At 44.4% G+C, this 72089-nt stretch overlaps 1 protein-coding gene and 1 long non-coding RNA gene across 4 annotated transcripts; both read left to right on the top strand.

Annotated features, from left to right (window-relative positions):
• Window positions 1-31935: 31935 nt before the first annotated feature.
• LOC147602851 (uncharacterized) lies at window positions 31936-35692 on the top strand. The gene is made up of 3 exons (XM_086797379.1): window positions 31936-32033; window positions 32761-33268; window positions 33363-35692. Exons 2-3 carry the CDS (start codon window positions 32934-32936, stop codon window positions 35374-35376), a joined length of 2349 nt encoding a protein of 782 aa, XP_086653505.1. The 5' UTR covers window positions 31936-32033; window positions 32761-32933; the 3' UTR covers window positions 35377-35692.
• LOC147602850 (uncharacterized) lies at window positions 35516-71754 on the top strand. 3 transcript variants are annotated; one of them, XR_015265719.1, is made up of 6 exons: window positions 35516-35655; window positions 35796-35883; window positions 35995-36061; window positions 70212-70272; window positions 70476-70554; window positions 70650-71754. It is a non-coding gene; the product is annotated as an uncharacterized LOC147602850 (long non-coding RNA). The 3 variants fall into 3 exon arrangements; XR_015265720.1 differs by lacking the exon at window positions 70212-70272; XR_015265718.1 differs by lacking the exons at window positions 70212-70272; window positions 70476-70554 and having other exon boundaries at window positions 70555-71754.
• The last annotated feature ends 335 nt before the right edge of the window (window positions 71755-72089 follow it).

Raw genomic sequence — 72089 nt, 5'->3', positions numbered from 1 at the left:
TGGCCTCACATGCATGGTTTCACACCATAGACGCGCCATAGCACGACATCCACCCCCTCTAAACCTGCACATCCTCTTGTATGTGCCACACAGGTCCTGGAATTCAGTGTCCATTCATTATTTGCACACCAACATTGGTATATGTACAAGCATCCAACTAGACGTCTTAAACCCTGTTAAACCTGACCCAGTTGGTATCACCCTAGTAAACATGAAACAGTAGAAGAATATACATAGTGCCACTCACAAGGGGTTATCCTTTGTTGAAACATAGCATGACATCATAGCCTACCCCCTAGCCTGCAAGATATTTATATCTTAGCAATCACATCTGAATGGTTCTGCTTTCCCACCTGGATCAAATACCAATCGCTTTTGGCATATGTGCCATATCCTTTGCTCATATGAAGCCCTATCCTCACTTAGATTCCCTGCATATGCATAATTACCCTCATCATTCAAAGTGGGATGCTCTTCAAAATAATTTCCTTCAAAATTTTCCTCAGGCCATGTTTGAAGCCTTTGCACCACATATTGTATGGCCACACCAAGTAACAACTGCATTAACAGCATGGATCACACACTTGGTAGCATCCCATCCAAATCTACCTTGCCCGGATCCAGCTCACCCACTGACAAACATTCATTCTTCTCATCCAAAGACGGAAAAGCATGGTCTTCATTGGCTTCCTCTATGCTATTATATACCTCTTCTTTAGGCCGTTGCAAAGTATGCAAAACATCCACGCCATCAACACATACAAAGTCCAACAAGGCATCATCGAGAATAGCCTTCAGATCTGAATCAATCTCATCACAATCATTTGGCTTACATATCACCTGCACATCCTCACTTGCAACCGACAGTTGACTAGCATCAAGCATAGAAGAGCCCAAAGCTGATGGGGATCTATTATATACCATGAAATCATCCAATGCATCATCTAAGATAGCATCCAATCCACAGGATCAATCGCATTGAAGCCATTATCATCTTGCAATCCCACATGTTGATTATCATGAACATTCATACCCCCATAGCTATATCCATTTGGTTGCTCATATGCAGCCTCTTGAGGCTCTGTGACCACACTTTGCATATCCTGCATGTTATCTCCCAGTATTTCTTGATACCTGTCTGCAGATGGGCTTAGAATTATGGGTCCCTCACCCGAGTACCCTTGAATCTGTATGTCATTGAACCCTGTATGATCCAAAAAGACAGATTCAATTTCCCTCTCCAAATCATCATCATAAACAGGCTTCCAAGCTCGAGATTGTTGCTCACAAATGTGGTTGCAAGGTAACCCTGACACTGATGACATAGCATCACCCTGTTTATTGTTGGAACACCCAGTTAGCATTCCAGGATAACCCAAATCCAAAGAACCTTGGAAACCAGCCTCAGAAGCAACATCACTGTTGGAATCACCCATATCACTCACCCCCTCTAAATCAATCACACATACTTGTGGCCCATCTTGTAATATTTTATTTTCCTCGCATGCATATTCATGTACATCATCCTGCTTATAAGCATCATAACCAGATAAGAATGCAGTAATGATAGCATCTTCTTCTTGTCTTAGATCTTCAAACTCTGCAATCATGCTTTCAACAAGAAGCATTGGTTCCTGCTGTTCTTCACACATATGATACGACACCTGAGGAATACCCTTCAAAGGAGCACTTTCGTCATGAGAGTCCTCAAGTTTACACAGCTTACATGCTTCACAGCCCAAGAGGAAACTATTAGCGATGTCCTCTTCCTCGTGTATTGGGTCTTGAGCACCTGTCCTGAAGCTCTCTGAATCAAGTGTCTCCTCAAGCATAGGCATACACACATCATGTGGTAAGATTATAGGACCCTGTATGTCTGCACCCTCAAACAAGGAAGACAGATTATACTTGCACAGTTCACCCATTGCATCTTTATGAGGCTGTAGCAAAGCATCGCTTTTGGCACTGTGAAGGCCTTGATGCTCACTAATGGCTTTTTGTAGTCCCAATTTAGCATAAACAGCCTCCACAATCTCTGTATCAGCCTTGAATAGCAATTGATTATCCTCCATAAGACATGCATCGACAATCGCTTCTAAATTGGCTCGGATCGTTGCTGGAACACTATCACAGCTCACATTATACCTCATTTCATCACCCTTTTGCTTTTTCTTTTCCCGAGTAAGTTGCTCCTGCTTTAGGTTCATGGAACTCGCATAAATAAATGCATCTGCAAAATCACTCCATCGTTTGGAGTGATACTCTGCTAGTTCCAGCACTTCATCTTTTAAATCAGGACTTATAAGGTATGCAAAAGATGCAATCATCATGTTTTCTGGAACCCCTTGATTCTTCATCTCTGTCTCGTAACACCTTAGATAGCTTTCTGGATCGAAACCATCAAATATATTGACCCTGTTATATACCAATTGCACCGCAATTTCCACCGCTTCCTGAATTCGCTTTTCTTCTTCAATCTTCCTGAACCGCTCTTCAAGCTCTTTCATCTCTGCATATAAATGCTCCATTTTACTAGCCATCTCTACATACTCTCACCCCAGCGGTTTCACGTCGGGTTCACCAAAGCTGTCGTGACGTGGGCGGTGTCGCTGGGGAAGTGCGAGACTTCTGGCTGTGAGAGTAGCTTTCAAATCCAGCAAGGAAACCAAACAGATAGCTCTTCAAGGAGCACCACCAACAGAAGCTGGTACCATCAAAGATCGAGTACCCAACTATACATGTGCATCCTCAAAGCCAATATTGGACACATGATACATATAAAAATTGACATTAACATGGCTTGTCTCATCTCATATAGCTTTGCACTCCAGAAAATCACCTCATGGTATTCACATGAAAGATACACATGGCTATCATGGAGCATCAGAGGCTCAACATCCAACAAAACTATAAAATCAAAGCCAACATAGACACCTCATATACATGACCAAATCAACCTTCTTATGGTTCCAAAACCCAAGAAAAACCATAACATTGTGACCTCATGATCAGCAGCAGCTGCATAATCATTCCAGATAGCACACATCTTGAAGACGTGAAAAGCATCCATGAGCAATATTCCAAGATTGGGCTTGAAGAGATTCCAAACCAAGAAATCTCCAATTTGCTTCTGTCACACCGAGACAGGCCACTCTATATGCATTTTCATAGTCTCCATTGTCAACGTAATGCTTCATACTCCAAGAGAGTGGAAGATCTAGTGTCTGCATAGAGTACTCATGGAGGCAAAACAATCTAGACCCTTGGAACCCAACCACATATCCATGAAAGTTTGGCGATGCACGGGAAAACTGGCAATTCTGATATTTAGTGTGCCACTTCCTTCATATCATAAACAATCACATTTCCACCTTCATCCACTGCAGCCAATTGAGACTGTTCTGTTGATAGATCTAGGCACCGTATGGCACTTAACCTGAGAGACATAATCAGAGTATGCTACAAAATGGAATAGTAAGAGCATGATACCACTTTGCTTTCCATGGACAGAAAAACATAGAATAGAATCCGTCTGATGTAACCAGAAGCACCGTAGTCCTGCGAGTGCGCTAGAGAGCCTTCCCTTATGCTGTGCTTCTGTGCGCCTTATGCCCAGCAGCAAAGTGATCTCCTTCTCTCCCCGACTGTCACAAGGTTCCAGCCAGCTCTACACCTCCACCAGTATTACCAGCCCGGCCTTCTTCTTCAGAGCGTCGTCCTTCTTTTTTCGCTCATCCACCCCTTCCAGAAGCTTGTTCATCATTTCCAAGTTCTCTCTTAGCTGCTGTGTAGAAGACTCTGACTGGCGTTTCAGCTCCTCTGAGGCTTTAGAGCGAACTCTTTCTCTTCTCAGCTAGCAGCCAGTGCCACACTCTTCGCTTCCTCTCCAGCCACTGCCAGGCGACTGCGCCAACACCCCTTCTACCCAAAACTCCTTCTGTGTCCAGAGGCGGCTCCCTCCATTTCCAGCTCCTCTCGGTTGCCGTTTCTACCAGCCATCATAGCGTTCCCACATAAACCAACATCACTCTCCCTCTGCAGCTTCAACGGCCATCCCTTTTTCCTACACATACTCCCCGAGAGCACCCCCCCACCCGTCTGCAGAATTCCTCAGCCCTTTAACTCTCTTGTCTTGCCGCTGTGCCTTCCAGCCTTCAGCTGCCCACGCCTGAGGACCCTCTGGTCGACCCCAGCCGGCTCCCTCCTTCACGTATCTTCTCTTCACGTGCTGGCCAGCTACGCTTGCAATAGCTCTAGCTTCCACGTGTCTGCCTTTTGGGCCACGTTATTATCATTTATTTCTTGCATTTGTTTAAAACCTAATGGATGGCCACCATCACTCTTATCCTTTTCACACCAAATGTTCAAAGCAAACTTGGCCCCTCTTTCCTAATTGCCCATGCCTTCATACCTTCAACACAATCTACGAGTGCCCAATTATCTTAGGACCCGCACACATATCAAACGACTGAGCAACTGATATCATCCCAGCCGACCTCCAGTAAACCTCGTTCCAGATGGCCCTGCAACAAGCTCAACACAAACCATTCCACCCTGTACATCTGGCAACACATTCCAAAGCAAAACTCTCCACATGCCATACATCCCATATGTACACAAGCACAGGGACTTCTGCTAGTCCTCGGAATATCATGTACACCGTGGCACTTAATCCCATGCATCTGGATTTGCATTTAATGGCCTCACATGCATGGTTTCACACCATAGACGCGCCATAGCACGACATCCACCCCCTCTAAACCTGCACATCCTCTTGTATGTGCCACACAGGTCCTGGAATTCAGTGTCCATTCATTATTTGCACACCAACATTGGTATATGTACAAGCATCCAACTAGACGTCTTAAACCCTGTTAAACCTGACCCAGTTGGTATCACCCTAGTAAACATGAAACAGTAGAAGAATATACATAGTGCCACTCACAAGGGGTTATCCTTTGTTGAAACATAGCATGACATCATAGCCTACCCCCTAGCCTGCAAGATATTTATATCTTAGCAATCACATCTGAATGGTTCTGCTTTCCCACCTGGATCAAATACCAATCGCTTTTGGCATATGTGCCATATCCTTTGCTCATATGAAGCCCTATCCTCACTTAGATTCCCTGCATATGCATAATTACCCTCATCATTCAAAGTGGGATGCTCTTCAAAATAATTTCCTTCAAAATTTTCCTCAGGCCATGTTTGAAGCCTTTGCACCACATATTGTATGGCCACACCAAGTAACAACTGCATTAACAGCATGGAACACACACTTGGTAGCATCCCATCCAAATCTACCTTGCCCGGATCCAGCTCACCCACTGACAAACATTCATTCTTCTCATCCAAAGACGGAAAAGCATGGTCTTCATTGGCTTCCTCTATGCTATTATATACCTCTTCTTTAGGCCGTTGCAAAGTATGCAAAACATCCACGCCATCAACACATACAAAGTCCAACAAGGCATCATCGAGAATAGCCTTCAGATCTGAATCAATCTCATCACAATCATTTGGCTTACATATCACCTGCACATCCTCACTTGCAACCGACAGTTGACTAGCATCAAGCATAGAAGAGCCCAAAGCTGATGGGGATCTATTATATACCATGAAATCATCCAATGCATCATCTAAGATAGCATCCAATCCACAGGATCAATCGCATTGAAGCCATTATCATCTTGCAATCCCACATGTTGATTATCATGAACATTCATACCCCCATAGCTATATCCATTTGGTTGCTCATATGCAGCCTCTTGAGGCTCTGTGACCACACTTTGCATATCCTGCATGTTATCTCCCAGTATTTCTTGATACCTGTCTGCAGATGGGCTTAGAATTATGGGTCCCTCACCCGAGTACCCTTGAATCTGTATGTCATTGAACCCTGTATGATCCAAAAAGACAGATTCAATTTCCCTCTCCAAATCATCATCATAAACAGGCTTCCAAGCTCGAGATTGTTGCTCACAAATGTGGTTGCAAGGTAACCCTGACACTGATGACATAGCATCACCCTGTTTATTGTTGGAACACCCAGTTAGCATTCCAGGATAACCCAAATCCAAAGAACCTTGGAAACCAGCCTCAGAAGCAACATCACTGTTGGAATCACCCATATCACTCACCCCCTCTAAATCAATCACACATACTTGTGGCCCATCTTGTAATATTTTATTTTCCTCGCATGCATATTCATGTACATCATCCTGCTTATAAGCATCATAACCAGATAAGAATGCAGTAATGATAGCATCTTCTTCTTGTCTTAGATCTTCAAACTCTGCAATCATGCTTTCAACAAGAAGCATTGGTTCCTGCTGTTCTTCACACATATGATACGACACCTGAGGAATACCCTTCAAAGGAGCACTTTCGTCATGAGAGTCCTCAAGTTTACACAGCTTACATGCTTCACAGCCCAAGAGGAAACTATTAGCGATGTCCTCTTCCTCGTGTATTGGGTCTTGAGCACCTGTCCTGAAGCTCTCTGAATCAAGTGTCTCCTCAAGCATAGGCATACACACATCATGTGGTAAGATTATAGGACCCTGTATGTCTGCACCCTCAAACAAGGAAGACAGATTATACTTGCACAGTTCACCCATTGCATCTTTATGAGGCTGTAGCAAAGCATCGCTTTTGGCACTGTGAAGGCCTTGATGCTCACTAATGGCTTTTTGTAGTCCCAATTTAGCATAAACAGCCTCCACAATCTCTGTATCAGCCTTGAATAGCAATTGATTATCCTCCATAAGACATGCATCGACAATCGCTTCTAAATTGGCTCGGATCGTTGCTGGAACACTATCACAGCTCACATTATACCTCATTTCATCACCCTTTTGCTTTTTCTTTTCCCGAGTAAGTTGCTCCTGCTTTAGGTTCATGGAACTCGCATAAATAAATGCATCTGCAAAATCACTCCATCGTTTGGAGTGATACTCTGCTAGTTCCAGCACTTCATCTTTTAAATCAGGACTTATAAGGTATGCAAAAGATGCAATCATCATGTTTTCTGGAACCCCTTGATTCTTCATCTCTGTCTCGTAACACCTTAGATAGCTTTCTGGATCGAAACCATCAAATATATTGACCCTGTTATATACCAATTGCACCGCAATTTCCACCGCTTCCTGAATTCGCTTTTCTTCTTCAATCTTCCTGAACCGCTCTTCAAGCTCTTTCATCTCTGCATATAAATGCTCCATTTTACTAGCCATCTCTACATACTCTCACCCCAGCGGTTTCACGTCGGGTTCACCAAAGCTGTCGTGACGTGGGCGGTGTCGCTGGGGAAGTGCGAGACTTCTGGCTGTGAGAGTAGCTTTCAAATCCAGCAAGGAAACCAAACAGATAGCTCTTCAAGGAGCACCACCAACAGAAGCTGGTACCATCAAAGATCGAGTACCCAACTATACATGTGCATCCTCAAAGCCAATATTGGACACATGATACATATAAAAACTGACATTAACATGGCTTGTCTCATCTCATATGGCTTTGCACTCCAGAAAATCACCTCATGGTATTCACATGAAAGATACACATGGCTATCATGGAGCATCAGAGGCTCAACATCCAACAAAACTATAAAATCAAAGCCAACATAGACACCTCATATACATGACCAAATCAACCTTCTTATGGTTCCAAAACCCAAGAAAAACCATAACATTGTGACCTCATGATCAGCAGCAGCTGCATAATCATTCCAGATAGCACACATCTTGAAGACGTGAAAAGCATCCATGAGCAATATTCCAAGATTGGGCTTGAAGAGATTCCAAACCAAGAAATCTCCAATTTGCTTCTGTCACACCGAGACAGGCCACTCTATATGCATTTTCATAGTCTCCATTGGCAATGTAATGCTTCATACTCCAAGAGAGTGGAAGATCTAGTGTCTGCATAGAGTACTCATGGAGGCAAAACAATCTAGACCCTTGGAACCCAACCACATATCCATGAAAGTTTGGCGATGCACGGGAAAACCGGCAATTCTGATATTTAGTGTGCCACTTCCTTCATATCATAAACAATCACATTTCCACCTTCATCCACTGCAGCCAATTGAGACTGTTCTGTTGATAGATCTAGGCACCGTATGGCACTTAACCTGAGAGACATAATCAGAGTATGCTACAAAATGGAATAGTAAGAGCATGATACCACTTTGTTTTCCATGGACAGAAAAACATAGAATAGAATCCGTCTGATGTAACCAGAAGCACCGTAGTCCTGCGAGTGCGCTAGAGAGCCTTCCCTTATGCTGCGCTTCTGTGCGCCTTATGCCCAGCAGCAAAGTGATCTCCTTCTCTCCCCGACTGTCACAAGGTTCCAGCCAGCTCTACACCTCCACCAGTATTACCAGCCCGGCCTTCTTCTTCAGAGCGCCGTCCTTCTTTTTTCGCTCATCCACCCCTTCCAGAAGCTTGTTCATCATTTCAAGTTCTCTCTTAGCTGCTGTGTAGAAGACTCTGACTGGCGTTTCAGCTCCTCTGAGGCTTTAGAGCGAACTCTTTCTCTTCTCAGCTAGCAGCCAGCGCCACACTCTTCGCTTCCTCTCCAGCCACTACCAAGCGACTGCGCCAACACCCCTTCTACCCAAAACTCCTTCTGTGTCCAGAGGCGGCTCCCTCCATTTCCAGCTCCTCTCGGTTGCCGTTTCTACCAGCCATCATAGCGTTCCCACATAAACCAACATCACTCTCCCTCTGCAGCTTCAACGGCCATCCCTTTTTCCTACACATACTCCCCGAGAGCACCCCCCCACCCGTCTGCAGAATTCCTCAGCCCTTTAACTCTCTTGTCTTGCCGCTGTGCCTTCCAGCCTTCAGCTGCCCACGCCTGAGGACCCTCTGGTCGACCCCAGCCGGCTCCCTCCTTCACGTATCTTCTCTTCACGTGCTGGCCAGCTACGCTTGCAATAGCTCTAGCTTCCACGTGTCTGCCTTTTGGGCCACGTTATTATCATTTATTTCTTGCATTTGTTTAAAACCTAATGGATGGCCACCATCACTCTTATCCTTTTCACACCAAATGTTCAAAGCAAACTTGGCCCCTCTTTCCTAATTGCCCATGCCTTCATACCTTCAACACAATCTACGAGTGCCCAATTATCTTAGGACCCGCACACATATCAAACGACTGAGCAACTGATATCATCCCAGCCGACCTCCAGTAAACCTCGTTCCGGACGGCCCTGCAACAAGCTCAACACAAACCATTCCACCCTGTACATCTGGCAACGCATTCCAAAGCAAAACTCTCCACACGCCATACATCCCATATGTACACAAGCACAGGGACTTCTGCTAGTCCTCGGAATATCATGTACACCGTGGCACTTAATCCCATGCATCTGGATTTGCATTTAATGGCCTCACATGCATGGTTTCACACCATAGACGCGCCATAGCACGACAGCACGGGCTAGGTTGATTTAATTTTTTTATTTTTTTCCCTTTTTAAAAAAAATAAAAATATTTTTATAGAAAAATAGCACTAACTAACTTACTAACTTACTGCTCTAACAGCTAACACACAGAACTGAAATGTGCAAAAAATGAAGAAAACAGAACAAAAAAATGACTGAAGAACAGCAGCAAACACATAAACACGCCTCTCTTTGCCTTTGCTGCTGCAGGCAGGATAAAATAGACTTCAAACAGTAGCCCGTGCTGCATCTGGAGCTTGGTGCAGAAGGGCAATTCCCTGGCAGTGACACCAAAAATGTGCGCTTTTACCGCACATGTCGGAGCTAAGGACTTGCCAAGCACCGTGTGCGAGCCACGAATGGCTGCAAGTACACAACCAAAAAACTAGCAAGCTCAAAACAAGGAGCAATGGTGTGTCACTCACCGCTCAGACCGCCGTCTCGTGAAGGATTCTCGGACCGCGATGAAGAAGGGGCAGTCGCCGTCGCTCTGTCGTCGCCTCGCCCGCAGCTATGCCGCCACGCAATGCTCGATCGCTACACTCTCTCTCTCTCTCTCTCTCTCTCTCTCTCTCTCTCTCTCTCTCTCTCTCTCTCTCTCTCTCTCTCTCTCTCTCTTTTTCACACACACACACACACACGCTGGAGAAGGAGATGGAGAAGATGAAGCAAGAGCACTCCTTGTATTCAACACTTACAGAATGAGAGGTTTTATGTTACATTTGACTTTTATATGTGACCTCACTATTCACACATGGGCACCCACACATGGCCGACCGATCCTAACCCTTATCCTGATGAAATTCGAGGTGTGCCTCTCATCGCGATCACCCAATCCCCTTACCCTTTACATGTGGTGCCGACAAGCCCGGCCCATGACTCAGAATACGTAAAATAATTATATGACGTAAAAAGTAATACGTCTCAATGTCCGCCATAGGTTAACAATGGAATACCTAGTTCCGAGCTTAAGGATTGCAGTGCAAGAACGTCTGACGGAGAATGCATTAGCTGAAAGGCTAATCAATTTAGAGAAGCTTGATGAGACAAGACTAATTGCATCGTATGGACTCATGATCAAAAAACTACGAAGAAAACATTGGTTCAACAAAAACTTAAAACAAAAAGAATTGGAAACAGGGGACCTTGTCCTCATGTATAGTGTAGGGAGCACTAGAAAAAAGAAACTCAAGTGCAGAGGCCTAGGACCCTTCTGAGTGTCTGAGATCACACCTTAGGGGTCGGTTAGAATTGAGACAATTGAGGGCATATAGATGGAGGGTTACATCAATGGGAGCAAACGTAAAAAATATTTTGGACCACTGACCCAAGAGATGTTCATGCAAGAACATCTCTTAAAACAACGGAAGGAGCTTGCAAAAGAAAAAATCCAGCAAGCTCAAGAAGAGGCTAAGGCAAGGGAGGCCAAAGCCAAACAGACACTCCAGAAGAGAATGTTGCATGTGAACATGGCCTCACTAACTCTCCTAGATGAAGAGAAACTAAACATTGAGCCAGCACGACTCAGGGTGGGACTCTCTACGGCTAAATGTCATGCAACGAGCATTGCATTGATAAATACAAGATCGTCATAACCTGATCTCATATGAGATATGGGTAGCCTTAGATAAACCACACCTTGAAAAACCACCAACGCACAAGTACACAGTGTGCACTTGACAACTACAAAAGTTGAGGGATTTTTAAGTGTTAATGTTTCCATTAGAAATAATTCCTTGGTTGGGAAGGTGTTTGTCATGCCTGCAGATTCCATGGAAGAGGAAATGATCCTAGGACGGTCCTGGATTTATGCTAACAACTGTAGTATCCAATGGGAGAAGAGGATAACACTGCTAAACGAGGGCAACAATGTCATATCCGTACTCTTATGGAGCTTAATAAACGCAAGGAAGTAGGCCATGATTGAGGAGATAGAAACACCAAGCATGGTGACATCAACTCATCAAGCAAAAAAGGTAACAATTCTGCAATCCGTATGCAAAAAACATCCCAAGTCACAGAGTACACAGCATTGGGTGCCTAAGGGTCAACTTGGAAACCAGCTCTACAAGGAGGAGAAGGGGGTCAATAAGGAATCAACAAGAAGGATTCAAAAGGGAGACAAAGAACAGAAATGGTCTTCACATGTAAGATGGCGGTACTCCAAACAAAACAACACTCCGCAAAGCATTTGTAATAAGCAATGGGTCCAAAAGGACTTGCTAATGGCACAAGGTTACTACTAAGGCAGTACGATAGTATGGGTGCCCAAACCCCACCCAGTGGCCACCATTATTACAAACACCTCCAAATACAAAGGAAAGGGTAGTAAAAGCATTCAGAACCAACTCCCAACTAAAACCAATGCTAAAAGTGCACAAACACTCGTGTGGAGGAAGAAGCCAACCCAACAAGATGGGTTAAATATAGCCAAACCAATACCTATAACCACCTCGATCAAGGAGCTGGACAAGGACCTTGAAAGGAGAAAAAAGAAGGTTCAACAAATGGACATTGATACAAGCCCCAATCCACAAGACTCAATAGAAAAACTGTTCAATCGGGTGGAGGGAAGAATCAAGCACTCCCACATGGAGTTAAAACGCCTGCAACAACACCTACCCAAAAGTGCCAAAGTACCACCTTGGTTTCCAGGGCAATAAAAAGATGAAGGTATCCATTAGTCACAAAATGGATACAAGGTAAAAGTAGGTATCATTCACTCTTTTAAATGCATGTTTGAATGCCTGAGCATGAAGAGAAATATAGGGTATCAATCTTGCACGCTCAGGATCCAAAAAGATTCACACTGTGAACTGATCCAAAATGCTTCATGCTGTGAACTGGTACAAAAAGGTTCACGACGTGAACTGATCTTAGAAGGTTCACACCGTGAACTGGTACGAAATGGTTCACACCATGAATTGGTCCAAAATGCTTCACGCCATGAAACGGTTTTTTTTTAAGACTAATCATAGGATGACATGTGGAATTCTTCATTAAGGCAACCGCCCAGTCCAACGACTGTGCCATAAATTCAAAATTCTTTCCCTTTTTTTGTCATTTTGCAATCGCCGGTCATCGTGTGCACAACGCAATCGCGCCTTCCTTGCATCACCACTCTCCTCGCTTATTCAAGTTCAATCGATACCTACGTGTTGAGGTGGGAGCTTGGGCCCTTCTTTGTGTTTTCTGTTCTTTCGTATTTTCAAACATTGATCATAATCAATTAAATTCCTCGGACAAACAAAGTCTTTGCATGTCGAACAAAGTTCTTGCATTTGAACAAAGGTCTTTGATTGTCAATCAATGGCATCAACATTGATTTCCTTGTGTGATCATCTTTACACAAAACTCCGCTATGTGGTCTAATCCAATAATGCATTAATTGAATTTACAAAAACCAAAACATAAATACTTCACGGTAAAAACCTACAGTTTCACAGCTATGACCAAAACATGCAATCTCATGGGCTACGGCCAAAACCTGCAGTCTCACGGAAATCCGTCTCATGAAACTAAATCTCATGGAAATCCATCTCACGGATTTCCATCTCACGGAAATCCATCTCATACCGTCTCACAGAACTAACTCTCATGGAAATCTATCTCATGGAAATCCATTTCATGAAACTAACTCTCACGGATTTTCGTCTTACGGATTTCCATCTCACAAAAATCTATCTCACGAAAATCCAACTCACAGGTTTACCCCGATTCACGGGATTACCCCTCACACGACCTACACTTTCACGGCTTTAACACTTGCACTTTCTCGGTATATCACAACTAACATACCTCGTTTATTGCTCACACCACTAACACCCTTCCCATCATAATTAACCTTCTTACACCAAAAAAAAAAGAAAAAAAAAAGAAGACAACAACAAGGAGTGGCACATGCCCCACCAGTCTATAGTAATTTTTTTCCATGTACAGATGTCGACCTCAGACCCAAAAGCCACAAACACCCCCACGGTAACACAGGCCAGTGCTACGGGATCCCAAGTAAGCTAGAAGAAAAGACCAACATGGGGCCCAAAGATGAACTACATGGGTCCATACACCCTGGCTTTCCATGGTGCCATCATCAGCAAAAGAGATCCAAAAACAGCACATGGAAAGGTGGCCTTGCAATATCACAGCCTGAAGTACCTCTAAATTTTGGAAGAGGTAGAAGTTAAAGACAAGCTGGAGAAGGTGGGCCTTGGCAAGATGGCACAAGTTCTCCCCCATAACATCGACACAGAACTTTGTGCATAGTATATAAAGACATATGACAAAGCCACCAAGAGGGGGACAATAACAAAAACAGATGGCACCACAAAGGAAATACTGATTACAAAAGAGTTAATATGTGGGGCCCTATAGCTCCCACCACCAATCAAGATACATACACACGCCTTTAACAAGATGCCCCTAGATGCCATGTTGAAGAAGAGCTCCTACAACTTTAATGGAGCTGAATACAAGAACATCAAGGAGGAAGTCACAAAAAAGGCATGCAGGGTGATGTCATTAATCATGCAGGTGAAGCTAGTGGAAAGGTATAATAGGGTGCATTAAACTGAATCACAAAGGTACATGAAGAAAAGGAGGAGGACTAGGCATATTACATCCAGAGGGAGATGGAAAACTACCTTAAGGCCCATCAATAAAAAATATACAACCCGTACCTGATGACACAAGTACTGAACCATGTGGCTCGGAGTCCTCTTCTAAAAGAACCAGAATGAGAAGAGTGAATGCAATTGGCACTCCTCTCACAGATAAACCAGCCCTGATTGCTGTAGAAATGCAAGAGGGACAAGCTGTCCTCATCATGGAAACTAAGGCAATAATGAAAGAGATCAAGAGAGGAAGAAAAAAGAAGACTGAAAGAAAGATGAGAGGTGTCATACCAGATGTGGCTGAAGAAACACAAAGAATTGAGGCTGAGCTCGCACAAGAAATCAAGTCGTACCAAGAAGTACTAGAGCAGCAAGCAAGAAGCCACTGTCAATGAGGCCACATGAGAAGAAGCACAACAAAGGACTCCTCCTCAAAGCCCAGCTCAGTTAATCTTCAAAAACCTGTCCCCTCTAAAGAATTCTACTATGTCAGACACACCTACGAGGCTGCAACCAGAGGCTAAAGCAGAAGCAGTGCCAGGAGTGGAAGAAACCCAAGAACTTGAAGGAGCAACATCGCTCCCAGTGCAAGTGACAGCAACACCATTGGATACAGGAAAAAGGCCAAGGACTAATGATACACCCAGTCCAAGCAAAAGGAGGCGTTTGGAGAACGGAGAGGTGATACCAGAGACATCATTCCTACATAATCTGGAGTATGAAAATTTCTCTCAGGAAACTATGGAAGGACTGGATGAGCTACTAAATCTGCCGCATCATGCAAGACTGGAAGGGGTAGCGAGACCACAAGTGCATCACTATGGGAGCAGGAGCAACGATTATGGCAGTGCCATCTCCTCACGACACATATGCTTCATGATCGTAATGCCACACTCTGGAAGCAAGTTCAAGAGTCAAACAACCAAGAATAGACCTTGCAAGAACACCTAACAGTGGCAGAGGCCACACATAGGGATGTGATCATGAAGAGTTTAAAGGTAACCGAGGAGCAAGAGGCCACACATAGGGATGTGATCAGAAGAGTTTAAAGGTTACCGAGGAGCAAGAGGCCAGGTACCAAAGCGCTGGAAAATAATAATTTGGTTCTCACCCAAACTATTGTGCAAAGAATTAAAGAGAATACAAATCTAAACACCTAACAACAATGGAGGCCACACATAGGGATGTGATCATAAAGAGTTTAAAGGCAACCGAGGAGCAAGAGGCCAGGTACCAAGCGCTGGAAAATAATAATTTGGTTCTCAGCCAAACTATTGTGCAAAGAATTAAAGAGAATATGGATCTGAAAGCACAACTGGAGCAGGCTAAAGAGAGCAACTTCAGAAGGAAGTCTCCCATAACCAAGAGCTAGCAACTATCTATCCTTAAGTCTAAAGGAAGCAGAAAGCAGAGTGACCCACTTGCAACAAGAAAGAGAACAAAACAACAAGGCAAATGTGGAGAAGGTTAGAGCACTTAATGACATCAAGCTGAGATGCACAGAATGATAATTGCACACCAAAAGGCAATGGCGTCACCCAACAGCTACAAGACAGTTAAAGATTGGCTGCCGCCGCCGTTGAAAGACTTCAAAGAATCACAAAGGCTCGAGGAAGGGAGGCTACCACCAGACGTGCGCAAGAAGAAGCAACAAGGTGCTTTGAGGAGCTGGATGCTATGAGAATGGTCAGAGAAACAGCTATATCAGACCTCCTCAGCACCAAGGACTTCTGAATCCAAGAACTGGAACATTAACTGGCCATACAAGATCGAAGTCAAAGACAAGAGCCTATGGATGAAAATGTGCCAACTCCTTGAGCGAGCCTTGGAGATGGGTCAGTTGGCCAATAACTCCTCGGGCCCCTCCTCAAACTCTTACTCTTTTTTTGTCTACACTAATCCTCTCATTGCTTCAATATGATATAAATATGTCTAAGGAGCTAAGCCTAGGAGAACTAACACTCATAAAGCAAAATACTGAACGTGATGCTAATCCCACTATCATTATGGGAATTTTTTTGGGGGGATGTAGTATTAACTAATTCATAGGATATTTACTTTTTTATTTGGCACCCAATTGTGCTAAACCTTCATAGTTGGTGTCGGGTGCTCCAGAACTTTGAAATCCTAGACAACAACATCGAAAAATTAGACCTGTTTGTTCTAGATGATATTCTCAAAACACCGGCCAATTATGAGGTGGTAGCCCAGAGTTATCATTGGATTATAAGTCATGGGTGGCTAGAAGTATACAATACTCACCAACACTTAAACTTATGTGAATCTTCCTTATATCACCCTTTTGGTATTCTAAAACTATATCATAATATCTATAAACATTTAGAATCCATGTTAACCAACGTCCTCTACACTTTTGATAAAACACATATTGAATATCCTAACATAAGTCCTGAGGATATCACTAAGCTCCAAGATTTTATGAAACTCCACAAACCTAGCCACCCACCCCCAAGCTCAGGCCATGGTCAGGAAGAGACATCTAGTTCATCATCTAACCCTACTTACCCCGTGTATTCTAATGCAACCAGTAAATTAATTAATCCATATCCTAATACTCCACCTATACTGACAAGTCTCAAGCATACTGCATTTTTTCTACTCTCCCTTCTCGACCTTTAGAATTTCCCACTAACACTCTCGCCCCCCGAGGAGGTACACCTAACCCGTCTCCCCCCATGGCAAACTCAGGAGGTACATCATACTCTCCCACAAGACACCATTGAGGCTATTATTGATGATACTATTCTGGAGTCCTTTTCTGGTGCAGAGTATGAAGGATTCATAAGAGATTGCAATCCACTACTAAAGTCAAAACTGATGTTCAAGGTGTTAATGCAAATAACACCATTTGAACCAACTAGGCGGATTCTACAAGAGGCCTACTCAAATGTCACACCAACAAAGCATTATTATGTACTTTCGGGCGAGAACCTTGCCCGAAATTAGAAGAACTGCTACCTTTGGCTAGAGAGGGCACCTTGTGTTCTAACGTGGCATAGCACACCAAGTTAGCCAATCCACAATTGGCTGACCTATTGGAAATCAGAATGGTAACATTTATGATCAGTTATTGCTTCCGCAAGTGGAGGAAGGCTCACCCAGTCCACACAAGAGGGGGATATACAACAATCATCACAGATGATGCACACCCCAAGCTGGAAGATTTCGGCATATAGCCAAACTGGAGAAAGGAGTTCCTCACAATTCCATAATACAGCCATGAATATATGTGTGCCACAAAATCAACAAGTTGATCCCTTATACATGCCACTAAAGAGGAGATGGACACATCTGGAATTTCAAAAGGCCAACCAGTGGAATTCACATGTCTGTTATAACTTCCCAATCTTCATGCCAGCTTCATTTACAGACATAAGGGAACAAAGAAATCAGATGCTGAATGATATAGGCATGGCACCATATCCCAGACCCAGTAATAGTGACCAGTGTTAGATTCTTAAAATTGCTCGTAGTCCTAATCGATCAACCCAAGGAATGATATGATGGGTATGATGCTAAACAACTGCAATTTGACATGAATCAAGGTCCCTCTGGACAGAGGCATGGTGCTCTACTATCATTGCCTAAGGTTCTTGCCTACATGCATGTCACATTCGAGGACATGGTCAACACCAGGTTTTGGAGATCACACAACATTCTGAAGAACCCTAAAAAAAGCTTCATGTCGTAACTTCTACCATCACAAGTTTGGCGACCAGGTCTTTCGACCTCAGTTAACAGGTTTTGAGGACAAAACCTACATCAAGTAGGGGGGATATTAATCCCATTTTGAATTAACAAGTATGCTCCTCCATTTGAGGACGTTGATAAGTGTCATGCAAAGGCACTATAAAAGTTGTACATTATGAGATATTGGCCACTCAAGGCCTTAGTTAAGTAAGTTTTGGACGCCCAAGTGTGAATAAGGGCCAATTGTATATAAGACATTTTCTCATAAAATGAATAGACACAATCCCCCTTTATGTGATTGAGAGCTCTTGATTGTGTCTTGAGAGAGATTGAGAGAGCATTCTGGCACTTGTGCCTCTTCTATGCTTTTATGTTGCATGCTTGTGTTGAAGAGAGAGAGAGAGTGATTGCCTTATGTGATGGTGTGAGTGACTCTACGGTGACAGCGTGGTGTGAGCGACTCTACGGTGATAGCGTGGAGGTGGAGCTCAAAGGATTGGAGTTTCTCAAGTGAGCTTGGAGGCCTCAAGGGACTCAAGTTTCGAAGCATTGGTAAGTGCCCTACGACAATTGTGTTCTATTGCTCTTCCCTTAGGTGAGTTCCCTCTTGGAGGTGTGGTAGCCCATAACACCCACATGGGCAAACCTTCCACCCATTGCTCATACATGTCACCTACGTATTTCATGAGATGGGCATTCACTTCTCGCATCTCATGGCACACACAAACACATGCACCTGTAAACTAACCTTGTCAATGCCAGCCCTCTAGGTACATCTTTGGATGGGGGGACCTTGGTGGGCACAAGCATGGCCCATGGTACTTACAGGTACCTCCCTCAATCTTCCATGCCTATATCCTCTACTTCAACTCCAATTCACCACTAAAAAAACCTTGCCTTGGTCAACATATTTGTCCAGCAAAAGCCTAATCTTTAGGCATCTTGTTATGAGATCCAGACATCATACCTTGTTTCACACCAAGTTGTTCCGGACCTCCATCTACCCATGCTAATTATTCCATGGAGTCCTAGCACTCATTCCACCACTCATAGGGTACACACCACTTCTACACGCTACCTCATGTGGAAGGGTCCACACCACTTCCACAACCAATGGAGGCATGGCATGAAGAAGCTCAATATCACCTATCACTTTCCATGCCACTTCAACAAGCTATGTGCCATCAGGGCTGCCCCAAAGCTTCCCATCACCTTACCCTCCATATGGTTGCACATCGGTTCCAAAATATTGGCCGCCAACCTCCATGGCATGTGTGGGATCATCCACTTCTCGATTGCAGAGCGAGCAACTTCACCATTGGCTTACGTGTGATAGACGTGGTCACCATCAGGAAGGGGGTATGTTATAACCACTTAGTTTTTCCCACCCAACCTACCATAAGGTGCTTTGCCATCTTACCCACATGAACAGGCACTTTTGTAAGATATTGCTGGAATATATAAAGTGGCCTTACCATGTGCTTAATGTCAAATAAGAAAAGTCCACGAACTTAGTGTACACAGTTTCTTAAGACTAGTAATAGAGACTATAACATTTTTAAGTTTGGTTGACCTAGTGTGAAAACTAGTCACTTGTATTATGTAAGTTATTTTTTATAATAAGTAATACACAATCCTCCCTTGTAATAGTTTACTTGTGAGATCTCCTTCTTCCCTCTTCTTGCTTGCTTGTCTGCTTTTGAATTGATGGATATCTGCTAGATAGGTTTGATTGTAGGTTTTCTTCTTTCCCCACATTTTGTAAGAGAGAACCATCACAAGATGGATCTCTTTTTGCCTCCATCTAGGCAAAAAAGAGCCCTCCCTTCACCCCTTTAGGCAAAGAGCATTCTGGTGGAGTGAGGAGGTGAATGGACGAGCTAGCGAGAAGTTGCAAATTGTGTCTCTAAGGGAAGACCCAACGACACATTGTTTCAACAAGGCTAAGGTAAGCTCTTGATTTGAGCATGTCCTTTCATGGCATGTTTAACACCAAGAGATAGTGGCCCAAGCTAATCTTCTCATACCATCGGTGCCACGTCTTTGGAGGATTCCGTTGTAGCTAATTTGGTTTCTTTATGGATGGCCCTATCCACCATTGACACATTATTGTTTTCTAGAGGTGAACAAGATTCAGCACTACCTCATACTAAACTGGATGTACCATCACCCATGTTAAACGAGTGTACTTCTATTTACTGGATCTAGCAAGACAAATCTATCTCCAGCTCAATAGTCATTCAAGGTCAATTTCTCTAAATTTAAGGGAAAGCAAAATGAGGATCTAGATGCACATATTGCATGCCAGTCAAATGATAACGGATAGGGTGAAGTTGAAATAGTTCTTATCCACACTTAAAATGTTGTAATGGAGTGGTATACTCAATATAGACCTGCTAATTTGACCACTTTTGATACTCTCAAGGCATCATTTTTGGAAAGGCTTTAGATAGATAAAAACCCTCCACAAATGACTACTCCAAAAATTATATTATAGTCTATAGAAGTAGTTTGAGATAATTGAGGGATATGTAGCAAAGCTTTGGATGATTAACAATGGCCTAGATAACAATTTCCAACCCGGTTTTAACGAAATGGTTTGTTTAGATTTAAATATTTTAAATTGAATTTAGTACTTGAGTTTGGTACAAACGTTAGATTTTAATTATAAATATAAAGACCTAGGTTACTGGAATGGCTCAGATAACTGGACCCATGGACTAGCATGACCCAGGCTATTGGGATCGCCTAAATAATTAATTGCAAATATAAAGACCTATGCTACTAGGATCGCCTAGATAATTAAACCTTGCATGGACTAGCATGACGAACAATTAATGAATTAGGAGTAAATAATTTGGAATGGATTGATTTTGGTTTTGATTAAAAAAAGCCTTGCACCCTTGATGTGACCCATTGGTATTGATCAATTTTCACATGAGATAATGAACACAATTCTGGTTGACCATTCATATTGGGTATAAGGTTTAAAGGGTTGATAAAATTATGGGAAAACTCTATATTTTAATTGATTTAATCATCAAATGGGGCAACATAGGTAGGGTCTTACAAGTGACCAACATGCCCGTCCTTACTCCTCCATGTGGTAACTCTCTCCCTTTCTTGCTATTTCAAACCAACCCCCCCATGATTAGATAAAATTTTGATGCCTCATGGAATTTAGACATCAGTCACATGTATGAATAAACATATAACGAAGCTTTACAGCTGCTTCCAAGCTTTTAAACCAAAAAAAAAAGTTGATTAATCCAAGTTCAAAGGTAATAGTTATTGTTGTTGTTTTGGACATTACATCAATTTCTTCAACAAATTATTGCTTGAAGGCTTTATTGTTTGCATCCTTTTGGTGCATAGTTTGCTTAGTGGTGATCTTCTTTTCTCTTTTGGCTGCAAAATTCAAGGGATCATCAAGCTTCTCATTGGTACAAATTCTTTTAGCCTTATCTTATGCATTGTCTATTAGGTGATGTGGTGGTGATTGTTGTCATGCAATTTTGTGTATTTATCTATAGGGTGATGTTGATAAATTCTTATTAATTGGAAAAGGCTTGTACAAAGGGCAATGTGATTAGGGTGATTAGTGGGTGTGATTATGTGTTAAGTATGCCTAAATTTTGATTAAGTAATTTGCTAGATTAAGTAAATTAATTAGGACTAAATTTAAGATAATTTTCATTGATGATTATGAATGCTTTAGAGTCAAGTTTAAGTTCTATAAATTAGGATTAATGATGGTTGATTGGTTGGACCCTAATTAAATTAAACATTAATCCATAGTTGTGTATTCTATGGCTATGTCTAGTTTACAATCTATGTTTCATAAATATAAAGTGATTTAGTATGTAACCATGGCCACAGGGCTAATTGTTTAGCTCATGAGAAATGTGGTTGCATATCAATTAAATTTTACTTCTATGGGTTCAATCATAGAAGTATGGAATCATGTATAAGATATAGAGTTACATAAGCATACATTTATACTTGGGAAAGTATGCATGGTTTATTCCATGATAGATATGTATAAGAAATAAATTATTTTATACATGTAGACGAATAAGGTTTTTTAATGATATAAATACATCTCTAGGGTTGTGAATAGCCTTGTTTTTACTCTTGTAGAAATAGAAGTATTGGATGGATTCATGTAAGTGTAGAGATTGGTTAAAAGGTTTACTTAAGGTTAAGCATAAAGATTACTTAAACTTTGTCATGTCTAAGCATTTATGAATAGGGTAGGCTAACCACATACACATAAGATAAGGAATGTAATTCAAGTTATGGATGATGTATTCTATAGAATTTAATGAATCTTATTTGAAGACAAGGAATGTAATTCAAGTTATGGAATGATGTATTCTATATAATTGCATGAATCTTGCTTAACTTGAATGATGGGGATGGCCTCGCATTGTATTGATCACTCACCCCACGATGGGGTAGTGATCATAAGAGATCCATTGGCCTCTTTGTGGGGTGGAGGTTTTCGAACCTCTCACTTAGTGGGGAAGTGGTCCAATAAAGGAATTGATGAGGAGTTATGGGGCTATGACCTCACCGCCTCCTTGAGTCCCACTGATCACTAGGACGAGGTCTTAGAGATGTGGACCTAATTTCGGGTTCATGACACTATGACTCCTAGAAGAGTCCAAAAAAGTGGTTTATCAGAAATCTTGAGGTCAAGTCGAGTATTAGTCCCATGGATGCACCTAGTGGTTGTGATCAGCCAAGGTGTTGTTGTGGCATTTACCGCACACCGCAACCGCATTCTTGTAATCGCACCAGATAAATTGTTATGCGCAATAGTCAGTAGTGATTCCAAAGGATGTCATTAGCAGATGTATCTATTCGGATCACAGATACTATTCATATATATGGATGTAACTGTATGTACGAATCAATGGAGTTCTTTAATCGATGAAATCTGTTGCAATGTTCTGTGTAATTTTCCATACTTGTCTTCAATCTGTGATGCTGTAATGTAATCATTTATCTTTCTGTAAGATAAGTATGCTGTGCAAGAAGGTAGCCAGTCCCGTAATCGCTTACTATCTGGCATGAAGTAAATGCAATTACACTTGGTGACCACAATGTTCGCGAATGCGTACGCGTTCTTAGGGGCCTCCTGAGGTGGTGGTCCCAGTAACTGGGCAGAGGAGCCACCGTCTCTTTGATGAAGCTTGTTGGCTCGACAAGTAGCTTGCCTCTTTCCCCAGCAAGGCCGGAGGCTCTAGCTGGCAGCGACGGAGCCGTTCCTGTCCTCCTATCCGCACTCCAAAGGCGGCTGGGCATCCTTTGACACCCCAAACCTCTCCTCGAACGGTGGCGTGATGGCTGTTTCCTACACCACCGCCCGATGGTTACACACCAGCCACCTGTCCGAGTCTACCCTCAGCGGCAAAGCATCCAGATGGCTGGTAGAATATCTCGTCGGACATTTTCAGGATTATGATGCGGTGCATTTGTCGTTCCTGTGCCGGTTCCGTGTGGAGAAGATAGTAGCCCAAACGCTGGAGCGGCTACGGGTCCTCAAGCAAGGCAAGCGCATAGCGGAGGATTATGCTGCAACATTCCGAGTGATGCTGCACAGCGGGTTCGTCAGGCGCAGCGGCCAGCCTAGGAAGTCTTGAATGATTATTTCTTGAAGGGCTTAGCAAAGGACTTACGCACGGCCATGGCCACTGTGGACAAAGTGAATACACCGCTGGCGGAGGTCATTGCTTAGCCTATTCTCGCCGGGGAGTTGTTGGAGGATAACGATTCCACCACCATGAGGTGATCCAAGAAGAAATCTCACAGCAGCACGTCACGGGGACGCCGTCGACACAGCTCAGTGGAGGATTCGGACACACAAAGCTCGAACAGTGAATCGGAGGACAGTACAGTGCAGATTCTGATGAGGCACCAGTGCGGGAGACTAGGAAATCTCACAAAAGTGGAAAGGTCAGCACGGGGCCCGCAGGGGAGTCTTCGGCTACTAAGCCCACGAAGAAAGTCTGGTGTTCTCGTTGCCGTAATCCTGGCCACCCAGCAAACGACAAGTGGTGTGCTATCTGTATCAGCAACTCCCATAACACGTCGGAGTGTTACTATAATGGGAGGGGGCACAAGGCTCGCCCCAGCAGGAACCAGGTCATCATGATTAGTGGGAAAGACACGGAACCGCCAGAACTCTCAGCTGCATGGGTACAAGCAACCCTATCGCACAACAGTGGTGGTAGAGGTGGCGGTCGTGGTCATGGTGGTCACGGAGGCCGGAGTCTAAAAATTTATCTTTTCTGCACAGAGGAAGGACACTGGCACCAGGATTGCCCAGAAGCTCAAGAGTATGATCGGAAGAAAGCTGAGAAACTAGCAAAAGCTGCAGGAAAACAACTAGCGGTGGCCATGGTTCAGATTGAGTCAATGGAGGCGACTTTGGATCCGGAGATGTGTGGTCACATGCTCTAGTCACAAATTGAAGCTCCCCAACCGGCGCACAGCGCAACCACTTCTGGATTGGACCGCACAGGAAGCTGTTCGCTAAGCAAGTTACTTCTTGGGTGGACAAGCAAGCTCCGGAATGTGTTCCACTGTCCGGACCAAGTAAAGTGCAATTTCGGGACGCTATGACTCTCATCGAGACGAAATACCTCAGTCGGGGTAGCCTCTACCATAGGCGCAGCAGGATCTTTCAGAACAACCGTCCCAACAGCCGAGTTTAGCCGAGAGTGAAGGCTGGGATGGATTGCTCGACGCCCCTCTCCAAATCAAATTGGGTCACCTTCTTAAATTGGTGCCGAGCTTTCATAAAGCATTTCTTCCGTCAGAGGAGATGGGCAAGGCGTCCACACCAACTGTGGTGTCATCTGTTACCTGGAGCCTGTGGCAGCAGTTCCCGTTGGCTGATATCAGAATTTCAAAAATTTTTGTAGGCTTCCGAGGCCTCACAATTGATCAAGTGCTGATCGTCGATGGTGGAGCTGGCGTCAATATTGCAACAGAGTCCACCTGTAAGCGCATGGGTTGGCAAGCATGGGATCCTACACCATTTTTGGTACGCATAACACCGCATTTACTTGAAGCCAGATGCGATACTCTCCAGGCAGCAGCGTTATCGCATCAACCCGCATGTAGCCAAGCAGGTCAAGGAAGAGCTCGACCACTTACTGAGAGTGGGATTCATAGCACCTATTGAAAACCCAGACTGGATTTCTCCTATAGCCATTGTCCCGAAGAAGAACAAGAAATTACGCATCTGTGTGGATTACAAAAAGCTTAATGTGGCCACAGTCCCAGACCCTTTTCCCTTGCCCTATATGGATTCCATTCTGGATGATGTAGCAGGGCACGAAATTTCCTTTTTTCTTGATGGATTCAGCGGCGGCTACAATCAAATGGCACTAGAGGATCAAGCCAAAACCGCATTCATCACCGCATGTGGGGGGTGTTTGTGTGCACTGTCATGTGGTTCAGTTTACGCAATGCACGCTCCACCTTCCGGCGCAATGCACCTTCGGTTTACGCAATGCACCTTCCACCTTCCAGTGCATGTATGAAATCTTTGGGCCTTTTCTCACCAATTTTATGCACATTTTTTTGGATGATCTAAGTGTCTTTAGCACTAGTGTGCTGCATTTGGGGCACTTGCAGCTCTATTTTCAGCGCTGCCGGGAGGTGTCCTTCAGTCTTAATCCGCTCAAGTGTGTCTTTGCGGTGCGAAGTGGCAAATTGCTGGGTCACATCATTTTCTAGGATGGCATTGCGGTCGATCCAGACAAAGTGGCGCTATTATGCAAGCACCTACACTTGTGGATCCTAAAGGCTGTATGCGATTTCTGGGCCAAATTCGGTGGCATGGTCGCCATTTGCAATTTTTGGCACATTTGGCAATACCTTTAAATGTAGCCGCTCATTTTGACCGCCAAGGATTTCCAATGGACTGAAGACTGTGATTTGGCTTACCGCCAGAGCTCAAGGTTCAACTTTCTCAAGCACCAGTGATGATTCCTCCTGATTGGGGGGTGGATTTTCATGTTTTTGTGGATGCTTCAGATGTAGCAATCGACAGTGTTTTGATGCAAGAGCAGACTGCGGGATGGTTTCACCCAATTTATTATGCCGGTCGCTTCTGCTGAAAGGAATTATTCCGTTACAGAGCGAGAAGGCCTTGGAATGGTGTACTCTGTGCGAAAGTTCCGGCACTATCTTTTGGGCCGTCGATTTTTCTTCCATGTGGATCATTCTGCTCTTCTTTACTTGGTGCAGCAGCAAAATTTAACAAGTAGAATGGCTCGAAGGGTTCTATTATTACAGGAATTTGATTTTGAAGTCATCGATCGCCCTGGTGCTCAGCATGTGGTGGCAGATTTTTCTCGATTGGATTCGGGGGAGCCAGCAGTCGGCGTGGATGATGAATTTCCAGATGCTTCACTGTTTGTGGTTCAGCCAAATGAGGAGGGGGTACAATCTGAAGAGGAAGGAGCACCTCTTCCGAGCATCCCATAGACCTGGTATGAAGAAATGTTTTCTTTTATCTCTAGTGGTGAGATGCTTGCTCATTTAACCACCCCTTGCTTTGCAGAGCCGCTCATTTGAAGTCTGTGTGGGGAAACTTTATTATTGCAATGTTGCAGATGCACTGTTGCGGTGTATCATGCCCCATGTGAGTAGGAGTCAGTGTTGCGGGAAGCCCATTGCGGAGTCACTGGTGGGCATTTCTCAGGAAAAATCACAGCGAAGAAAGTCTTACAAAGTGGATTATGGTGGTCGTCTATTCATGCAGATGCACAGCAGTTTGTGCGGCAATGCGATGTTTGTCAGCGCATGGGACAACCGTCCCAGAGCAGGATTGAATGCCTCTCCATCAGATTCTTCCTTTGGAACTATTTCAGAAATGGGGTCTGGATTTTATAGGCCCAATCAAACCTGTAGAACGGCTCTAACCAGGAACATGTATATTCTTACTGCCATGGATTATTGTACGAAGTGGGTAGAAGCATGGGCTTTGCGAGATAATACTGCTCTCTCTGTGGCAAAGTGTCTCTTTAAGGATGTTTTTACTAGGTTTGACTGTCCAGTGGAGTTGGTCAGTGATCGGGGCGATCTTTTTATTAATAAAGTCATCAAACGAATGACGGGGTTTTACTTTGTGCTGCATCGCAAATCGTCCCCGTATTACTCTCAGGCCAATGGGCAGGTGGAATCTTCCAATAAGTAGATAATCCGCATTCTGACTAAAGTGGTAAGCCTTCATCGGACAGATTGGGATGTGAAGCTGCCAACGGCACTTTGGGCTTACCCACACAGCGTTTAAAGTGGCAACTGGGTTGACACCATTTAAACTTGCTTTTAGCATGGAGGCCATCACACTGATCGAATTTGTGGTTCCCAGTTTGCGCCTTGCGGTTACGGATAAATTGCTCTGCTGCTAGAGGATTCATTGGCATACAGACTCGAGGTCATCCAGGAATTAGATGAAGAGACTGGAGGATTCATTGGCATATAGACTGGAGGTCATCCAGGAATTAGATGAAGAGAGGATGAAAAGCTTTTATTGGGCGCAGGAAGTTCAAAGTCGTAGAAAGTGGCAACTGGATCGGCATTTGAAGAAGAAATTTTTCCAAAGAGGGCAACTGGTGCTGGTGTTTTCTTTGCGCATGTTCAAGAAACCCACAAAACTGAAGGTGCGGTGGACCGGGCCATTTTGGGTGTATGCTTTTTGCGGTCCCACTTCCTATTTCCTCGCAAATCTTCATGGGGAAGTTCTTTCTTCTCTGGTCAATGGGTTCCAGATGCGTCATTACTTTCCGGCGGTCCCTCTTCAATGCCCTTTTTCGGTTTCTGAGGAGAATACACTTTCTCTTTCATGATGGTTAAAGTCATTTCACATCAAGGGCGGCTTTTGTCAATTTATTTTTCTTGGTTTTTTCCAGGTGTCATACCTTCATGCATTGAAAAGCAGTCATTGTTTTGCATGCACAAACTCCCTCCTTTTTGTGGAAAAGCATTCTATTTTCGTTCTTACTTTTCTGCTTGCCTTCTGCTCTTCTTCCTTGTGCTCTTGTCTTCTGCAGCCATGACTGCTTCTCTTGCGCAGTTTTTGCCGGTCATGCCGATTGTGCATCTCGAGCGACCGGCTATTGATGCATGGCTCACCGACAAGCGCATCCGCGTTTACTCCAACTTCCATTGGGAGCATGTGCAGGTACACCCGCAGTCATTGCCCTTGCTACGGCAATTGGCTGTTGGCGATATGGTGGCTTTCCAGGATGTAGCGGTGGAGCTCACAGTGGATTATATTCAGCAGAAGCTGCACTTGCCTGTCGATGGAGCTATTGCTGCTGCCAGCAAAACGGTGGCAGTCCTCGCAGCCAAGATGGAGGCAAAGTTTGGTCCTAAAATCAGTGGAGAGTATAAACTTTCAGGATGCACTGATTTGGCAGCCAAAGAGTGCTACAGATGGTTTTTAGAAGCCATTTGGTTGCAAGCAAAGACTTATACGATATGTCAGTCAAGGTGAAGCAATTGATCAAGACTTCTGAGTTCGGGCCTATCTCTTGGGCTCGTGTTCTAAAGGATCGAATTCGATTTGAGGCCCAGCGGATCTATTCTCAGGTGCAAAAAGGGCAGGTCGTACATTTAAAGGTGGGTCAAATATTGCAGATCTTGTTCCCTGTACCCGCCAATTTTTTGGTTTCCCTTCGGCCTGCATGTCATTTTTCGGCTCCACTATCTACCAGTGCTTCAGTCACAGTCATTGTTTCCGATGGAGTACCGGTGGTGCTAGTAGCAGTTCTAGAGGCCGAAAGAACAGTTCTAGAGGCCGAAAGCGCTCGCATGTAGAAGTGGCCAGTGATACTCAACGAGGTGAAGTCACTGTTTATGTTACTGCGACTGTGCCGGTGGGTACCCTTGTCGCCCTTCGGTCACAATGTCACCACAGGGGGTTTCCGCTCTACACCGGTGGCGCTAGCAGATTCAGGAGCGGTCACTAGTGGCACAGCATCGGTTGCTGTGCCGGTTATTAACCTTTCAGTACCGACACCTGCAGCAATTGAACAGCTCACAGCGCCGGCGGTTTCAGTTTTCGGGGTGGGTAGTACCGCAATCTTGACTGATGCGGTAGTGACCACACTTCTTCCGTTTCCCTCTGGGAAACCCCGCAGTACGAGGTCCAACCCGCACACTTGGAAAGTGTTATGCGGTTGCTTCAGCATACCGCTGAATTTTGTCGCTAGGTTCCTCAAGCTAGCGCCCAAGCTATGAGTATCTCAACTCTTGAAGCACAGGTGGCACGGCTTCAATCCCAAAATGATAATTTATCGCATGAAGCCAATAGGATTCCTGGTCTTCAAAACAGAATTTATGCGTTGGAGCGGCGTCGCAAGAGGTTGAAAGCAGTGAGGAGGCTACAAGAGATAATCATGAAGTTTTTTGCAGAGCTGTTAATGAGATGAGCTGGCTAGGCACCGTACTAATGAGTCCTTAGCTAATTACTTACAGTAGCACCCGGGGAATGTTCTGATCAATATGGAAGATTTAGAATCTTTAGCTTTAACGCTTAGTTTTTGAAGTAGCTCATCAGTGGGAAGAACAAATTGCTATGTGGACATCAGCCATCTCAAGTTTCCAACGCTAGTACTGTGTCTATGCCCCCTACACAGAATGATAGGGGTAAGGCTAGTACTGTGTCTATGCCCCCTACACAGAATGATAGGGGTAAGGCTCCTATGGAGGAAGGCTCTGCTTCTTCGCAGTCTATTCTTCCGGCTGCTACTTGGTCGGATGCTGATATTGCCAAGCTGGTCTGGGAACGCGACGATGTAGTCCGTGCTTTGGCAGAGCAAACTGCTAAGAGGCGCAGAGCTTCTTCAATGGTGAATAGGCAAAAAGAGCAAATTCAGCGCTTATGTTTCTGGCTGGAGCAGATGGGGCATTCATTTGCCCTAGCATTACCCCCTCAACCCCCATATTGGACTGAAGCTGATTCTTTTCTTAGCCGACATTATGAGCGACATGTACCTTTTGCTCAGCTTCAAGCCCATCCTGCTGAAAGGGTCATTCTCAGAGAACCTACACCTGAAGAACGAAGGGCCAGCCGGAATGACTATGTGCAACAATGGATTCCTTGCACGCAGTGGCCTGCAACCAGGCGAGTAGTCACAGAAAGATTTACGGACCTGGTGCGGGAAATTGATGAGTTATTACATAGAGCCAGAGTTCCACAGTCTACGGGAGAGCATGCTGCAGTTGCTGGGGAGATTGCAGCAGAACCAGTAGAAACTTTGGATTTCGATGATGAAGCTTTAGAGGGATGCTGATGCAGTTGGATGGTTAAGGCACTTGATTTCAAGGGCAATTTTTTTTGGGTTCGTGCAAGTCCATCATGGCGTGCCAAGTGTTGCGACATTTACCGCACACCGCAACCGCATTCTTGTAACCGCACCGGATAAACTGTTATGCGCAATAGTCAGTAGTGATTCCAAAGGATGTCATTAGCAGATGTATCTATTCGGATCACAGATACTATTTATATATATATGGATGTAACTGTATATACGAATCAATGGAGTTCTTCAATCAATGAAATCTGTTGCAATGTTCTGTGTAATTTTCCATACTTGTCTTCAATCTGTGATGCTGTAATTTAATCGTTTATCTTTCTGTAAGATAAGTATGCTGTGCAAGAAGTTAGCCAGTCCTGTAATCGCTTACTGTCTGGCATGAAGTAAATGCGATTACAGGTGTCCGAAAATGATGTCTAGCATGGGGAAACCAATGAATCAATTGTTGGTAAGATATCTATCTCAAGTGCAAGTTTTGACTAAGATGTATTAGTCCCAAAAGAATGTTTTACTTCTACTAATGCTTATTATTACAACTCTAAGGTTTTGTAATAGAAACAACAATCGAAGCAACAAGAGGTAGTGTTATAGCCGTTCGTCCTAGTGCACCATATCTCAACTAGAAACCAGGGCAACTAGTTTCATCATCTACAAGGACAAGGGACTGAGAAGATTCCAATGCTATTATTGAGGGATTAGGTCATTGTTAGAACACATGATTCGTCAAGGTTGAACATCAATTTTTTTCAAGCTAATAAAATTGCATTTTTTAGTAGCTTTTGTTAAGTTTTTTTAAATATATATTGTGAGGGTTTACTCACACCCTTTTTGCCACCCCTTGGTAAAGTGGAGGGGAGGGTGAGTGTTATGAGGAGTAACTCATGGAATTTAATTTCCACGTTTTCTATTATTTATGGATTCTTGCGGCTTTGGACGCAAGAATGACACTAGTGACTTCCTCCAGTCATTTCCCCCCGAGAAAATGCATTTCAGTAAGTATAATGGTAAACTCAACCCCATAACTCTTTATTCCTGGTTACATCAGTTTGAAGCTTAGAAAAAGTGATACTGTTGGTGGTACTTGGAAGGTGAGGCCATTCCTTTGGTGGACCCAATGAGATTGGGACACCTTTCTAAATTTGGGCAGCTATAGTCGACCTTGATCACATGATGCGGTGGCTCTGTAAAATATTTTTTAAGGATCTGCACTAACATCAATTACGCCAACAATTAATAAATTAATTGATTAAATACCAATACAAATATCCACATAAATTTTAAACATAATTAAGACGCGCTACTAATACCACACGCATATACAGAGTCACCTGTGTGTAATCAAGGTCTCAGCTATGGTTGCCCGTATTTAGAAAGGCATCCTTATCTAAACCCATCTTCTAGGAGAATTCATAAATAATAGAAAACGTGGGAAGTAAATTCCATGGATTATTCCTCATAATAGTGAGCTTGACTTGAACTTGAGGTCCCTCCCTCCAGAGAATGCTCCAAGCTCTAACTGTTTGGGCCTCAGAGGAATGCCCTTGACCACATGGCTAAGCGTGCTTGATCATTTGGAAAAAAACTTTCGAGTTAAAAAAAAAAAACCCTTCTCTTGTTTTTCTTGAAAAATCGATGGCTAAGCGTGCTTGATCATTTTGAAAAAGCTTTCGAGTTTTTTTAAATACAAAAAAACCCTTCTCTCGTTTTTCTTTAAAAATCGATGGCTAGGCGTGCTTGATCATTTGGAAAAAAAACTTTCGAGTTTTTTTTAATTAAAAAAAACCCTTCTCTTGTTTTCTTTAAAAATCGAAATGTTGTTTAATACTGGCCTTCAAAAGGGATACCTTCTTGTTGCGTGGGCTTATGAGGTTAGGTTTTTGCTGGGTCGGATTTACTACGTCCAAGCACAAACAGGTCTGTGGCTTTTGAGCTGTGGTTGCTTTTTGACCTAATTACTTTCTATTTCTTTCCGTTTACGGGCGATCGAAACCTGTGCGCGCGCGTGTGTTTCTTTTCGGAGGGGCGAGGGGAGGAGGGGACGGTGGGGGACCTGTTTTGTTTAAGTACGCTAAGTTTTACACTACTCTGAGTCAATCTGATTGGGTTTGGAGTGGTATCTTGTAGTTGGATTTTAGGGTTTTTTGGACTAGTTTGCTAGGTTTTTTGATGCGCACAACTAGTAGAATCACGGTAGGTCAGGGCTGTTAAGATCTCGCTGGGGCTGGGAAATGCCTTCTCATGTGAATTCTCATCTCCCTTTAAACACACAACAATTCACAAGCCCCCGCACATGGGACTCGATACATGCACAGCATCTCTTAGTCGAGCTAGATAGATGGGGCAATTATGCTGATATGGACGATCACATGAGATGTAATCTGTAGCTGGGCATGCTTTATTTAATATTTGCGGCATGGAAGGATGCTGATTTGTTTGGATTCTCATGACGCTTGAGCTCAGTTTTTCTTCCTGTGATTTCCCACATCTCTTGGTTTTAATATGTAAACAGCTATGTGAAAAAATCCATGTTCTCATTTACTTTATATATTTCTGTATGATGATTGGAGCTTTGGTACATCGACCTTATGCCTTGAATCCTTGGCATAATTTATGTTTAACTGTCTTTTTTTTCCATGTGTAGGTGTATGGCTATGCAAGCTCAAGGATAAACTGAGGCTGTATAACCTTTTTTACAGGTTTTTAGGGCTCCTGTAACACAAATTGTGGTGTGGGACTGCCATTTTTTGCTGTAGGCATTTGGGTGATTCAATCAAATAACAATTATTCCCAGGTAAGGCACCGGCATCAACAGACATGGATGCTTCCAATCCCTTGTCTGCAGTCCAGCTTGCAAGCCCGAACCCGCCTACAGCTCAGTCTTCATCTGGGCAAACTGGGGCACAAATCTCTACTTCAATCCAGGCTCCTCAAATGTCTGTCATGATGCAGCAAGCTGCGGCCATGCAGCAATATCAAATCCAGCAGGCCCTTATGATGCAGCAGGTGGTGATTGCACAACAGGCAGCTACCAGGGCAGCAACACTGAAGTCAGCTGCCGAAGTGGCTGCTGCTCGTGCAGCAGAGATAAGCAAGCAGTTAAAAGGAAGTGATGCTGCTGACAAGAAACCAACCGAAGGGAACAAGAGCAGGTGTGATTCTTTTCTGATATGCTCACTTCTTTTCTGGCAAGGTCAAGAATGTTCACAAAGCATGTGTTCAATGTTTCACTCGTGATGATGGCAGGTCAGTATCAAAATCAGCATCACGTTCTCCTTCATGGTCAAAATCAAAGTCCAAGTCACGCTCCCTCTCCCCCATTAGATATCGACGTGGGCGCTCTGGTTCACGGTCTCCTATACGCTACAGGCGTGACTACTATTCACCTTATCGTGCAAGGGACTATCATGGATACAGAGGTCATAACTACAAGAGTTATTACAGAGGGAGCTATAATGACTATTCTCGGTTCAGATATGGAAGAGATAGGGATCATCATTATCGCAGGCGAAGTAGGAGCAGAGGAAGGAGACGATCAAGAACAAAGTCCAAATCTCCTAGGAGGAGCAGGAGCAGAGGTAGGAGGAGGTCACCAACTCTTTCTCCTTCACCAAGGAGAAAGTCTCACACTCGGTCTCCAAGACATTCCCGAAAGAAAAGTATTTCCCCAAGGCCGAAGAGAGAGGGAACAAAGTCTCGACACCCCTCCAAGAGATCTGTATCCAGGGAAGCAGTGAGAAGCCCTTCGGTTAGTAGTGCAAGCATCAGCTTGAGCCCTCCAGGTAAAAACAGAAGCAGGAGTCCCAGTAAGGTGAAAGTTGGTAGGGGCCACAGCATAAGTAATATAGATCGATCTTCACCAACAGAGCTGAGCATTGAACTGGATGAGGATCGGATTGCTAGCAATCTCATGAAGGAACATAAGAGATTCAGTGTGTCAAGTCCTGCAAGGGTGCAGTCGTCCAGTTCCCCCGCCAGGTCACTTTCTGTTTTATTGGATAATGAAAGCTACCAGAAGGCGACAAATCGAGTGGATGCCAAGAAGACGTCCTCAGATAAGCATTATGAACAGCCCCTGCAACCTCACGTGCCTGATGAGAAATACAACCAGAAAATATATCTTCAGGCTGAGGAATTAGATGGTGAGAAGAATCATTATCCTAATGAGAGCTTTTCTGCTGAAGGACTCAGGGTTAGAAAACCTACAGGAGGTTCCAATGCCATTTTTGAAGAAGAAAGTGAAAGTGATGACGTGTTGGATGATTGGCGAGATGATCTAAAAACTGCCTCAAAAGGAAAAGGACTTTCTGTTTACAAAGATAGAGAAGTAGGTGGAAATGAAGACAGGGGTAAAAGGCCTGAGTTGAGTAGTGGTATGAAACATAAGCCTGGTGACCCTAATTTAAAGCACGACAAGTTACTGCGCAGTGCCAGCTTAGAAGAAGAGAGCAGTTCCACAATGGCAACAGGAGAGCAGGATGCCATTTCAGATAAAGGTGATGGACCTTTGATTGTAAGTGCAAAAGGAGAAATTCTGTTATTGGAGAGAAGGCATATTTTGCTGTCAGAAGATGCAGAGGAACTTATGGAGGGGCGTACAGAAGGCAATGAAATTGAAAGAGATTGTGATGAAGATGCAATTTTTGAGGGGCCTAAACCTGCTAATGCAGGTGGTGAAGGAAGGACAGAGAGGGTAGAAGCAGGAAGAGCGTACTCTGATGCTTATCCCATGGATTCTGAGTTTGTAGTGCCAATTGCTGACAAGATACCCCCCTCCACCCCTGATAAGAAGAAGACCGGGGATATGAGGGATGTTGAAAATAATGATACTGGCACAAGGGACATTGCTGGAAATTTAGATAGGTACGAGGAAAAGGTTAGGGATAGATCAAGGTCAAGGGATGGAAAGAAGAACGAAGGTGAGTTTTCCAAGCATGAGAAGCGCAGGGACAGACATAAAAAACACAAGAAGAAACACAAACATGAGAATGTTAATGAAGACAATATTGATGATGATGGGGCTCGAAGACGGCATAAACGAAAGCACAAGAAGGAGGGTGAGCATGGGCACAAGGAGAGGAAAAAACGGAAACACAAGCATAGAACCAAGTCTCCTTCAATTTCTGCAGAGACTCTTTCAGCTGATGAAGGTGAGGTAAGAGGTAGCAGTGGCGGGAGGAAAAAAAGCTCCAAACGGCATAAGACTTCAAAGCGAAATGAATCAGAGTCACGACCTTCAACTTCTCCTTCTATGGGATAACTCATTTGGTCCATGTGGTCAGGGCCTGTATTGGTCGAGCCACTAAACCCTGGCCAGCTTGTCCAGATCATGCTCTCTGGCAACAGCCTTGCAATTTGTGGTAATTAAGTAGAGATTGTAACTTTTGCCTGGTCTTTTTATTGCTACTTGAGCTTGTTATATTTGTGCCTTCAGGTCTAGGCTGCAGGCTAGCAGAAAGGAGGGTGTACATTTTAATCAGGGACAAGGTTGAATTGTAATTGACGAAATGTCCTGTCTCGAGCTTTACTTTTTGTGCAAGTATCTTTCAGTGTGCTCTTGCAATCAATGTAGAGGTTAATCCATGTCTTAGATGCATTCAGCAATGAAGCTTGTTTTCACGTTCTTGGTTCTTTCTGTGCCCATATCTGCCAATTAAATTCTGATTTGTTGGTTGGCAGTCTTGGCAGTCTTTGCTGGCTTTATGAATGTGGGAGGCATGCAATACAATGGATGAATGGTTTGTGGAAGCTACTAGGTTTATGAATGGTAGGACAGCAATCACGAGATTTTTAGTATACACATGTTATTCATGGATTGTGTTGGTTGTATGGATGCTTAACATGTGCTTGTGCAACTTCACTTTGGGTTGGTTGGCAGCCACATTCTGAAGGGATTTTGGGATTGGCAGGCTGGCCGCTTAAAATTGATAATAGACCACTCACAGGTAAAATGCTTGTTAGCAAGGAAAGAAAGCTGCTTGATTGTGAATCAAGTTTGCAATTATGGAGCATTAGAGAAGGTTAACCTTCCTTGTTGGTCTTGGATGTCCAAAACAGATTTTCTCCAGCCTTAGTATGGTTGATTAGGTGAAAGTGTCAATGCCATGGTTCTGTTTGTTTGGATGCTTAATGCATACTGTCTGATTATGTATGGTGCTCAGGTATTGAAATTGTGGCTAGCAAGAAAAGGAAAGTTTGCTTGGGGTTAGAGCATCAACAATTCCATAATAGTGGCCACAGAGAGAATTGAGGGCTGTGGCTCCCCGTCGCAACCTGCACCTTCCCGCCCCCGCCCCCGCCCTGCGCAGGCCTGTGCACACCAGCCTTTTTACTGCCCCCTCCTCCTCCTTCTCACTGCACCCTCTCCTCCCTGTCTCCTCTTATCCCCCCCCCCCCCCCCCCCGTGCCGTTTCTGCTTCCCCCGCTCCTCACTTCCCGTGTCCTCTTTCTTGTGCAGCCGCCTCTACCTCACGCCACCTCTCTTCGCAGCCGTCCCGTTTCCTGCCTCTGCCTCTTCTGCGGTCCTCCCCTCCTCCATCACCTCTGCGGCACTGCCCTCTGCAGCCCCCCCCCCTCTCCGCCACCTCTGCAGCGCCGCCCTCCGCCTTTTCTCCTAGCCACCGCGACCGCCTGTCGCTGCTCTGCCCTCCCCTCCCTTCTGTTGTCCTGATCCCTGCCCCTGTTCTGCCCCCCCCTCGCCTCCCTTTTTGGGTTTCACCTCTTCTTCTCTTCTCCGTGCTCCCTGCCACTGTGCTTCATCGGCAGCGGGTGGCTTCCTTTGTCTATCCCCCTTCAGAGGACCCCATGGCAGTGTCATGTGCCACAGTGTGTATCTTCTACCGTGTGCTACACGCACACAAGACTAGCTTCAAGGTTTGGGGAAGCTTGGAGCTAGGCAAACTGAGTTAGGGATAGACTAACGGGCGGGCGCCCAAGTGTGGACGCTCGATGACTGGCCAAGAGCCTATAAAAGGGTGGCCAAGGTTAGTCATTAGTACAGAGTCTCGCGTGTCTTTGTGAGAGCTCTATGGTCAGGAGCCTGGATCTAGCACAGACGTGCACTTGCTTTACGCAGCCGAGGCCGGCAGCAGTCTCAAGGCCCGCGAGGGTAGCTTTGTGGCGGTATGGGACGTCACGAGGTAGAGATTGGTCGGTATGTTCATCTAGTTAGCTCAGCTCGTGGCTCGGTGGGGATAGCCAAGACTTGTGGGCTTGCCCACGGCTGTCAAGGTTGGGAGGTGAGTCAGGCTTGCACCCCCTTCATGTTTGTTTGGTTTGTTTGCAGGTTTCGAGTCTTGTACGAGGAGCGTTCTACGAGGTGATCCTATGGGGATTTGACAGTGGTATCAAAGCAAGCCTCGTGAACGAGCAAGTCGGTAGGTAGGGAAGATGAGGTCTAAGAAAAGGTATGAGTTCATGAAGATTGTTGTTTTTCTGAGTATACTGCTGTTTTTTCAATTTCAGCATGTTATTTTGTATCGTTGGAACCCGTGTTAGGGTTTGGTCTTGTAAGGTTATTTGCTTTGCAAAGAAGAAGGGCTAGATGTGTTCTTGCAATTGTATGAACAGTTTGAAGAGAGAAAAAAAGAAAAAGCTTGTCGGCTGTTGTTCGTAAAAGAGAGAGAGAGAGAGAGGGAGAAGTGACGTCAGGGTGTTGTAGCGCAGCCCTGAAGCTTTTGTGCGCAGCCAGGACAAGTGGTACACACAGGCAGTCGTTGGCAGGCTGGTACTCGCAGCCAAGTAGGCGCATAAAGCTTAGGCGGCCGTATGCAGGCGGCCAATTCGTGCGCAAGCGGCAGCGTTGGCGAGTGGATGGACGGGTGGCAGGTTGGCGGCGCTACGTGCTGCAGAAAAATGCAAAAAAAAAAGCAAGGTTGTCGGGTGGTTTTTTTTTTGAAAAAAAAATCATCTATCCTTTTAGCGTTTTCACCTGGGTCTAAAGGTTTTATTTAACCCACACTTTAGAAGAGACTTATTGCTTTGTAAGTGTTAAAAAAAAATAAAAATTAAGAAAAAAAAATGTATTTTTTCAAAAAAAAAACACAAAAGCAAAAGCTAAGTTAGCTTTTGGGGAAGCCTATAAATTCCCCTTAAGTGGGCTTCTTGCCACACATCTCTCAAACTCTCAAGCTCTCTAGCACTCTTATTTGAGCAAGATCAAACTTTTCTCTCACCTTGTCCTTTTCAAGATGTCGACCCAAGAATCCGAGTTGGAGCCCATTCCCGAACGTGAAGACCTGTCGGCTACGGAAGCCACCGATGGCGATCTTTTCGACGATTTTGTTTCAAAATCATATTTCCAAGAGTTTAAAGTTGCTCTCTCAAAGCTTTTTCCTCGGAATGTCAAGCACAAATTGTCGTGCAGATGCAGGCTTTACAGAACTCCATCTCTTTGTTGACCACTATCCTATCTACTCTTTCGGGTATGGATACTTTGGCATCTGCTTTAGGTCCCAATATTACTCCGGAACAGTTTGGGGGCGAGCAAAAGCAGCGTACCAAAGAGATAGTGGACACTTGGCTACATAAGTGGCAAGTCCATTTTCAGTTTCATCCATAGGACGACGGCAAAAAGATCCAATTAGCAGCAGGTTTCCTCTCAGGCAAAGCTTTGCTTTGGTGGAAAGAACTCAATCCTAAACCAACGACTTGGGCATAGTTCGAAGACGTCTTCAAGAAAGAATTTCTCAAGAAAGAGGATGACCATGGTGTTGTTGCCCGGTTTGCTACTTTGACCATGACCTTGCAGAACCTCACTTATGAGGTTTATCTCCAGAAATTTAGGGACTTACAGATGAAAGCTACGAAGATGGATTCCACAACTCTTTTGGGTTTCTTCGAAGTTTAGATAGATTGGTCTAGTCATATTTTTTCTTTTGAACATAGGAATACTCAGTATAGTATCTTAGGTGATTGTATACATCCCTCTCAGAGACCTCTTGTAAATACAATTGATTTTGTAATATAATGGATTCTTCTTCATATACTGCGTTCCATTATGTCTTGATTTCACTTTCTTCATTTCTCATACCTTCTATGGATGTCAATGAATTAAGTGTGTTTGAAAGCAAAGAATTAAAGAAGATACTTGATTTGTTTCAAGATGTATTTCCTAAGGAACTACCATCGGGCTTACCACCTGAAAGGGCAGTAGATCATCGTATTGACCTTGTCCTTGGTGCTCACCCTGTTAGTATTCCACCTTACAGGATGAGCCAAGCTGAGGAAGATGAGTTGACCAAACAACTCGAAGATTATTTGAGGATGGGCTAGATCTGTCTAAGTAAATCACCTTGGGGTGTATCTGTGTTGCTTAGGAGAAAGAAGGATAACACTTGGAGAATGTGTATAGATTACAAGAGATTGAACAAGATGACAATTAAGAACTGTTATCCTCTCCCTAGATCAGGTGACCTGATTGACCGGTTAGCGAGAGCGAGATATTTCACGAAGATAGATTTATGTGCTGGCTATCACCAGATACATATTCATGAAAGGCATGTCAAAAGAATTGCCATTCGGACTAGGTATGCCATTACAAATTTCTCGTATTATCTTTTGGGTTAACTAATGCTCAAGTCACTTTTCAGCAAATGATGAACGATCTTTTTCGTGAACATTTGGAAAAATTTGTGGTTGTGTTCTTGGATGATATTTTGATATATAGTCGTACTCTTGAGGATCACGTTAGATACTTCACGATTGTCTTAACTATTTTAAGACAGAATCGACTATATGCTAAATTAAGTGAATGTGAGTTTTTCATGACAGACATCATTTACTTGGGACACAAGATCACTAGAGATGGATTGAGCATTGACTATGACTGAGTTCAGAAGGTTCTGGCCTGGTCTATACCGCAGACAGTGAAACAACTTCGTTCTTTTCTCGGTTTTGTTGTTTTTCTTCAGAAATCTGCGCGGGAGTACTCTCAACTCACACTACTGATGACCGACTTGTTGAAAGGTCGTGGACGTAAGTCGAATCAGCCTATCACTTGAAATAACGATCTGGATATGGCCTTCAGACTTTTGAAAGATAAAGTCAAGGGAGCACCTATCTTAGCATTACCCAATCCTAGTCGGCCTTATGTACTTAAAACTGATGCCAGTGACTATACAATTGGGGTTGCTCTATTTCAAGATGGTAGACCTGTTGCTTTTGAAAGTAAAAAGCTAGACGATACTCAATTTCGTTGGCCAACCCTTAAGAAGGAGCTTTATGCGGTGATTCACGCTCTCAAGGTTTGGAGACATTATTTATATGGCTTCAAGTTTGTGGTCTTGACTGATCATCAGTCAATCAAGTATGTGTGTGATGCTGATGATTTGAGAGGAAGGAAAGCTCGATGGGCTGAATTAATGAAAGATTTTGATTTTGAGATTCATTATAAAAAAGGGTCCATGAACAGTGTCGCAGTCGAATTAGAGAGGTGAATACTTTGTCGTTTATCGAGATTTCTACCGACTTATTTCAGTCATTGAGAGGGCTTTGCAGGACTGATAGTTATTTTGGTCCATTTTGGCAGAAGATCCAGGACAGGAGCTCATTGATTGACCAAGACTCAATGACTGAGAAGTCTACCATTCAGGCTGCAGGAGGTTAGTGGATGATTCGGAATGGTTTACTATTCCGTAATGACAAAATTTGTGTACCACAGATTCCGGACATTAGGTCCAAGATTCTTAAGGAGTGTCACGACGCTCCTTCTGCTAGACACCCTGGGGTATACAAGACATTATCGTTAGTGAAATACACTTTTTATTGGCCAAAGATGAAAGGGTATGTAGAAGATTATGTTCTCAAGTGTCAAGTTTGTCAAGCAAATAAAGTTGAACGCCTTAGACAGGCTTTGTTGCATCCTTTGCAAATCTCAAGTAATAAATGGGAAAGTATTTCCATGGATTTTATTACCGGATTGCCAAGAACATATCAAGGCCACAATTCTATTTGGGTTGTGGTAGATCGCTTGACAAAAATGGCTAGATTTTTACCGACACACGGAAGACCATTACAGCTACGCAATTAGCAAGGCAGTTTATCGAGCGATCGTTTAGACTGTACGGCTTACCGCAAGACATAGTCAGTGATAGAGACTCTAAGTTTACGAGTGATTTTTGGAAACTTGTTTTTGAGAAGTTGGAAACAACTTTGAATTTGAGTTTCTCAGATCATCCTCAATCTGATGGCCAGACTGAAAGAGTGAATCATATGCTTCGAGCATATGTATCCAAAAGGTAGAGTTCATGGGAAGATTTTCTTCCTATGTTAGAATTTGCATATAACAGTACTAAGCATACGAGTATAGGTTTTAGTCCTTTCATGCTTATGTATGGTTTTCAACCTAGATCACCTGTTACAGTGGGATTCTCAGGACTTCAGCATGATGCAGCACGTAATTTTTTGTAAGATATGCAAGAAATGTTACAAGTTGCGAAGGAATCTATTAGAAGTGCTCAAGACCGAGACAGATTTTATTCTAATAGACATCGTTCACCTAGAGAGTTCTCTGAAGGAATGATGGTGTATTTGCGAGTTCCGAAAGATTCCGAGACTTTACGGACATGTCGATTCTCGAAATTATTTCCTAGATATTGTGGACCATTTCATATTATACGACGGATTGGTTCAGTGGCATATGAATTGGATTTGCCTTCTCATGTGAAAGTTCATCTTGTATTTCATGCATAGTCACAAGGAACGGGGGACGGTGACGGGGACGAGGACGGGACGGGGGACGGCCATAAGTAGGGAACGGGGACGGGGGAGAGAACGGCACTCAAAAAATACTTTTTTTTGAAAATTTTTCTGCTCCACACTTATTCTACTTTGCAAGTACATCAAAATGAGCACAAATTTACACTAAAACGGTAAGCTTTTGAGTCATATTAATAATTATGTAGATACAAAATGAGTCATGACTCAAGAGTCAGGAGTCAGGACTAAGCCTTAAGGAGGCAGAATACATGGACGGACTCAAATGAGTCAATGACAAAAAAGTGCTGAAGACTAGAGGCTAGAGGCTAGAGCTAAGTAGCCAGGCCCATGAATCATGATCCATAAATGATCATCCACGTGAAGTGCTCGCCTCATGGTCATGGGTAGCTTGTGCTAAAGAAGCATCAAGCTCATCCTCAGTCTCATCCTCACTGGCATGCTTCTCCTGCACCTCATCCTCTTGTTGCTCTTCTTGTTGACTCATCTCCCACTCGGTGAAGGAATTTGCCTTCTTGGTCACGCTCTTGCAAAGCATTCGCAAGTTCGCGCTGACAAAGACAAGGTCATTGGCACGCTCTACCCCGAGTCGGTTCCTCTTCCTAGAGGCAATGTGGCTGTAGGTACTCCAAAGTTGCTCCAAGCAAGAGGAGCTGACGGCCTGGCTAAGTATGCGGATGGCAAGCTGCTGCAGCTCCGGTCCATCTGAACCAAAGTCCTCCCACCATAGAGCAGCACCAACTTTGGAGCGGTCAACCTGTGCATCATGACAGCCATAGGAGCCATGAAATGACCTGTACATCGAAAGCTGGTCACTGATCTTGCGCCTAATCGATGCATCAGGCACAAGACGATCCAAGATGATCCTCCATCTAGCGCTCACCTCCCGGTCGCTCTCCTGCTTGTTGCCTTGGAATTCTGGGTCCACCACATAAGCTGCTGCATGCAATTGAGAGTAGTAGGAATTCCACCTTCCTAGACACAAGGCATGGATCTCCTCGTATCTGTCTTCGTTAGGCACGAAGTCTTTCAACTTCTCTATCATGCGATCCATGGCCTCGTAGACCTTGCCTATGCATGGTTGCATAGCGTCTACAATCCTCAATAGGTGGACTATGGGCCTCACCATAGCATCTGTGGTCTTCACACGCTCCCACCAAGAGGCGTCATCCGCCCGTAGCCTACACTCTTGGCCAGTGTTTGTATGGGACTCTTGCATGGCGACAAACTCGTCGCTAAGGAAAAGCCCCCTCAGAGCACCGCTACAATCCTTCAACCGGCCCAACATGAGAAAGTTGTAGGCAAACCGGGTGTCAGAATATTTGAGGAGAGAGAGACAGGACCTCTTGTTGAACTCATGCCGAAGTCTTTGGTGGTTGAGGACAAAGGAGACCATGGTGTTGGCCTCCTCAATGAGCGGGCTGATCCATGGTAATGCCTCGATGTCCTTGAGGAGGTTGTTTAGGCAATGAGCCATACAAAAGGACACCGTGACATGTCCATACATACCTTGGAGAATAGCTCTCGTCGCCCTATTGGAAGGCTCCCCATTCGCAACAAATCCCACTACATGCTCGGGGCCAACGATCTCCATGGTGGTAGCCCACTCCGCCGCAAGCACATCCGCGCTCTTCCCAGTCCCGGATGCATCATGAGATGAGATGAAGTACATCTCTCCGCGGGAATATGCAACCATGCTGTGAATACTCCTCTTGCGGGTGTCACTCCATCCATCCACAATGAGGGAGACTCCGTTCCTCTCCCATTGCCGCTTTGTGTTGTCGGCCGCTTGCTCTACAATGCGCTTCTCCTTCTCGAGCAATGTAGTGCGCAAGCTCTCGGATGAGGGGGGTATATAGGTTGAGCCATACTGCCCAATCTTCTTAACCATGACCTTGAAGTATTCCGACCTATTCAAGAAAGTAATTTACTAATGAGAAGGGGACTAGGATGATGAAAACATGAATGATGAATTGGCAATGATCGATTGCACTTACCTAGCCGCTTGAAAGGCAATGTGGTCGTGGAAGAAGAAGCGGGCCACCGCCATATCCACCTCCTCCTTCAACTTGGGGTTCCAATTCTTCCCAAGTGTAGATTGTCGTCGTGGGCCACGTAATGATTGAGAGGCCGTGGAGATGGAGGGTGCCGGCGTCGTGGATGGAGTAACGTTCCGACTTGATGGTGAAGGTGATGGTGTGCATGATCCCGATCCACCACATGACTCCATTGTAGAGACTTGAGTTCCTCTCCCCATCGTCGCGGGATCCACGGCCACTCGTGGTGTCCTTCTTGTCGCTTCGACCGCTTCGTAGACGCTAAGCTTGTCAAGAAGTTCCCGTCTCTTCTCGGGCGTGACATTCGTGCAAAACCTCACCTCATGCCCACTCTCATGCAAGAGGTGGGCTCGCACTTTGTCGGCGCCACCCGTTCGCCGGTACGGACAAAGCTTGCATACCCATGGCCGAGAACCGCCTCCATGAACGGATGTGGTGTAGTTAACCTCCTCCCACCATGTCCATCCTGTTGTCCTTCTACGAGAAGCCCCGGCACGTGAGGAGGATGCCATGGTTGAAGATGGCTTGACTCTTGAGCCTTGAGGAATGAGAGAGAGAGAGAAAGAAAGAAAGAAAGAAAGATATATTAACGTCTACGAGAGGCCAAAGTCGGCCTATGAGACAAAAAATAATACAACTGTGTTCTTCCGGTCATCGGAAGAAAAGAAACAAAAGAAAAAGTGTGCATGTGTCTGGATACAACTGTGAATCATCATGGATCGGTGGAGTCCATATACAAACAATATAAGGGGGGTGGGGATGTGGATGGAGTGCTAAGGCAAGATGCATCTCTATATGCTGAAGGGGTAGTACAAGCATGCTATGCAGATCTATGTCTAACTCCATCCAGTGCCATAAGAGGGATATAAGATATCATACATCGCCGATGCTGAGGCTGTGAATGGCATGAACATGTACCTTGAGTCTGAATGAAAGCGAGCTAGCCTCTCCTGTGTCTCCATCTGGTGTCTCATTCGGATAGCTGCTATCTCTCGGTGACGGAGTCGGAGTGCTCTATGTCCAGTCTGTCTAGGTCTCCTCTTGGCTCTCAATTCCTTTGCTCTCTGTGCGGTCACCCCACGTGGTACATCAGTTGGCACTGGCATAGCTCTCTGGAAGAAATCTGTGAGCTGGGACTGTCTCCCACCCCTAGTGGGAGCGGGTGTCTGGAGGAGTCTCTCTCGAGAACTATGAAGCTCTAGTAGTAGTCTGCCAAGCTGTCGCTGGTCCGAGGCCTCCATCAACTGATGTAGTGAAGAGTGCTCCTCAAACAATCCTGCATATCTATCTCTGATCCCCTGGTGGGCTCTACATCTACATACAAAGTGATCCTCAGTCTCCACCTCCTCGCGGCACAATCTGCATATCCGCCCAGCTCTAGGAATCCGTGCCGCTCTCCCAGCCTCTATCTCTAGCTGATGTGATGAGACTCGTAGCTGTCCAATAGCAACGCGAGAGCTGTGTGGCATGTATACATCCATGTACCGCGGTCGATGTATAAACCCATCCCTTGAGATGCTCACAAAGTGGTCTCTGTAGTACAGCATCTTCGGTGGTAGTGGGCTCTCTGGTGCTGTCCATGTCTCCTGTATGTAGTGCTGCCATATGTCCTGTCTCATCACTCTGTTCCTCTCATTGAGAGAGAGGTAACCCCGTGGAGCAGACTGATCATACTGAAAAGGTGGCAACCGCTCAATGTCTATACCATGATGTGAGAACCACTGTAGCATCTGTGCATACCAAGATCCAGTGTGTCCAGCCTCGGCCAGCTATCTGGATGCCTCAAAAGCTCGGCGGGATAGTCTCTCCATGGGCATCTCCCTCTCCCTCATCCTGTATATAAAGGAGATCGTCTGGAACAATGCCTCCACTGCCATAGGTGGTGCAGCAAACTCAGCTCGAACAATGTCGTGCGGGACGGAAGAAAGAAAGAAAGACGTCCACGGGAGGCCGAATCCGACCTATGGGACAGATCAAGACTCAAGAGGCTTGAGAGAGAGAGAGAGAGAGAGAGAGAGAGAGAGAGAGAGAGTCTAGATTCTAGAATCTAGATAGTAGGGCGGCGGCCCGCGGGCCTTGTGTGAGAGCCTAGAGGCTTGGAACTTGGAAGTTGGAAGAGAGAAGAAGCTTGAGCCTTGAAAACTTGAGCCTTGAGAGTTGTGAACTTGTGTGTGCTTGTAGCCTTGTAGAGGCTTGTTCTTATATAGATAGGCAAGAGAGAGAGAGAGAGAGGGCCAAGCCTCAAAGAGTCAACAACCATAAACGGCTAGAAATGGGAAGCGCAACGGCCAAAAACGGTAGGCGCAACGGCAAAAAACGGCGAGCAACGGCTCTGCCGTCCCCGCACAGCCGTCCCTGTCCCTGCGCCGTCCCCTGTGAGAAACATGCCGTGGGGGACGTCCGTCCGTCCCTGTCCCTGGTCCGTCCCGAATCGTTGTCCAGGCGTTCCAAGCTGCCGTCCCCTCCGTCCCCTGTGACTATGATTTCGTGTCAGTAGACTTAAAGAAGTACTGGGTGGAACTGGTCACTCGTCAAGAAAAATCATAGATGTCGAGGATATGACATTTGTTCTACACGAACCTGAAAAGATTCTTGGATTTCGTGAAAGACGATTGCGTAATACGCTTATCACGGAATACAAGATCAAGTGGAAGAATGGTGTTGAGGAGGACACTACATGGGTGACATTGACTACTCTTCAGAGGGATTACCCTGGCTTTCTAGTGAGCTCAGGAGCTAGCTCTTAAGAGGAAGGGGAGTATGTCATGTGCTTAGTGTGTATCTACCGTGTGCTACATGCACACAAGACTAGCTTCGAGGTTTGGGAAAGCTTGGAGCTAGGCAAGCTTATTGGCGAGCTGAGTTAGGAATAGACTAACGGGCGGGCACCCAAGTATGGACGGGCGGGCGCCCAAGTGTGGACGCCGGATGACCAGCCAAGAGCCTATAAAAGGGTGGCCAAGGTTAGCCATTAGTACACAGAGTCTCGCGTGTCTTTACCGGCCAAGAGCTCTATGGTCAGGAGCCTGGATCTAGTGTAGACGTGTACTTGCTTTACGCAGCCGAGGCTGGCAACAGTCTCGAGGCCCGCGAGGGTAGCTTCGTGGCGGTATGGGACGTCACGAGGTACAGATTGGTCGGTACGTTCATCTAGTTAGCTCAGCTCGTGGCTCGGTGGAGACAGCCAAGACTTGTGGGCTTGCCCACGGCTGTCAAGGTTGGGAGGTGAGTCACGCCTCCACCCCTTTATGTTTGTTTGGTTTGTTTGCAGGTGTCGAGTCTTGTACCAAGAGCGTTTTACGAGGTGATCCTATGGGGATTTGACAGGCAGCCAACTCCACCTTTCCCATCATCAGCTGTGTCAGCTATCTAATGTGGACCTCCAGCTTCTTGCCTCTCCTTGGAGCCTACCACTTTGTCTGCAAGTTTGTTGCCAGCAACCAGCCCACAACCTATTGCAAGCTGTGCTCATCGGTGAGCAAGGGCGAATCGTGGATATCATTTTCCTCGGCAATGGCTTCATCCGGATTGAGGTCGACTTGCACTTTTCCAAGGTGTGATGTGGACATGCTTCTATCCACCATTGGCCAGCACAGAGGTTGAGTGCGTGGCCGGATTCATGTTCTGTAAGAGTAATTGTCGAAGTGCTTGATGAGCACAGCCAAGTGTGGACAACATTATTATTATTATGGTCTGAACACCCTAGATTAGGGTTGGCCAGCCAACTAGCCCAAAAGTTACTCTAAATAGAGGGCTATATTCTCATCCTCGTTGCACCCTCGGATAATCTTCCTAACCATGTGTTGAGTGAGTCGAGTCCTTGCCTCGATGGCTCCACTTTTGTCATGTGCACTCTTCCAATGTCCCAAGATATGAGCTGATGTAAAACGCTGGTGCTGAACGGTGAAGATGATGATCTGATGTAGTGCAGGCGCCAGCAGCAGCAGCAGCAGCAGATGTATGATGTGGTGTTAACTGATGTGATCACCGATGTGGCACTGATGTGGTACGCATGCTGAATGATGAAGTGAATCTATATACACGGTGGTGTGCTGCTGGTCGGTCCAGGGAATGCTGTCGGCTGGCAGCAAGAGACCCAAAAAAACCAGAAAGAACAAATAAACCCAGTAAAATCCCTTTTTAGGGCTGGGAAAAAATGCCATTTTCACACAAGGCTAACCCTGATTTGCAGCAGATTAGGTCTCAGGTCTATGGAGAGACCTCTACGTGGGCAAGGACATCAGTCGACCAAGCGGACAAGAGCGTGCAGATTGAGTGGGCAGCATATATAAATATTGTTGTCGGCTGACAGCAGGGCGACCAATTGATTAAGTGTCACGGGAAGGGGCCTCTGGGACTGTGCAATCACTAGCCTACCACTCCCTCGAGGGACCGCGGATGTGAAAACAATTTCAAACATGCAAACATGTGTGCATGTGCACTTTGTTATGAATAAATCTCTTAGTCATGTAACATATACAGCACTGGCTTTTCCGGGCATAGCTTTGGCACATCCCTCTGTGTGAGTTTTTTGACTACCTCACTAGGGCGGCTTGCACGGGTGCAGCAGGCACTGTGTGCTGCCCTTGATCAGCCCATGCTGCAGAACAGCTTGTTTTGAGCTAGTCAAATCCTTTCGGGGTCGTGCTGATTTAGGGCTGTTCCAGGCATCCATAATGTCTATTTGTGCTTGTGGGCGGCCGCGCTGACTAGTCCATTGATGATTACGCGACAAAAATTCGTCTACGACTCTGTTGCTGCTTGGCTTTGTGCCTGGAGTGATCACCGATGCTGGTTCTTTATTTTCAGCATTCCCATCACCATGAGGCTGCAATCCAAGTGCTAGTACAGGATTAAAGGCTGAAATTTAGCATGTGAGAAGGCAACTGCAAAAGAAGTGGAATTGAGGCTTCTACACGAGAACTGAGAGGTTCACAAGCTCATCGAAGCCACAAAAGCTGAATCTATGATGGACCGCACATTTGACTCCATGGCAAATGAGTTGGGTGTGAAGCCAAGGGAGCTAGCCCTTACATATCTTATCCGGAATTCGGAATGGAGATGTGTTGAGCGTGAAGCAGGTGAGCTGAAATTCAGGAAACCACCTTGCATAGAGCAGGGTGGTGTTATTTCTCGCAAGATAAAAGTCTTTTGTCAATAGAGAGGAACCTTCGGTGACTTCTCACCACCTCATGGATCAAAGGATGAAAGATATGCTCATGTAGGTTATGCCTTTCATGGTGAACATGGCCATCGTGTAGGACATGGGACTTTACGGCTAGTGGAGAGACCACACATTGGCTGAGATTTTCTGGTTATGCAGGTGAAGTACATGATGAACATGCAGCCCATGATACTCATGCCTTAAAGAGTCAAGAAGATGCAAGGAGGGATGTACCCATGCATGTAGGAAGGCCACCATTGCCAAGGCCACCTACAAGAAGATCTCATGCATCATATCATATCAATGATGAGCCCCATGTCGAAAGGGTTGCGTCATTGTAAAGAGGAAAATAGAAACATGAAGGGAAGAGCATCATGCTAGGAAGCAAAAGGAAATCAAGGCCGGCGACAAGTTGGTCGAATTTGAAACTTATGATGGTGAGTATGATGCAAGCAAGGCAATGGTTTTTATTGCATAATTTGATATAGCATTTAGCGATGAAGACTTTGCGGAGAAGTCTAAGATTTGCTATGCAAGTAAGTGTCCAAAAGGATCGGCTGCACATTGGTGGATCACCGAGAAGCTCTCCTCTTATCCTATCAGCTCTTGGGAAGAGTTTAAAGGAGAGATTCCATGTGCAAATTTTCCCCTCAAATTCTGGAAGAAGATCATCCACAAGTGGGACAAAATCGATCGAAAGGACAATGAAACGGTGCATGCCTATCTTTGAACGATCTACTTGGAGGTCTTACCATTTATACACATTAGTGAGTCCGAAAAGAAGAGAAATTTTGAATTGGGACTGTTGCTTATCTACCAATTGGGTGTAGATATGCATAGAAGTTAGACTTTAGAAGAGCTTATTGCTTCAGCACTTGCCACGAGCAATTCGAGCAAAAATTATAGCAATGAACATGCCAAAAAGGGCAAAGAAAGGGCTGTCCAAAACCTGCAAAAAGAGAAGAGACTTTAGAGGGTGTCACAATCTCTCTAACTACTCTTGATTAGTCTTCAAACATTGTAAGGACACTAGTGAAGGATCACACCTTGGGACATGGGTCATCACTAAAGGACATGTGTCTTCAAAGAGAGACATCTATTGATCAAATGACACGCCTCTACGTCCAAAGGACATAACTATCCATTCAAGGCATTTGTACCTTTGTAGGTTGTATTTAACAAGGCCTTGTGTATCAATGCAAACAACACAACTTTTTGCTCTTTGCCTCATATTTACTCAAGTATTTAAGCATTAAGCTCTTTAATTCTGTCTAAATAAGCTAAAAGCTTAACAGTGGTATCATAGCAAACATACTCCAACCTGTAGGATGCCCACAGCCAAACCCTAACCCTAAAAATAAGAAAACCCTAACCCTGAAAAATAAGAAAACCCTAACCCTAAAATCAGCCTTAGAAAGGTTTGTATGGAAGTGTGGGAGAGAACACCCCTACCAATTTTTACATGTTTGCTTAATTTTTCTTGATTTTGCTTTTTCCACAAATATGCAGTAGTTTCTTCTACACACACAAAAAAAAAACGATGCAAGGCTTTTAGGTCACCGTTTGGTCCTCTCTTCAGTTTTAGAATGTCACACCAGACATCAAAGTGGAGAGATGAGAATGGGGGATTTCCAAGAATCACAGGGTGACAGAAACCTGTTTAAAGCCAAGATTTGACAAGGGACTGCCAGAGGATTTCTGCATGAGATTTGGACACTGCATATGTGTTTTTGCAGGACTTTTCTCTTATAAATCATTTATAAGGCTATTTGTTCACACTTATTTATGCTGGATTCGGCATGTTCCTAGATTCATCTAGGTATATATATAAGGCTATTTGTTCACACTTATTTAAGTGAATGGACATTTTATGAGCTTTGTAATTGTGGACCAGAATTTTAATATTTGTATGGACACACACAAAACAGGCGCCCGTAGCTCATGGATGGTTTATGTTGTTATTATATTTATGGCAGCTGTCCTGCCTCTCCACGTTTGGTGTCAAATCCCCATAGGATCTCCTCGTAGAACGCTCCTGGTAGAAGACTCGAAACCTGCAAACAAACCAAACAAACATGACGGGGGTGTAGGCCTGACTCACCTCCCAACTTTGATAGCCGTGGGCAAGCCCACAAGTCTTGGCTGTCCCCACCGAGCCACGAGCTGAGCTAACAAGATGGATGTACCGACCAATCTCTACCTCGTAACGTCCCATACCGCCATGAAGCTACCCTTGCGGGCCTCGAGACTGTTGCTAGTCTCGGCTGCATGAAGCAGGTGCACGTCTGCACTAGATCCAGGCTCCTAACCATAGAGCTCTCACAAAGACACGCGAGACTCTATATGACTAATGACTAACCTTCGCCACCCTTTTATAGGCTCTTGGCCGGTCATTAGGCGTCCACACTTGGGTGCCTGCCCGTCCAAACTTGGGTGCCCGCCCGTTATTCTATCCCTAACTCAGCTCGTCAATCAGCCTGTCTAGCTCCAAGCTCCCCCAACCTTGAAGCTAGTCTTGTGTGCATGTAGCACACGGTAGATACACACTGTGCACATGACGGGAAACATGAGCTATAAAAAAGGTGCTTTTTGTTATTCTTGGCTCAAGCCTATGCTGTAGATAGGCGGGTTGGCCACTTACGGGAGGACTCATGCATAAGCAAAGGTCTCTCTCTCTCTCTCTCTCTCTCTCATATGCGTACAAGCAAGCTGACAGATGCTGTGCAGTTTTCCTTCTCCTGACTGCCACCAAGCTGATCATACAATTGGCCGTACAGCAACTATCCTCTCTCTTCTTTTGCTTTGGAGCTGGCCACCTGTAGTGCCATGTTTTGCTATTGTTTTGACTGGTTGCCTACAGGTTGGTTGACGGCAGTGAGTTATTTTTCTCTCTTTTGATAGGTTGCTCAAGAGAGTTGGCTGAACAGCAGACAGGCCATACCGTGAGCCGTACAGCAACTGTACTCACGTGTGTGACAGCACAGGGAGGCAGACAGCTGTTTCTGAAAAACTCTCTGGTCGCCTATAGGCTGGCTGACAGCAGGCTGCATTCTACTTCTGCTGGTTGCCTACGGGAAACAGGCCATACATCATCTATTTCTCTCTACCTCTTGCTCGACTGGTTGCTGTTGAGGTATAGGCCGTACAGCAGGCTGGTTATCAGCTGGTTCTTGAGCAAAAAACAGGTCCTACAACGTTCGGTTGTATATGGAAGTGTTTGTTTACAGGCTTTTGGAAATCCTATGTTGAAAAACACTCCCATCTCTCATATTTGTAACACTTCGAAATAAAAACATTATTCCGAAAGGGGGGTCGGCCCATTCCAGCCTCAATGCTGTGTAGTGTCTATTTATTTTCGTTCAGTTGAGTGTTTGCTCCTTTGCGGGCTTAAATATGTGTTTGGAGATTGTAGGATTCAGTTACAATACGGGTACCCATGGCTTTGCTAGGCAGACGACCGGCTCTATCTCTAACCCTCCCGGGCATCGGCTGGTACAAATCGCCCTCTTCATGCTGAATCGTCATCTTCCTGGAGGCGCCACCTTTTGTTTGGAAAAGCCAGGACTCTTGAAGTAATAAAATATTGTGAGTGAATGTTTTAAAACATTAAGGCTTTTAGCCTTATTAACGTTAGTTACGTGGCAGTCCACATACAAAAAAAAAACAAAGAAGAGTGATGTCCTTGGGGCAGCCCACGACCAGCACTGCAAGGGGCCAGCTGTACACGAAAGAGAAAAAAAATGACCAGCCCTTCACGTATGCAAATGCGGCCAACCCAAAGAGAAAGAATAAGAAAGAAAGAAAGAGAAAAACTCATGCAATGCAAATGACCAGCCCACACCACCTGTGAAACACAAAAGAAAATCAGCATTGAGAATGATTCCTCCTTGGTGGCCCACGACTTGCCAATCAATAACAATTCAGCATGTGCTCTCTCTCTTTGCAGTACACGTGCTTGGCCCGTGGGTGCATAACTTTTCTGTAGCTGGTTTGCACAAGCACTAGTGCCATTCATGGCGTACTCTTTCCATTAAAATTTGGTGGGTAAATCATTAAATAAAAAACAAAAAAAACAAAATGCAACACAAACAACAACCAAAACAATGTGGCACTTTGATGTTCAAGAACTCTTCTGTAGCCGGTTTGCACAAGCACCAGTACCATTGATGGCTCACAAGGTGTGCTCTTTCCATTAAAATTTGGTGGGTAAATCATTAAACAAAAAACAAAAAAACAAAATACAAACAACAACCAAAACAATGTGGCACTTTGATGTGCAAGAAACCCACAATTCATCATCATACGGATAACACGCTTCGAGTGTGCAAATCGGGATTCGTCTTCTCTTGAACAACAAAAGATAAGATTGTGCACAATTTGTCATGGCAATCATAGATGGTTTGCATGCCCTAAATGACCTAATGCTACTCAAACCATAATGTGGAACCTTAAACTTCAGAAGAGTGACATGTAGTAGCTCATGCACTTCATGTTAGTGCTAGCTTTGCTTCAATCATTTCTTCAAAGAGTTAAAATATTGACATGGAATCCATTTGTGGAAGTAAAGTTGACTCTCGTAACCTTGACATATCTATGGCAAACTTTATTGAGTCACTTGATGACAACACCGAGGATTCTTATAGCCTCACTTTGAAAGAACAATAGATAATATTGAAAAGTCCTTGGATTCTTTATCTCAAAATCATGATTCACCAACAATGGACTGCTTTGAAGATGCAAAGACTATCAAAGTGGATATAACACTTGTTTCAACCTAACCCACATAGGATGGAAGAGTGGATACTAAGCAAGAGGATAATGTTTTCAACATTGTAGAGAATTTCACACATTCTTCTAACAACTTGGTCTTCATCACTTTCAAGCTGAACACTTTAGTAGATAAAGCACGACAACAAGACAATAGAGAAACTTTTTTCTCAGTGCGAGCTTCACCACAAGCATAAACAGCCTAATGACAAGGATCTTCAACAACATCTACTGATATTTCTAGAATTCTTTTGACACTAGAAGTCTCTTATTTAGCTGGAGTCTTATTTTAAGTGGGAGGGAATGCCACTATTGTGACTTGATCTCTCTAACTACTCTTGATTAGCCTTCAAACATTGAAAGGACACCAGTGGAGTGTCACACTCTGTCACATGGGTTATCACTAAAGGACACATCTCTTCAAAGAGACATCTATTGATCAAAGGACACGTCTCTACATCCAAAGGAAATAACTATGCATTCAAGAGTCTCACCCTTTCTTCAGGGATGTGCCTCTTTATTTGTGCCTTTTCAAGCCCTATTTAACAAGGCCTTTGTGTATCAATGCAAACAATACTCTTTAATCATGTTTAAATAAACTAAAAGCTTAATAGAGAGAAAGCTGAAAATACTTCATCTGAAGATAACTCCAAAATAAGGCACAAGTTTGGTCTCACTCCGGAGCAAAGAGAGCAATATGCTAAAGAGGGAAAGTGCTTAGCATGTGGAAGCAAAGATCACATGTTTAGGCAATGCCCGCAATGCAAAAAGAATGAGAATAACAAACAACCCAAGGTGAATGTACATGCCGTTCATGATGTACAAGGGAATACAAGGCATGCGGGTAATGAGAGAGTGGTATGCAAAGCTTGGGGAAAATTAAAGATCAGCCTGCTCTCTTCATGTTTGATGATTGTGCAACGATAACTCCATCTCCATGTAAATGGCCGCCGCTTTGGGCATTGGGATAGGAGACGTGGGACCCAAATTGAATTGGAGGCTGCTTTTGTGGGCAAAGAGGTGCAAGTTATGTCTATCATAAGAAAGCTGTGTGTGCATACTCAAGGCTATTTAGGATCATGAAAACTTTTTGGTTGATGTATTGCTAGGCAAGCCATGGCACCATTGTCTTGATCCCGGCGAGGATTACAAGACAAATAGGATCACTTTTTTACATAAGAGCCGCATGCATGTTATTGATGTTGGCAAGGAGGGAGACTCTATTTCCATTGTATCTCACATATAGATTATAAAGCAATGAAAAAGGGTATTTTCGTGTACGTGGTTTTTGTTCGTGATAATGTTGAACTGTGATGTGCATGTGGATAGTCTTACTCAAGAGAGGCTGAATTTTCTTATTGAACTTAATAATTGTTTTGTTGATGAATTGCCACAGGAGCTACCTCCTCCAAGATTCGGGGATCACCTCATTGACATAGTGCTAGGTAGTTCACCACCTAATAGACCGGCATACCGTGTGAGTGCCGTGCAACAAGTGGAGATTATGAAATAGGTAGATGAGCGTTTAGAGAAGGGTTTGGTTCAGCCAAGCTCTTCGCCATTTTGCTCACCCATACTCCTTGTACAAAAGGACGAGTCATTTTGTATGTGTTGATTATCGGGCATTGAACAAGCTTACTATCAAGAATCATTTTTCGATTCCACGCACAGGTGACATTATTGATAAGCTTGATGGGTCCGCATGCATTAGCCGCATAGGTCTGAAGAGCGGGTATCGAGGTGAAGATGTACATAAGATGGCACAACATTTGGACTTTATGAGTATTTGGTTATGCGTTTGGTCTCACAAATGCCTTGCAACATTCAACAGAATGATAGATTGCATTTTCTAAGAGCATCGAAACTTCACAGGTTTGTACTTTGATGATATATTGGTATCCTCCTAGAATGAACATGACTATAGGGCTCATTTGGCTAGAGCCTCGTAAACATAAGCTCTTTATAAACGCCAAAAAGAGTGAGTTTCGGAGATGTACTATTTGGGTCACATTGTATCTAAAGATGGTGTGAGAATGGATCCCGCCAAGATAGATGCTATTCGAAACTGGCGAGAGTTAACATCTGTACATGAAGTACAAAGCTTTCTTGGTCTATGCACATGCTATTGGTGTTTCATTAGTCATTTTTCTTGGATTGCCTTGGCATTGCATGAGCTAACAAAGAAGAAAGTAGTGTTCAAATGGAGAGTGGATGAGCGAGATGCATTCTTCTATCTCAAGGAAGTTACCGGTGTTGATAATTCCGGACTCACAAAAGGCTTTCAGTGTGGAGTGTGATGCATGTGGGAATTGTATTGGGGTTGTCCTAAACCAAGGACATGAGAGCCGTCGTTTGCAAGATGCCGAGTTTTCTTTGGGCATCTATGAGAAAGAATTGTTGGCTGTAATTCATGCCTTGACCATTTGGAAACATTATCTTCTTGGGATTGATTTTACGGTGAAGACAGATTACCAAGCCTAAGGTACTTTCTCACGCAAACGAAGCTTTGAGAGAAGCATATGAGGTTGGCAAACTTCCTCTTCATGTTTCATTTTTAGATTGTACACGCTTCAAGGAAGAAGAATGTAGTGGAAGATGCAAGAGACCATATGTGGTTGCTGTTTCAGTTGCCTCATATGGAGACCTATCTGCCATGCAAGATTTATATCATTCTGATGTTAATTTTGCAAGTTTATGGGCTGATTTGATGGCTGATCATGCTCATGCTTCATATATGATCAAAGATGGCTCTCTCTCACACAATAACCCAATAACTCTGTCCACACTGGGTTGCTCATCAGGCGCCTGGACAATATTACAAAGATATGGCACAATAGCCCTTACGAATACATAAATCCAGTCACGTACTCGACCTCTGAGTTGGCCAATGGGTAGAAGCATGTCCACGTCACACTTGGGAGAGTGTGCACGTGACATCCCCTTTTGCTTAACTTGGACTAATGCTCCACCGCTCCACTCCGGTACAGATCTACTGGTGAACTTGCGCTCTGCTCCACACACCTATGTGGCCAGAGGCATGAAACGCGGTTCATAGCTACTATGATCCACAGGTAGAGCGGCTAGTTCCAATGCTCGCAATTCCCGAGGAGGCAATGACGGAGACACCATTCTAGACAACAGGTCTAGTGGCCATGCTATTGGAGTTCGGGCCTATGAAACGTTTTGTAAACGTTTCGCATGTTTCATACCTGTTTTTTTTTTTTCGAGAAAAGATCCTTTCATTAGCTATAAAAAAAAAACGCCCACTGGGCTACAAAACCCTCTCCTGCTCATAAGAAGGCAGAGCAGAGAGGTGCAAAAAAGTACAAATAACAGTACAAATAACTGAGAGGCTATATCATATAATAGGAGGGGAAAAATCCAAACAGGTGGCCTGTAGTGCCAGCGTGTAGAGTATAGAAGGGGCCGCTGCGCCAAGTGGTGTGGAAGGCCTGGCGCCGCAAGATCGCTCGATCCGAGTTGCCTCGGATGCAGTCATACTGTCCTTGTAGGGTGAGAATCAACTCTTGCCAGATCCCCCGAACAGTCTCTGCTAGTGGTTCCAGTCTCTCCTCAAAGGCCTTGAAACAACGGGCTCTCCAGGTGAACCATATGGTGAGGCTGCTGAGGAGCTCCCATCGTAGATCCCTCTCCTGTGTCCAGCTGGCGGACGAGAAATCCGGTGAAGGAACAAGGCGAGGTTGGCTCCTAATGAATCTGATGGCATGGCTATCCTGCTCCGTCTCGTATCCCAGAGCAGGCCCTGACGAAGTCGACCAAGCAGTGGCTCCCACGTATACATGCCCTCTGGAGAGAGGGGGGCCAAAATGTGCAGCATCCTCAGCCAAATCTGCTGCGCTTGTGGACAGTCCCATAGGCAATGTCTCTCTGTCTCCAATGGGTGGCTGCATCGGACGCAAGAGCCATGTGCCAACTGCAGAGCCCCTGTGGGCAACCAGCCACTGGAAAGTCAAGATCCTGCGTGCCTGTCGTCTACCCCAGAGCCTGGTCCAAAAATCCTCCAGGAACTCCTGTGAGAGTCCCTGTAGCCGCCAATGCTCCGATGCAGCTGGAGAGAGTTTCATACCTGTTTTTTTTCTTGGCAATTTTTACAAACGTTTTGGTCTTTCAACTTTGACACTTTATTGTCGGAGGGCATCATTCATGAGTCATGCATGGTAACTAGTTTCATGTAAATTGTTGTAACTTGTTTTGACTAGTGCACACCACAGGTGACGAGTCCAAAAGTCACTTGATGGTGAGTGTCAATTTTGAAGTGCCTGGGGGAGCTAGAAGGTCATTATAGGTTGGAACTTGTGGGATAAGGTGGTTTGTACTCAAGTCAGGCCTCAGGTTGTATACATGTATGCAAATTGTTATGTGCATATCACGGAGTTTTTGAGTGTATTGGAGTGTTGTACATGCTCTTGAAGCTGTAGTAGCAATATCCAGTTATTTTGGCCCTTGTATATCCCACTCCTCTCTCTCTCTCCCCCCCCCCCTCGAAACCGATCCCGTCAAGTTGGAATAGACTCCGTTGGACACCCACACGCGTAATAGCACAACTTAATTATCACAATTTGAATGGACAACTTAATAACAACTGAAAGTTAAAATGAAATGAAATGTTGATAGATGGACACCAGCACTGGGGCCGGAACGGGCCGACCCCCCCCTCAATATATGATATATTATTGGGAGTATTTAACAAATACAATGCTCTATGGGTTCAAAGAACCAGATGATGTCCATGTACAACTGTGATGAATACAGCACCAAACAAGAGATTCGAAGTAGACGTTTGAAGGAGAGCGACCACTTGAGTGGCCTTCAGTGGAATCCGCGGAGAGCGCCCCACTGGTGTTCCAGGACCACGCACAAACAGGCGCTCCCGTGCTAACGCATGGCTTTCCCGATCTCGGCACCCATGGACCGTGGTTCTCCAAAAGCTTGGACTACCCGGCACCGAACGGGTGTTAGCGGTAGAGAGAATCCTTTATTAGATTTACAACAAAATCCTTTACTTAAATCTGAATCCACTTACTTGTAGCTCACTAATGGAAGACAAATACCCGAGGTGTTTGTGTGCAGCTACTTGAGAGGGACACCAGGGCGCAGCAGCCTGTCCGGAGGATGAGGAGCTGCCGCCTGTGTAGAAGGTGTAGCCACTTGAAGAGGGGAGGCGCAGAGCCGCCCATAGCCGCCTATGGAAGGGAGGCGCAACCCCATGCAGCCGCTTGTAGAGGGGAACGCAGCCCCACGCAGCCGCCTATAGAAAAGGGCGCAGCCACTTGGGAGAGGCGCAGCCGCGTGTTTTGGAGGAGATGCCGCCGCTTGCAAGGGAGGAGGAGGTGGCGCAGCCGCCTTTGGAGAGGAGAGGGTGCAGCCGCCAACTGAAGAGCACAGACGCTGCCTGGCTGCAGTCGCCTGTGGGGTGGTGCAGCCGCCTGCAGGGTAGAGGGAGCAGCCGCTATGGAGTGGAGACAGCCGCCTATGCTGGAGAGGAAACGGCCGCCTATGGTAGAGAAGGTACAGCCGCTTGCAAGGAAGGAGCAGCAGCCGCCGATGGAAAGGAGACAGCCGCCTGCTGTGGAGAGCATGCGCAACCGTCTGCTGTCGAGGTGGAGGTGGCGCAGCCTGAGGAGGAGGAAGCGCACAATCGTTTGAAGGTGAGCAGAAGGATGGTCGCCTCTTTGTAGGTGTTGGAGAGGAAGCACACGACCATAGCTCGCCGGCTCCCCACGCTTGCATGGGGGCGGCCAGTTTCAAGGTGGGGTGTGGGTAGGTGGCCATGCACCCACCCCTACACATAAAGGGTCAAGTGTGAGGTTTCCCTCCCCACCTTGGCCCACACGTGGGTGCCCATAATGGGTGCCCACTTTTTAATGAATGTGAACTTACAACCTTATAAAATTAAAGGTTAGAAAGAAAGCTATTAAACAAACAAGTGCAGTACACTTACCACCTGTTCACACGCAACAAAACTCGTAATAAGATAGAGCAAACTTCACGACTCACTGGCAGGCGTCCCCGCTCAGTAAGTGGCACGTCAAACAGGCAAACACAAGAATACAAGTCATGCGAAAACAATTTCAAACATGCAAAACATGAATGCATGTGCAAATAGTATCATGGACATATCTCCCGTTCATGGAACAAATACAAAACATCTGTCGGGCACAAAAATGGCACGACAGAAAACATAAATCCCGGTCTTCCTATGGAGTGACAGTTCCATAGGTAAGACACAGATCCAGGCATGAGCCTCCCTATGGAGTGACAGTCCCATAGACAAGACAAGGCACAAATACTGGCTCTTCTATGGCGTGACAATCCCATGGATAGAACACAGTCCAGGTCATACACGGGTGGCACCAGTATGGCTCCCGTCCATACGACACCATCCTGCTAACACACGGGTGGCACCAATCTGCCTCCCGTCCATGTTAAGTAAAAATACTGGCCCCTTCACATGAGACACCGGCCTGGCCTCAAGTGAACGAGACACAAATCTGGAGATGGACCAAATGGGCGGCCAATTGGTGACATCCCCCCGGGCTTCTAAAGAGTTGTCCTCAACTGACAAGCCTCAAGATATACCTGCAACAACTGTGGGTAGTCAATAAAATAATCCTCATTTACCCACTTTGCATTAATGGGCAAATAATTTTTGAACTTCACAAGGTATCTCCTGGAAAGCTTTCTTGCAGGTAGCTCTCGCTCCTTGTGAAAGACAATCTGTTTTGGCTGGAGGATCTCCTCAAGCTCATCAATCTCTGGCGGATCTTCTGTGATGACAGGCTCGTCAGGATCTGGCTCCACATATTTCCGAAAAAGACTCACATGAAATGCGTTGTGAATCTTCCAATGACTAGGTAAAGTAAGCCTGTATGACACTTCATTGATCTTTTGAATCACCTTGAAGGGTCCATAATAGCGAGGAGAAAGCTTAGGATATGATCCTTCTCGTCTTGGCCTCTTTCGAAGCCTAGCCTTCTCAAATTTCAGCAAAACCCAATCACCTTCTTTGACTTGCATGTCCCTTCTATGCTTGTCAGCAACCATTTTATGCTTATCTTGTGACCTTGCAATGGCTGTCCGTACCTGAGCAAAGGCTACATCCAAGTCACGAACATATTCATCAGCTGCAAAAATCTCATCCTTTGTACGAAGGATGGGTGGCAAAACCACTCTGCCATAAATAATCTCAAATGGGGCCTTTCCCGTAGAGGCATGGATCGTATTGTTGTAGGCAAACTCAACAAGTGGAAGATACTTCTCCCATGCAGTCTTTTGATCTGCCACATAACACTTCAACAAATCCAACACGGCTGAATTTGCAGCTTTACTTTGGCCATCCGTTTGGGGATGATAAACTAATGAAAACTCAAGTTTAGTGCCCATATTATCAAATAAAGCCCTCCAAAAGAGGCTTGTAGTCCGGGGATCTCTATCCCCAACAATGGATTTAGGCATACCATGATGCTTGAAGATATTAGCAAGAAAAAGCTTTACCATATGATCAACTTTAATGGTTTTCTTGACGGGCAAGAAATGAGCTTGCTTGCTAAACCTGTCCACAATGGTCAATAGCATCATTCCCATGCTGGGATATAGGCAAGTCCATAATAAAATCCATAGTAATACTTTCCCAAGGTTGCGAGGGAATAGGCAATGGCTGAAGCAAACCTGGAGGTTTTTGCTTGTCAAATTTGACCTTTTGGCAAGTAATACATGCACGTACATAAGCCTCAATGTCTTTACGCATGCTTGGCCAAAAGAAATATCTCTCAATCATGGGTGTAGTGGGCATGATACCTCTATGACCAGCATAAGGTGGAGCGTGACATTCCTCCATAACCTTTGGACGCAAATCCTTTACCACACATAGGCAATTATCCTTCATAAGATAACCGTCGTTGATAACATAAGAGGCATGTGAGTGACCAGCCATCAAATCAGTCCATATATGGCAAAAATCAGCATCCAAATGATACAAATCACGCATAACAGATAAGTCCCCATGAGAGGCCACTGAGACTGCAGCCAGATAAGGCCTCCTGGATAATGCATCGGCCACTGTCACCAGGAGGTGAAACTTTTTGCAGTTGTTTTCCTTATTTACATTTCTTTATAAATATATATATTTTTCTTTTCTTTCTCTTTGGTTGCTGTTGTTTTCCCCCGGGATCTCTTGGAAGGGCTTGGGTCATTGCAATGTCAGAATGAGTCAACCAGTGGGACTTTGGACCAGTGGTTGGCTAAGCCTGAGAACTGCACTGAAAGATGAATGACAGTGTCCAGGACATGGCCACTGAATGAGGGTATAGGCCAGTTTACACTAGGAAGTGGCCGCCACCGAAATGTGAATGTATCTTGAATTCTAAGCAAATTCTGAAGTGACCATAGTGGTCAAAGATGGTCAGGAGACCAGAAAGAATGCAGATGACATCATCCCTAAAATCTAGGGAACTGCTATTTTTGGCAGTGTCAGTTTGTGCGGAATGTCAAGGGGACCAAAAGCTGACAAAGGACTGTTGTGAGAATGTGAACCAGTTGGGAGATTTTTAGCTTGGAAGATTGCATGTGGAAAAGGCTTAAAAATGTGCCAAGTGTCAAATTTATGTGCATTTTTCACATTGAGAAGAGGGAAGCGTGGGAATTTGGGCTGAATGAGGCTCATTTGCAGCCATCATGGTGGATTGTTGCAGGTTGAGAGCTATTGTGGTGCACTCCCTTGCCCTACAACTCATGTATTGAGGGTTGAGCTTGCTTCCCACAGCCTCTCTCTCTCTTTCTCTCTCTTGCAGACTATGGTAATGCTCTCATCAAATAAAATCAAGTACAGTTGTGTGAATTTCATGCTTATATGCAAAGGCTAGTTCCCTCCTTGAACAGGAACTGGTGTAGTTAGTTCTTACACCAAAGCAGGGATGGAAGAGGGTAATAACCTCTTCAATACAATGCTGTTTTAGCACTGTTTAGGTGCTGTTTTTGGGCTGTTATGTTGCCCGGTTGATGCCAAAATGCAGTAGGACTTTGCTAAAGTCCTTCAGGACAGTACAAGGGTTATTTTGGGCTGAAAACAGAGCTGAAAACAGGTCTGTGCAGAAAATTACAGCAAGCTGAATTGTGATGTTTTGGACTCCATTGGGTAGTTTGATGCCTATGGAAGTGAGCCTATCAGTTGGGACTCATTCTGAGATGTTATGGAACAGTTTTAGTTCAGTTATGCTAGCAAATTTCTCCCAGAATTTGTAAAACTCAGCTGGTGCAAGTAGAGTGCTTTGTTGCACTCGTGCTTTGTATTTTCCAAACTTTTTAACAATAAAGAAATACCGCAAGGGGCGTCGGACTTCGGGGACAATGTGTTTTTGAGCGAGGGAGCGAGGATTCTGTGATTGTGTGTCCGAATAAGTCCAGGTTATTTGTGAATGAATTACCGCTTTGTGTGTCCATAGACCAGTTTTAGCCACCACATTTTTCTTTCCCGGAGTATGCACAATCTGAAAATGAAACATGGAAAGAAAGTTTGCCATCTCATTTGCTTCTCCGAAAGCTTTGTTTGAGATAGAAAGTATCTCAAGCTTTGATGATCTGTCTTGACTACAAATTCAGTCCCAAGAAGATAATGTTTCCATATCTTTAAGGCATGAATTACAGCCAAGAGCTCTTTCGCATAGATATCCATATGAAGCTCAACATCATGCAAACGACGGCTCTCGTATGCAACTGCATGCCCTTCTTGATTTAGGACAGCCGGATGTTTAATCCATTTCAGGGGTCGTATACCAAGTTACTTGGGAAGGCTCTTGGTGCTATGGGACACCATGACCTATTTCATGTAAGGTCTCCCGAGGCTTCCAAGTCTTTAGATTGGGATTCCCTATGCCTTTATGGATAGCTAACCTCGGATAACCCTGTGGGTTGCAATGCTGATCTATAGGACACTGGGATAATGGATCTTCTTGGGTGTCCCGAGCATGGCAATTCACCCAGGTTGTGTGAACAACAATGATTTATTGACTTAGAGACACTTTGGTGTGAGTTACTCACAAAGGTCAGTGATGCTTGAAGGTGACAATAGTTCCATGGAGACATCTAATGCTCCATGGGTAAATAAGATTCCACAGAGTCACTTGATCCCTTGATTCTTGATATTGAGGGGAAATCCAGCTATGTTATGGGCTATAGACCATGGACACAGAGATGGTGAGTTTTATACTTCTTAGTGAGTGGAAGTAAACCTCTTGTTGAGGAGGTTGTGCCCATATTCATGGACATGTGAGGACAGTAGAATGGGCACACAATGGTCTGGGAGTGGAGTTGAATACTTGCTTCATGGTTAGACTAAAGGTTAAACTTTTGGTCTATCAAATTTCTTGCTTTTGTGACAAAGGTCTTATCGAGTCCCAAAGATTCAATCAGTTACGTCTTGATAGGATTTATGTGAGAATTAGTTGATAGAATATCTTGGGGAGTCTTCGAGTCATGAGAAGCTGTTGTGTGAAGCTTGCCTTGAGTTCACACTCAATTTGGTGGGTTGGAGAGTAGCAATTTGTCTTTAACAGTTGGTTGAGACAGGCTACTTACGGTTTGCGTTGTGTGTACGGCCTTCATTATGGATTACTTTGGAGATGTGATGATACTGTTAGAAATCTGCCCACCTTCTCATATGTGCCTTGCGTTTTCTCTGCCCTACCTCCTCCGGGCTGCAGTTCAGTCCTAAACAGTGGCTGCGTTTTCATACACTGCTACGTTTTCTGGTCCAGCCAGCCTTTCCCTTGCTGCCGGCCAGTTCTTGGCTGTATTTTCTCCTACAGAGGCAAGCTGGCCTGGTTTCTTGGCTGCGTTTTCTTCTACAGAGGCAAGCGTTGGAGTTTTGGCTGCAATTGCTGCATCGGCATCAGTTGTTGGTGAGTTCTCTTGCATGTGGAGTTGCTAGACAAGTGGCTGTACAATTCCTTCTTCCTCCACGAGTCCCTACTCTTCCGGTAGGAGGTTCCCGGTGGTTTCTTGGACTGTTTTGCTGCTGTCCAGCCTCCTCCTCTCTTAGGTTTGAGAGGGGGCTGATTGGTTCTGGAGCGTTGCTTCGTTGGGAAGCATTTGAGAGCTGAGATTTGTCCTTTGTTGCTGTGGATATGGCTTTCCCCTTACGAACAAGGATGACAAGTTGAAAGGACCCATCAGATGCGGATCTAGTTCATCCACAAGGGTTTGTGGGATATTGTTCGGGGCACTGAAAGGAAGCCCGAGGGTCCTCAAAACTCTAGGAGGTGGACATAGGATCAGGATAATGTATTTGAAGCAGAATTACAAGACTGGGAGAATTGGGACTAAAAGGCGCATTTTGTGCTTGTGCGGACCATCACAGAGGAGGTCTCACCGGCAGTGCAAGCTCTCACCAGTGCTCATCAGGTATGGTCTAAATTGGAGGATCTCTTTACTCAAGATTCGTCGATGAGCTACCTTGCAAGGGCAGCTCTACGGTTTGTTATTTCCTGAAGGCAGTTCCATGCAATTGTTCCTCATGAAGGCCAAGGTTATCCATGACCAGTTACTAGATGGTGTACTTCTCTAGTACACATGTAGTTTTTTCCCATGTGCTTCCTGCCAGAGGAGGCTTGTGGGCGAAAGAGGGGGTTGATTGCAGCTCCACTTACTGGTGCATGGGGACCATGATTCGGAGTTCCAAGCATTAGACATTTGGCAGGACATGGTTATCTTTTGTATAGCAGAGATTATGAACTAGATGTGTCGAGGCTTTTGGGACGTGATGTGTTCTGTCCACCGTTTGTTGGGGATTATGGGCGCGGTGTGTCTAGCAACTTATCATCTATTCTTGGAGTTCACTACACACTTGTGTAGGAATTCGTGGCCAAGCAAAGTTCCTTGCTGTTCGTGGTGGCATTTTTGTTTTGAGGAAACAAGTTGGTGGATGCTCTCTCCGAGGTGATTCTAGTATTTGTGGTGCTAGAGGGTCCATGGTTGCATCTTCATCGGCTTATCTTCTTCCGACTCTTGCACACTATGAGCTGCAGAGGGGGTGTTAGAATTTATCTCAGTGTTTTGGGACTGTATGTATTATTGCGTATTTTTATGCATTTTCTCCTATTTAGTTGTCTTGTGAGCAGTCGGCCAGCCCTAGAGGTAGTCGGCCCGCTCACTAATGCACTATATAAGGAGTTCTCGCATTATTCACTATTTCATCCACTTCCCTTGCACAAGTTCAACATTCTCTCGCTGGCCAATTGCCATTGTAAAGCTTCAAGCTAATATAAAAGGTGAGCTTGTCCACAAGCTCTCTCTACTCTCTCTCTTGTCTTGTTTATGCTTCCGCTTGTGCATTCCCAATCAGATTCGAGTGAGGCTTGTTGGCGAGAATTTGAATGTGATTTGGGAGAATGTTCGTTCTTTGTGAAGAAGTTGCGTCAGTTGGGAATTCCCTTGTGAGCTGTGAGCTAGAGGTAGGAAAGAGGATATTAGTCCAGCTTTGTGAGGGTTTTGGAGTTCTTTTCTCTTGCAAGCTTTCCTATACATGTGGGGGGGATCTCCACTTGAGACATCCACTGGAACAAATTTTGTCAAACGTCACATTTTGGTGGAACAGAGTAGGTCAAGACAAGGAGAGAAGGCTGGTAGTTAAGTCTTTGCGGTGCCCGATGAGAGTTGGGACAGACTTAGATGAGAGATTGATTGCTCCATTTAATCAGAATAAGGGCCTCATGGTAATCAATCTCTCATCTAAGTCTGTACCAACTTGCTTTGGGCACCGCAATCAATCTTAGTTGGGACAGACTTAGATGGGATTTTAACACACTTAATTAGACATTAGTATTAGGGTTATAGTTGGTAGCCAACTCACCAACATTAGACACTATAAATAGGAGTCTAGGATTTATCCATATTCATTCTTTGATCAGTGAGTCATCATTGAGTCATTGAGAACTTAGGAGTTGTGCTACCATTGAGCATCTCTATACATCATTGTATATATTCATGTTAGTAATACATGGTCGATTGTTGTTGGGGTAAAGGCATTATGCCCACCCTTATAGTGTGTACAAGCCCATAAGTTATAGTACATAGTGCACTTAGTACATTAAAAGTTGTTGGGGTAAAGGCATTATGCCCACCCTTATAGTGTGTACAAGCCCATAAATTAGGTCATCTCTCTCTATTGTGTATCGTGAAGAAGCAACATTTTGTTGTGCATGGGTGTAAGCATTAATCGCAATCAATCAATCAATCATAACGCTTTCACAAGGACCCATGTTACAGGTAACTAGGGTGGGTTCTTCTGTTGAAAGGGAGTTTCCGGCCGAAAGTCAGGGAAAAGTAACAAAATCTGTTGAGAGTTGAGCCGATTAGAAACAAGGTCTTGTTTCAGTCTTAGTATGAGGGGACCTTGTGGGTCAGTTTTTGGTACTTGCTTTTTGATCTTGCAAACTGCAATAGTTTGCACTAGAAATTCTACACACTTTCTTGAAAACTACACCAAGATTTTACACAGTAACTAATAGGTTTTCCCAAACTATCAAGATTCCCTAGATCTAAGCAAATGAGAAGAAAACTAGGGTTTATGTTTAGGATGATTGAGGAAAGGCTCTAATCAAGATGGTTTGGAAATAGATTTCAAGAAAATTCATGTTGAAAATGACTATACAATTGAAATTGAAAATCAAGAAAAATAAGATTTTCTCAAATTTGTGTAGGAATTAGGGTTTTGAAATTTGTGATTAGAATGTATTTGAAAATGATTATCACTAATCCCATTACTAATCCACACAAAATAGAATTAACAAGAAATTTGAAAACTTTGTAAAAGCACTAATTCAAAAATGGATTATGCACTAGTATCTCCCTAATCAAAATATCAAGATCTAAGCGAAGAGCTCTGATACCAATGAAAGAAAGTAACATCTAGATTAGCCTCAATTAGCCTAATTAGCTTGGATTACCCCTTTCTCTACGGTGCAGCCGATTCAGTCCACCTGTGGGAGAGAGACAGAGAATCCATTCGCTTTAGTCCACTGGGTGAGAAAGAGAAAGACAGAGCGAGGATCTCTTTGCTTCAGTTCATCAGTGAGATAGAGAGAGAGAGAGAGCGTCGAATGCTTCTGGCTGCCTGTGAGAGAAAAAGAACTTTGAAAGTTTCAAGCCACCTATGAGAAAGCATCGCTCGTTCTTTGCCACCTATGAGAGGGAGAACTTTGAATGCTTCAGCCTCTCAGTGCATGAGAGAGAGAGTATCGAACTCATCCGTCCGCTTGCGGGAGAGAGATTTCCTTCCTTTGTCTACCCGAAAAAGAAAATGCCCGAGTCCATCGCCAACCAATCCTCTTCCCCCCCCACGTCAAACCACCTTGCTGAATCCAAGCGAAGTCTCCAGAAATCGTCCAAAATTCACACGTAATGGTTTTGGGTTCACTAATAATTAAAATACTCTCCTTATATATAGAATTAATGGGTTTGGGTGCCCATTGGGGTGTTCACACACATTTTTAATGTGGGTGTGAACACTCCACCTTATAAAATTTACCGAAGTTCTAAATATGGTTTTTAAAAAGACTTTCAATGGCTAGTTTTTGAATTTACCGAAGTTCTAAATATGGTTTTTAAAAAGACTTTCAATGGCTAGTTTTTGAATTTACCGAAGTCCTAAATATGGTTTTTAAAAAGACTTTCAATGGCTAGTTTTGGCGCCTCCAAAAAGCCAATCACTAATCAACAAGTAAAGGCATGCACATGGCCTCGTAGCCAGTAGTGCTGGGTGTCCCCATCGCTACGAGACCGGACATAAGCAAGCATTGAGGACACGAAAACAGGTTATGCATCTAATAAATCTTCTATCCCCGCACATACACAAAATGAAATGCATATGCAAATATACATTGGAAATCCCCTGTTCTTAAGCCATGGATCTAGTCAATACCAGATGACCCTGAGCACTAGTGTTTGGGCTTTGTTGATATTATCAGTAGCTCTTCTGGCAGCGCTAGTGTGAGTAGTAGGCTTGGAGGTGTGACCAATATGACTGGGAACACTCCGATAATAAATCTTTTATCCCCGCACATACACAAAATGAAATGCATATGCAAATATACATTGGAAATCCCCCGTTCTCTTAAGCCATGGATCTACTTATACCAGATGACCTCGAGCACCAATGTTCCTAGTCATATTGGTCACACCTCCAGGCCTACTAGTCACAGTAGCACTGCCAGAAGAGCTACTAATAATATCAGCAAAGCTCCCATCCCTCTGGAAATACCAGTCCATGTCATAGGACTACTGATCATATCAGCAAAGCCCAAATTCTGGACATCTGAAGGGTGATTCACCAGTCAAACTGGTGCTCAAATGCATAGGAAGATCTAGTGAGAATCTATCTTTGCATTTATTTAAGGATACCTTGTTTAGGGAGCCAAATGGTGACACATGACCTTAGGGCTAGAGTAGTTCCCGAGGGGCCCTTTTAGGGTTACCAAGTATGTGGTCCTAACACTCAGAGTCCCAGCTGATGGATTGATTTGGGATTATAAGAGACAAAACAAAACCAAATGACCATATCATGATTCATTTAGCTAACATACCTATATGCAAAATGGCTTTTGGATTACTGACACCCTCAAAAGCATAACTCTAGTACCAACACTACAGCTTTGACCATTGAGTACATCAGTACTGATATAAAAAAAGCATAATACGATCAACGTACCATCTGCATCACAAAAACCCACAACAGGAAAACCCATCCAAACTTTTGTTTTTCCTTGTAATAGTCATGAAAGAGAAAACGTCTGCTGAAAACGAACTACAAAAAACAGCCCCAGGAGGAGCCTACTATGTACAACCCTCCTAAGAAATAAAAAGAAAAAACAAGAGAGGTGACTCCCTCTGCAGCTGACTGCTCTTGAGAGAGAGAAGAGGGGGGAAGGATGCACATGATTGCAAGTTTCATGCGCTAATTAAGATGGAGGTCTTGGTAAAGAGATAGGGGTTGACATATAGACCCTGGTTTTAGCTCGTGAGGTACATCAGATAAAAACTCAGAGATTATTGCTTTGTGATGCTTTCTTGGTTTTAGGATCCGCCATCTCAAGATAGTTTAGAGGACCTATTTTGACCATGTTTCTGTTTCCATAAACACACGCGTCTGATTCCTATTTCTCTTGGGAAACACCTTACTAATGCCTACTTGTCACCTCGATGCTTTGTCTGCCACTGGGGTCTCCTAATTTTTCTGTTTTGATATTTGTTTCTGTCCAATGCAACTTTGCATTGTTTGAAATGATTGAGAAGTTTGTCATCTTTGATGCAGAGTTTTGTTTTTGGTTGTTTCAATGAGGATAGCTCTTGTACTGTAAGACGATTTCTGCTGTATTGAAGCATGCAGTTTCTGTCCTGAATCACAATATGGGGAGCTGTATTCAGTGGCTTTTACATTCAGGTAGCTTGGCAGAACTGGCTGGAAGATACTGCTCTGTAGGGACTCACTTTTCACACACTGGGGATGTATCTTGCTTGTTGCACTGCTACTTTTGTAAATTTTGCTAGGGTGGTCTTGGCTTTAGCTGTATGAAATTCTAGTTGGTGCAGTTTCAAATTGCTGACCATTCTAAAGTGGCATTTGTTTGGTGCAACTGCATACAGTGTACAGGGTGAAATGCAATCACACTGTTCTGCCAAGCTCACAGTTCAAGGTCCTTAGTGTCTGCATGTTGTGTCACAGGTCAGTCTGAAATCTTGAATGAGGCTATATGTGATGAACGAACAGTAGTTTTACTGATTTTTACAAAGGAGATTCATCAAGCAAATTTTCAACAGGGGATTACTGCCTGCATGGCATATGAAACTGGTAGTTTGAAGCTGCAGTAGGAAGCGTTAGCAAGGATTCCACATGCATGTCGTCCTCAAATTCCCATCTGCGTGAGTTCATAAAATTGTTTTCTACGAAGGGGATTGAACAAGCAGAATGCGAAAGCCCTGTTCTGGAAAAGCTCACGTCAGGGTTAGGTGCCTTGAGGCACGTATGGCTCCAGAACATAATGATTTCCTCCAAGGACTTGATCTGGTCTTGGCTGTTGGGTGATCTAGCCTCTGACATGAAAGTTTTGGCTTAGCTCACAAAAGAGGCCAGATGTAACCTTCAAAACAATTGGATAACACGACGCCCAGCATTGAGCACCTCCAGGCAACATTAGGACGTATTGGGAGTCGTACGTAGTGCAAAACAGGACAAAAACCACTCCCCAACTAAGGCTGAGGTGGAGAGCAAGCAGCAGGAAGCTCACAAAAGTTTAAAACATCGTAAAACACAGCGACTAGCATTGGAGCTCCTCCATGCAACAATAAGACATGCATTTGGAGTGGTACATAGCATAAAAGAGGCGTCGAAAACTGCTCCCAATAACTAAGGCTATGAGGTGGAGAGCAAGAAGCATGAAGCTTACAAAAGAGGCCTGGTTGGAAAGAGATGTAACCTCCAAATCAATCTTAAAACATGATGGCTAGTATTGGAGCATCTCCAAGCAGCATATAAGGACATGCATTTGGAAATGGTACATAGCATAAAAATGGCCAAAAACCCTTCCCAACAACTAAGGCAATGAGGTGGAGAGCAAGAAGCATGAAGAAGTATTTAGTAGGTGTTGGAATTTGACATTTGTCCCTAGGGGAGGTGGAGCAAGAGGCGTATGCTTGCCCACACCCTTTTGCACAGGATCTGCCACTTGTCAGTTGGTGCTCATAGTCACACAGCCAAAAATGGACACATGCCACACTTCATCCATTTTTTAATTCGTTGTCCTTGGGTTTTTAAATGTAGCGTGAATCGGCAATGTTCACATTAGCTAGAAAATGGGACCAAAAACAATTGCTAAATACATAGAAAAAGTGCAATTGTAGTTCGAGTAATCTTTCATCTTTCAAGCATTGTTGATGTGTGATTTGGATCCTCCAACGTGGGAGATTGTTTTAATGACTCATAGTTAATACGGGTGATTCATACGTATATATCAAGGTGACAATTTAATGGATAAATTAGCAATTTGGTGACATTTACATGGCTTTTAATGAGTTATCTTGAGAAGTCTCTAAAAACACTTCTCAAAAGTATCAAATATTTGTTTGTTGTAGTTCTCATCTAACCATATTGCATGAATAGTTGGATAATTTTTAAATCTCAAGGGTACCGTCTCTAGACATGGCCACCAACAACTCCTCTTTTTGTGAAATACAAATTGGTTTTGTAATTGTGGTACGGTT

This window comes from Cibotium barometz, chromosome 65 (genome assembly GCF_041138505.1).
Source record: "Cibotium barometz isolate CiBa-2024 chromosome 65, ASM4113850v1, whole genome shotgun sequence".
Classification (NCBI taxonomy): Eukaryota; Viridiplantae; Streptophyta; class Polypodiopsida; order Cyatheales; family Cibotiaceae; genus Cibotium; species Cibotium barometz.
Note: the sequence above shows the minus strand (reverse complement) of the source record. Positions and strands in the feature narration are given on the sequence as shown.

Bases quoted from the DNA above. Each gene is read 5' to 3' on its own strand.
- LOC147602851 (XM_086797379.1), top strand. From the start codon at position 32,934: ATGGATGCTTCCAATCCCTTGTCTGCAGTCCAGCTTGCAAGCCCGAAC. The intron at 33,269-33,362 runs GTGTGATTCTTT...TGATGATGGCAG, and splicing joins ACCGAAGGGAACAAGAGCAG to GTCAGTATCAAAATCAGCAT.